At 42.5% G+C, this 72,089-nt stretch overlaps 1 protein-coding gene across 1 annotated transcript; it reads left to right on the top strand.

Moving 5' to 3' along the window:
• The first annotated feature begins 23,154 nt into the window (after positions 1-23,154).
• EFCAB7 (EF-hand calcium binding domain 7) lies at positions 23,155-61,541 on the top strand. Its single transcript, XM_056844328.1, has 14 exons — positions 23,155-23,235; positions 27,292-27,479; positions 34,407-34,618; positions 35,804-35,890; positions 40,377-40,566; positions 41,880-42,004; positions 45,900-46,041; positions 47,134-47,243; positions 48,128-48,285; positions 48,459-48,592; positions 57,750-57,898; positions 59,517-59,726; positions 60,210-60,317; positions 61,437-61,541. The coding sequence occupies exons 2-14, from the start codon at positions 27,293-27,295 to the stop codon at positions 61,509-61,511; spliced, it is 1,887 nt and encodes a 628-aa protein (XP_056700306.1). The 5' UTR covers positions 23,155-23,235; position 27,292; the 3' UTR covers positions 61,512-61,541.
• Positions 61,542-72,089: the final 10,548 nt, after the last annotated feature.

The following is a 72,089-nucleotide window of genomic DNA, read 5'->3' as shown; positions in this document are numbered from 1 at the left end:
TCCCCGCCATCCCCAGCCGCCGACAGCTCAGGAATAGGATGTTGGTGTTTGGCAATTCCTGGCTTTAAAAAGCTGGGGGCCGGAAGACAACCTATGGCTGTCAATTACATTATTGAATATTATGGGGAAATTAAAATAAGAAAATTATTTCCAATTCTTTAGCTCACAATATCTTTTTAAAATAACAATGTAATGTAAACAATGAAATGTAAACAAAGACTGAACAAACATTAATAAGGTATAGTCTGGGTAAATTTTCAATTATCTTAATGCTACTTAACTTTTCTATGTGAAATACATTTTGTAAACTGCATTTGTGGTCATTCCAATTTGCAAGTTACAAGACATCTATGCTTATCTCAATGGTGTGTGGCAAACATGGGCTGCAATCCACAAAGGAAGGCCTAATGTAGACATTTAGCACAGCATTGCCATTGCTTCCACTGGACTAAGGAATCACACCTGAAGGAGTCATGCTGACACCACTAGCCCCCTCGGGAGACATACTATTAACGTGGTTACTTCCTAGAAGATATGTTTGCTCAATGAGATTTTTTTCAGCAGTGCTGCCTGGGTACAGTTTGAATCAAGTCTAAGTGGTACGCAGATCAGAACGTTGCACAGCCATGAGTTCACATATACAGAAGTGCTGTTTGCAGAAGACGGCATGCAGAGAAAATACTTAGCAGATTCTGAATACGTAAGCAAATGAACTCATTTCAGGTTAAATGATATTCTTTGTGCCCCTCCTGGTGACATCCCACTTAAAACAACATTGTTCTCCCAGAACTCTTATTTTACACAGTGGCTACTTTCCCAAATAATGTGTATCATTCTCTAGGTTTATGTAGAAGCACTATTCCATAATGCCACATCTAAAGGGGAGCTCTGTGGTTACTCAGTCAAAAGAGAAATGTATTCTGGACATCCTGGTACACGTCTCTTCTTAGTTATTACTTCAAAGATTCTTCTCCCTGATCCTGGCACTAAAGTCTGGTTCCAGAGCTGAATCCTGAGCTGGGGCAAACTATGCATACATTTGTAAACAGCTATTCCGTCTGTTCAAGCAGATCAACTATATGTTATCTAAGAAAAAAAAAAAGAGTTAACTACAAATATGTGAACAAAAAAAGCTACTGTTTCTATTGATGAGCTTTCGCCATCCTTTGCATTATCTCCCCAATTCTCATCTAATTACAGCAGACACCATATACGTTTTCCATTTTTATGTATTTACAAAAGTTTTACATTTTGGCACTTTAAAAAAACACAAAAAACAGACTCCATCCATGTCTTATTAAAGGCAAAAACACAGTTGAAAACTCTCTGCAACAAGGCTACATTCCTAAAATGTATACTTCTAGTACCATCTCTGACTTTACCTATACTTCCTCTGTGTGTGTCTCCCTTACATGCATCCTCAGAACTGCACGTATAAGCCACTTCTGGGCAACCTCTAACACTATGCAGCTGCACATTTTCTTTCCTTTTCACTATATAATAATTACAATAATCTTGAGAAAAAAGCCTATACACCAGTAAGGGAAGGAATCATCCATGTTCATCAACAGCAATACTGATTTATTCCACCCCTAATATTTTGAAGAAAAAAAACTCAAGCTTTCGACTCAGAGATTTTAACACTGCCAACATCCTGAACAGGTCCTCTCAAAAATATTTTTTTCCCCACTCTCATTTCAGGGGGAAAAAAACAGCTTCAGGGTGGAACAGAATAATTTCAAGCTGAACCATTCGCCTCTAAAAATGTTACTCTGACCAATGAAGCAGATGCAAAATTACAGTCACAGCTGTATTCGGAGCACAACAAGGTGGGTAATGGAAAACTAAATTGCTAATTAAATTGCTAATGATTTTTGTTAGCGCCTCCACAGTATTTTGTCATTTTTAAAACATAAAAAGTATACAGAAGATATTTTAACACTGCCAAGTTTCCAATTTGGCTAAGTACCACAGAGACCGCTAAGGACTGCCACCTATAAAAGAAGCACGGGGCTGGGCACATGAAACAGGAGGCTTGTTTTATTTCCCAGCCCTTTAGGTACATCCAGGCTTCCTCCCCAATTTTGCATCCTTTAACGCTACCTGCCTCATGAACTCCTCTATGTTAGGGCTTGGAGCAGCACCCACAGTTGGTATTTGAAAGGTAATAAAGTGGAAAATGTCGTGACACAATGGCTCTGGAAATAGATACTGGCCCCATTTTGCCACAAAGAAAGAAAGAAAGAAAAAGCAGAGCCACAGTACAATTTTATTTTTATTGTGATAACTGTAGGAGAAATTTATTGCAGTGTTAGTATTTTATTGTTTCATTATGTTAGATTAGCTGAGAGAGGTAATTACATTCGCAACATAAAAATGTCCTTAATGTTTTCATTTCAATTTTGCAGTTTATAATATGCAGATTACAGCATTATCATAATCCCATATTGTTATATGTACAGCGAAAAGGTAGCACATTTTCTCCTCCAATTACAGAGCTAATTTCTAATAAATGACTTCACCGAGGTTCCTAGTTCATCCAGCATTTGAGAAAGGTGTATACATAATAAAAAAATGCCCTGCAATTCCTTCAATTATAGTCAATTGCTTCATGCAGGTGAGATTACTGTATAAAAATAGTTCTTCTCCCAAAGACATCTGGCAGTCACTTCTTCATATTAAAAAATACTTTAATTTATGATAATGAACTGCCAATCATTTATGTATGTCCTAGAAAATAATTTAATCATAGGAACAGAAATGTAAAACTTACTTTTTCCACAGGAAAGCTTTCCAACTTCAAAGCTCTCTTAACACTGTTAAAGAAAGAAAGAAAGTTTTATTATCCTTCAAAAGCAAATTTTCTACTGGAAAAATCCACACCTGGAGACTACCAAATTATAAAAAAATCATCTTATGCTTTTACACTATAGTTATTAACCTCATTCAAGGCAGAGACATAAACCAGCTAGTGAACAATGCCACTGTAGCAGCTTTATCATATCATTGTTGGTGTCCTCTCTGAAAACCCTCCTCTCCAGCTATGCAGATGGGGACAGCCCAGTCCATACTGGGATACTGATGTCATACTGTCCAAAACAATTAAATAAAAACCTATTTACTACATACACAATACTAATAAGGAATATAATTGCACACAAGTGCACAGTAACTTACCTTCCATGTAAATATCACAATTATTTTGCTATTCACGGAAATAACGTATCAGGCATTTACACCCCAGTACATTCAAGGTGAAAGAAGTAGTTCTTCACATCATTTTAGCTCTTAACATGATTCAGTGCTACCAGACTATGACTTAACTAGGGAACAGATGCTCTATGTCTTTACAGGTCCCCAAACCATAAGAAACTATTTTCTCGTCTTCTTCACTATACTGATTCAGGAACGTGCCAAGCTTTCTCTGTAAAATCTGTTCTGCTGAACTGGATGCCCAGCTGTTAATGGCAACACGAGGAATGGAAAGCTGAATATTTATAATACTTTACATCGTACAGCTGTCTTCTAAAGAGCAGTCATCAAAATTTTATTGAATGCAGGCTAAATACTCAAAGGAAAGAAAGGTCAACATAAATTAAGACTATTTTTCCCAAAGACAACTCCAACTTTTAAAGTACATTCTTAAATCTTAAACAACAGTTAAAGGCTTTTTTATATAAAGCAACTAAAAACCTTTAAAATCATCCAATAAAAGCTTCAGAAGATTATTTTAGATTAAACAAGCTTTGCAGAAGCATTTCATTTCAGAAGAGAATGAAACAGGCACCATATTGGAAATGAGCCATTTTGATTTAGTAACCAAGGGCTGAATGCAGAAAATGCTTACATAGTGTTACAGACACCAGTTTCTGCTCACTAAGGCCTCTGTAAATGGTCAGAATTCCAACAGGACCAGAGTCTGAATGAACCTTACTAAAAATATATCATTTTTAAAAAATGTGCCATTCTTCAAGGTGAACCCTGGCAAGACAATTTAAAGGCATTGTAAGACTACAACTGTATTATACTAGTCCAGATGTATGTTGAAAAGGGATCACTTCCAAAACATTTTTGTCTTAAAAAACAGGAAAACGACAATAAAAGATTTACATTTTTTAATATTAAAAAGGCACCCACATTCTTGCCAAAGGAAAATCAAAGCTGACACAGTTACACAAAATTCTTAAGAGCATGTTTCTTTTCAGATATAGTGGCCCATGTTGCTTAAGAAATGCAGACTCCATTACATCTTCCACCCCAGTGGCAGCAAAGAAACATTTTATACATTAATACATTCACTCTGCAAAGGTGCTCTAGGGAACCATGTATTTGCATGCTATGCTAAGGCATGTTATGATGGAAGTTTTTATGGTGGACTTTAAAGGAAGCTGGAAGCCAAAGTACAGTTGAATCCGGACTCAAGGTAACTTTATGATTAGCATGAATGAAAAACTACATAAAAATCCTATTAAATTATAGAAACCTAAAAAAAAAAATCTTGTCAAAAAAGTGGCAGAACAGTCAAGCACCATGCTATTTAAAATCTGTCAGTGACTTTAGATAGTACTAGAGTTACAACGTGCCCAAGTTCCAATCATTTGCCTGTGGAGACATTGTAAATAATTCAGCAGAACAGCCATCCTCAATCCATGAAAAAGCTATCTTTCATGAGAGCTTGGTTATACTCTTTAGTGGTCTTAGGGATGCCAAACTGAAGTATTCAGGTGCCTTAACAGTAATAAACATCAAACAGGGGCCCTATTCTAGATAATTCATGCCATAGTATTCCCCGTTCCTATGCATGAGTATGAAAGTTGGACAATGAAGAAAGCTGACAGGAAGAAAGTTAGTGGTGTTGGAGGAGTGTTTTAAGGATACTGCAAATCACGAAAAAGACAAATAAGTGGGTTCTAGATCAAATCGAGACTGAACTCTTCCTAGAAGCTAAAATGCACATTATGAGAAGACAAGAGTCACTGGAAATGACAATAATACTAGAAAAGTTGAAGGCAGAAGGAAAAGAAGAAAACCCAACATGAGATGGATTGATTCAATCAAGGAAGCCACGGCACTCAGTTTGCAAGACCAGAGCAAGGCTGTTCACAATAGGATGTTTTGGAGGTAATTAATTTATAGGGTTGCCATAAATTGTAAGCAACTCGATGGCACTTAATAGGCACACACATTCTAGATTTCAGGAGTGGAGGTAGAGGAAATCCAGAAAAGTTGCAGGACAGTTCTTAAATGCACTCAAAGTTCTATTTGCGGACCATGTGTTGTATTTATTTTGAATCATCCTTGTGATTCATTTGATTTAAAATAAAGAAAAAAATATTTAATTTCCCAGCTTGTCATTAAAACCAGATTGTCCCAGATATGTCTCTAATATAGAATCTGAGCAAATGACATGCATAGAAACACATCCAGTGAGTTCCAGTCAATACTTGTTTTGTCTTCTGATCATGAGCAGTAGGAGCTCCCCCTTTCCTATAAGCCAACATTAATATTGTGGAAGAGCAAAAGACATGGTTGCATAAAAACACACGGACACATGGAGCATATTATGCCCACTGGTTAGATTCATCAGTCCTCAAATTTATCCTACAATGTTCTGCCATGAAATGCAACTGGGTTTTCTAGCAGTCCAAAGATTACTATATATACTGTGTCAGTATCACAGTGACCTTATTTGTCTCCAACAGCCAGAACTAAGCTACCCACAAGCAGCAAAAGCTGGGTTCTCCTGCCTAGTAGCTCTATAAAGCTGTCCGGCAGCTGTGCCCAAGAGGAGAAGTGTTTCCTTCCTTCCTCTGCTCCATCCCTTCCATGTAATTGCAAGTGATATTGCCTGTCCACAGTTCTGAGGAACAGCCCTTGTAGCAGGTATCTTACTCATGCCATACATCAATAACATATCTTCTTGAAAGACCACTGAGAATTTCCTATATAAGCTTCCTAACCACTTTCCCCAATTGTTTTAGCACAATCAAGTTCCACATCCTGCCAAAGGAACTGGATGGCTGTATCACCATTGTAAAAGAAGCCAGACCTGCTGGCCTTCTTCCTAACAAGACAAAAGGATCTCTGTGAGTCATTGGCAGTCCTGAAAAACCTATAGGACACTCTAGGGAGGTTATTTCCTACCCTTCTATTTGCAACCATCACCAGCATTGCACTTGAAGTGTTACCCATCAGTCTCTCCATTCATGCGCTGCCCACTTCCTTAGTAACTGTTCTGCGGAGATAAATACTCCTTGACTGCAGCACCCTTAGTGCTCAGACGCCCCTCACTATAAAGAATAATCTACACTGGATTTTTAAAAGCAGTTGTACTTATTCCTTGGTTTAGTAAATACTCTCTGATTCAGGCCCTTCTACCTCTTGGTACCTGGAGAGAAAATAGGTCTTTGCCCTGATGTGAATGTTGCTTGTTAAAGAGGGACATAAGATGTATCACAAGGTTCATCTTATGAAGTAAGATTGGCATCAGTAATTGACGTGGAAGCAGGCGGATTAGCAGTTATCCAGGACACACCACCAGAACTCCTTGCTTTATAGAAAACAGTGTTGTTTAATTTACAGTGCACAGATACAAAAGACAAACCGTCATGTACACTCTTCTCCACCAAACTTCCCAACACAGAGTTACAGTTACATAGGCTTATATACAGAACTCCACCTGAAACCAATAAGGCCACCTGTAGACCTGGCCACAGTATTACATCATCCTTACTGCTTTAAACCGGTTAGTTGCAGTTCACCCTAGAACCTGCAAGGCGATTGCTGCCTCTTGCATCATCCTAGATGCCTCTGAATCTGACAGCTACCTATCAGCTGTCTCTGTCAGATTATTATGGGCAACTTGTTACTCTGACACTCCATCTCAAGTTGTCATAATAATTTTACCAATTGTTGAAACCTGTTACTATCTACTGTCTTAGTAAACAGATCAGCTATGTTTTCTTCACCTGTACACTTTTCAATATATACTCGATTTTTGTTTATCACATCCGCCACATTCTGATATCTAATCCGGATATGCCTGCTTTTGCTTCTGAAACATTGCTTGTTTCCCAATTGCATCGCTGCAACATTGTCACTATATATCTTTACAGGTACAGGTACAGTTACATTCAGTTCTTTTAACAAATACATGAACCATTCCAACTGTATTATTTCATTTATTGCGCTGTACACAGCTTCACAAGTACTCATTGCAATAAATGATTGAGTAACTGATTTCCAATTAATAAGAGCTCTGCCCAAATACAGCACATACCCTGTGGTAGACCTTGCTTTTCCCCGATCCGCCCACAATGCATCAGAATAGGCAACCAGCTCCCTATTACAAACTCTCAGGCACAGCTTCCTGTGCATAGATCCTTTCGGGTATCTTAGCACCCTCTTTGCTGCCTTCCAATCGGTGACACACATTTTTTACTCAGGCAGTGCACCACCTGATGAATGTCTGGTCTAGACCAGGTTGTGAGATACAGCAGGCTTCCCACCAAAGACTGATACATAGTCTTGTCACATTCTGCCTGTGCTTCTGTTTCACCACTCACATATCCTGTTACCATAGGAGAATCCACAACATTTGCATCTACCATCTTAAACTTCTCCAGTAGCTGTTGTATCTTGTCAGGCTGAGACAAAGAAAACATCCCATCTTCATCTCTGCTTATTTTTACTCCTAGGTAATTACTGATTTTGCCTAGACATTTCAGTTTAAAGCGTTCTCCTAATTGCTTTTCAAACTGTTCTATGTCACCTTTATTATTAACCATCAGACACAAGTAATCAACATACGACATTACAAAGACCTCCTTCTGTCCTGAGCATTTAGAGAACAAACACAAATCTGACACGCTCTGTTTGAATCCCAATTGTTTTATGGCTTCAGTCAGGCAATGATTCCACTCTCTTGCTGACTGATGTAGACCATACAATGCCTTGTTTAGCCTCAGGACCATGCTTTCTGCTTCAACTCAAAGCCAGGAATTTGCTGCATAAAGATTTGTTCTTTTAAAGGTGCGTTTAAATAGGCTGTTTGCTCATTATCAGAGCTGATTTCACAGTCTCACATCCAGGTGCAGCCAATTTACAAACTGCCACCTGGTAGATTAGTGTGAGAATACCTTGTGCTATTGCAATGCTTCCAGTTCAGCTTTTCTTGCTCTGAACCACAATAGTTTATCTCTTTCATTGTCAGCTAATATACTTTCATAGCTCCCAGGTTCATAGCTCTCAGCATCCATATTGAAAATACAATCACAGTAATCAAAACCAAACTTTTTAGGCGGCACACCTTTGGTGCTGCGTTCAGACCTCCTGACCTCAGTCTCTTCAGAATTCTCTCCTTCTGAAGTGTCAGACTTTACACTCTCCCTTCTTGGAGCACCTTCTGAAGTTTCAGACCTTACACTCTCCCTTCTTGGAGCCCTTGCTGGAGAACCACTGTTATCTCTGGCTTCCAGCTGCTCATTAATTGGAAGAGATACCATGTCCAGCACCTTATCCGAGCCGTGCAACCTTGTCCAGTTGAATGACTCTCCAAAATTAGCAGAACGACTAATTGTTATCCTATTGTAAGTATCAGCAAAACGGTAGGATTTCGCAGCATTCTGATACCCAAGGAACAAAAGTGGTTTGGACTTTTTGCCTCCCCTCCTATGCTTTAAAGGTATACCCACCCACGCCTTGGCACCAAACACTCTCAAATGCCTCAAGGATGGATTCCTTTTATACAAAACCGTATAGGGCCGTGTTGGCGAACCTATGGCACGCATGCCATAAGCGGCACGCCGAGCCCTCTCTGTGGGCATGCGCGGAGCCGTCGTGTCTGCCCCCTCCTCCGCCCCTCCTCGCAGCCTCGACGCAAGTTTCCACCGCGCCGCAGCCAACTTTGTCACGGGGCTGGGGCGGAGGCGAGGCGGCAGGCGTAGCGGTGCGGCTGGCCGGGTAGCTGCTGGCCCGGGCCTGCCGTGACGGCAGCTTCCTGGTGCGCAAGAGCGTGGCCGGCGCCTTCGCCCTCCGCCTGCTGTGAGTGGCCCTGGCCCCTTGGAGGCTGAGGGAAGAGGGCTTTCTCTCCCCCCCCGTAGGCTGCACTGTGATCGGCGGCAGCGAGTTGGGAATCACTCCCCCCCTTTCCCTCCCCTCCCCTCTCCTCGGAGCCCCCCTGAGTCGGGAGCTGCTACCGAGCGTGCTTCTCCGCTCGGCACCAGTCCCGCTCTGCACGCCGCGAAGGGGAGAGCAGCGGCGGCAGCAGCCGGCTTCTCCCCCAGGCCAATGGATACCTTATGCAGGAGGGCGACGGCAGAGCTCCGGAGCTGATTTCCACCTCCTCGTCCCGCCCGGGGTTTGCATTTTGCTGCAGGCGGCGGAGGGGAGCCAGGGAGCCAGACCGGAGGAACGGAGTGGGAAAGCCCCCCCCCACCCACTTTTGCAAACTTGCCGCCCTTTGCACCCGCACGGCTTTTGCTGCTGGTGTGGGAAGCGCGCGAGCTTGCCCCCCCCTTACCCGGGGCGCGATGCAAAGGCGCCTCTTTCTCTGCAACACGGGAGGCTTTTTTGTGTGTGTTTGTGTCTTTGCATCGTTGGGGGGCGAGTTGCAAAAGTTTACCTTGCGGGTTTTCATGCAAGCCTGCGGACAACTCGACCTTTCCTCCGGGGGTGTGTGTGTGTGTGTGTGTGTGTCTCTCCCCCCCAATACACCCCGTTGCTGGGGCAAGCTGGCCCCTCGCACATTTTCCCCATCCAGATTCTGAAAACTCTGCATGGGGGGGGGGGTTATTGGCCATTTGTGAATGGGAGATTTTGCCTTGGATTTGCCACTCAGATGCATATTTTCCCCATCCAGATTCTCAAAACTCTGCATGGGGGGGAGTTTATTGGGCATTTGTGAATGGGAGATTTTGCCTTGGATTTGCCACTCAGATGCACATTTTCCCCATCCAGATTCTCAAAACTCTGCATGGGGGGGGGGGGTTATTCGCCATTTGTGAATGGGAGATTTTGCCTTGGATTTGCCACTCAGATGCACATTTTCCCCATCCAGATTCTCAAAACTCTGCATGGGGGGGGGTTTATTGGCCATTTGTGAATGGGAGATTTTGCCTTGGATTTGCCACTCAGATGCACATTTTCCCCATCCAGATTCTCAAAACTCTGCATGGGGGGGGGTTTATTGGCCATTTGTGAATGGGAGATTTTGCCTTGGATTTGCCACTCAGATGCACATTTTCCCCATCCAGATTCTCAAAACTCTGCATGGGGGGGGGGGTTATTCGCCATTTGTGAATGGGAGATTTTGCCTTGGATTTGCCACTCAGATGCACATTTTCCCCATCCAGATTCTCAAAACTCTGCATGGGGGGGGGGTTTATTGGCCATTTGTGAATGGGAGATTTTGCCTTGGATTTGCCACTCAGATGCACATTTTCCCCATCCAGATTCTCAAAACTCTGCATGGGGGGTTATTGGCCATTTATTAATGGGAGGTTTTGCCTTGGATTTGCCACTCAGAATTCCTTAAAATTATTTGGCAGAAAATTCCACACTTTTAAGTCAATGAAAGCATTTGGGATTGCTTTCCTCACTTTGTTTGGATCATCTTATGCTTGTGAGCAGCTGTTTTCAGCTTTGAATTATATCAAATCTGACACCAGAAACAACTAACAGATGACCTGAGTGCTGCATGTGTTGCTCTCAAATTTACAAAGTATGAGCCAAGGGTAGACAAATTATCAGCATGCACACAACAGCAAAAATCACATTAATTGTTCAAAAGCATGTCTTTCGATAAAAAGTTGTTTGTATCATTGAAAGCTCTGTTATTGTGTTTTTCTTTTAAGGCAAAAGATGTTAACATATGAGTTGTTTTTTCTAAACTAAAACCTCAGTATTCAGGTTAAATTGCCGCATTGGCACTCGGCGATAAATAAGTGGGTTTGGGGTTGCAGTTTGGGCACTCGGTCTCTAAAAGGTTCACCATCACTGGTATAGGGGATGTTATCAATGCTTGAAGTCCACAACCTATTAATGAGGTAATCAGAAACCTTAATTGCCTCTGCCCAGAACCTAGGCTTTAGATTAGCATCCTCCAACAGAGATTGCATCATGGATTTTAAATATCCTATCAGTCTTTCTGCAACTCCATTTTCCTGGGGAACACAAGGGTTAGCAAGTCTGTGCTGAATCCCTTTGCTCTCTAACCACTGGGCTAATTCATTTGACAAGAACTCTCCGCCACGATCCGACTGGAGATTGGCAACTGGCAAACCTAGCTGCCTTTCCACTCTGTTCACCCAGTACTTGATTGTTTTACAAGATTCACTCTTGTGCTTGAGCAGATAGACCCAGCCAAACCTCGTATGGTCGTCAACTAGAACCAGAGCCCATCTGTTCCCTGACACACTCTCTTGGAAGGGGCCACAGATATCTACATGGACAATTTTTAAGGGTCTGTCTGTCACCCTCTGGCTGACTTTGGCCACTGGACACCTTCTGCTTTTTACTGATTTACATACAGTACAATCAAGGAAATTATTACATTTGTTTAGCCTCACCTCATTTTCCCCTAGCAAGCTCAGGGTTTTCTGTATTGTTGAAAATGAGGCGTGGCCTAAACACCGGTGTAACAAATGCATGCACTCTGGATGAGGATTTTCGTTTAAAGTTCCCACTGTGCTTGTGGCTTCCCCAGCCCCTCTGCGCACAACATAAACATCCTGCTTTAATTGCCCTTTCAACAGCGTGTCTCCCTCTCTGCTTATCTGGCAGGAGGAAAACCAGCCCTGGTCAAGGCAGATACGTTTAGCAAATTATTCTCCAGGAGAGGTACGCACAGCACATTCTGGAATGTATGGCTTAATTCTGGAAAGTTTAGGCTTCCCTCACACTGGACCTCTAAACGTTTCCTGTCTGCCAAGCTGACATGCGTTCTAGCAGACTGCTTTGTGTTTGACAGTAAGGAGCTATCTTTAACAAAATTCTTGCTAGCCCCGCTATCAACCAGCCATACATCCTCACCCTTATTAGTCTCTGCCAGCATCACAGATGTGTGTGTGGCAGTCTGGAATTGTTTCTTAGCCGTCTTCTTCTTTAATTGGGGGCAATCCTTTCTGAGGTGCTGAGTGCTGCCACAGGAATAATATTTCCTAACAAAGAGCACACAGTCCTCCCCCTCTTGATTGAAGACGTCACTCCTCCGTTCCGTTCCACGATCTTGCTTCAACGACTTCTGCGCAGAGTAGACTTCACTCCCACTTACAGGCTGAATCCACCGCTGGGCTCAGGTCCTCGGTGTTGACTGTAAATTACCTCGCTGCCAGGGGTGAAACTCTGGGTTGTTAAACTCCTGGGCTAAGGTCTCCGAAGACGGACGAGACGCTGCTCTTTCCATCATGGGGTGACTCATTCTCAGCTGGGCTGTTGTCCTCTGAATCCGTCCCTCCTGCCGATGCTCCTCATCTTCCAGGATTTTGCGGGTAACATAATCACACGTAAGCTGCTCCACAGGCATGCATTCCAGAGAGGCCACCAATACATCAAAGCTTGCATCCAAGGAACCCAACATGATGTATACTTTATCCTCGTCTGAGACATTCTTTCCTCTCTACTCTAGCTGCCAAAACAATTCTGCCAGAGTTCTCAAATGCTCCGAGGCAGGCATGTGAGGTGATTTATTAGCCTTGTACAGACTCCTCATTAGTGCAAGTATAGTTCCAGCCGAGTCTCTGCGATAAATGGCTTGCAAAGACGCCCACGCATCCTTTGCGAATGTTTTGCTGGCAACATATACAAGCTGGCTATCCCCCACAGTCAAAATTATATTGGCAAGCGCCTTCTTATCTTTCTCTTGCCCTTCATTATCATCATCAGTGGGGGTTTGCAGCACAACATCCCATAAACCTTCTCTCTTAAGGTAATGCTCAATTCTCACCGACCAAATGTAGTTGTCAGCGTTGAGCTTCTCCACTGGGATTGCAGATTGAGCCATCTCTCCACTCAATCACTCACTGTTCCAAAAGCCTCTGGACGTCCTGGAAACTTAATTGTGCTACCACTACATGTAACCTGCGCAGTGTAGAGAAGCTGGGCCCATAGCCCTGACGTGGAAGCAGGCAGATTAGCAGTTATCCAGGACACACCACCAGATCTCCTTGCTTTATTGAAAACAGTGTTGGTTAATTTAGAGTGCACAGATACAAAAGACAAACCGTCACGTACACTCTTCTCCACCAAACTTCCCAACACAGAGTTATAGTTACATAGGCTTATATACAGAACTCCACCTGAAACCAATAAGGCCACCTGTAGACCTGGCCACAGTATTACATCATCCTTACTGCTTTAAACCGGTTAGTTGCAGTTCACCCTAGAACCTGCAAGGCGATTGCTGCCTCTTGCATCATCCTAGATGCCTCTGAATCTGACAGCTACCTATCAGCTGTCTCTGTCAGATTATTATGGGCAACTTGTTACTCTGACACTCCATCTCAAGTTGTCATAATAATTTTTTTAGTTTGAAAACTAAAGTCAATGCATTTACCTGGGCTGAATAAAGACCTTGCATTCATGGCCCATTACCAATGCTGATTTCTCCACACCCATCTCTCCCCTGGACATCACAGACTCTTCTGCATATCACACCTAATCCCATCAAGCCTGCTATTCACATTTACATACTGTTCCTCTACTTAAAGACCGATGGATTCACATTCTAGCTGTATCTGAAGAAGTGAGCTGTGGCTCACGAAAGCTCATACCCTACCAGAAAATATTTTTGTTAGTCTTTAAGGTGTTACTGGACTCTTGCCCTTTTTGACTTCTAAAAGGTTAGTGAGGCAGGACCTACCTTTACAGAAGCCATGTTGGGTTTTGCTCAGCAGAGCTTGCCCTTCTATATGCTTGACTAGTCCTTCTTTAATAATGCTAGTCTGTAATTTCCTGGGTCCCCCCCTGGAACTTTTTTAATAAATGGGTGTTTCATTGGCCATTCTCCAGTCCTCTGGTATAGAGGCTGATCTAAGGGACATGTTACATATCATTGTTAGAAATTCACCAATTTCCCATTTGAGTTCTTGAAACACTCTAGGATGAATACCGTCTGGTCCCTGTGACTTGTTAGTTTGCAGTTTGTCTAGACGTTCTAGGACTTCCTGCCTTGTTACCACTATTTGCCCCAGTTCCTCATTCTCCCCTCCCCAAAAATTCTGTTCAGGAGAAGGAATCTGCCCTATATCTTCAACAGTGAAGACAGATGAGAAGAATTCATTTAGTTTCTCAGCAATTGATTTATCCTCCCTTATTGTTCCTGTGCCCTGACCTGGATGGCCCAGGCTAGCCTGATCTCGTCAGATCTCAGAAGCTAAGCAGGGTCAGCCCTGGTTAGTATTTGGATGGGAGACCACCAAGGAATACCAGGGTTCAGAGGAAGGCACTGGCCAAACCACCTCTGTTAGTCTCTTGCCATGAAAACCCCAAAAGGGGTCGCCATAAGTCGGCTGCGACTTGACAGCACTTTACACACACATTGTTCCTGTACTCCCATTGTCATCCAATGGTCCAACCTAGCTGGTTTCCTACTCCTAATGTACTTAAAATAATTTCTTATTGTTGGTCTTGATGTGTTTAGCGATATGTCCCTCAAAATCTTTATTAGTTTTGAGCACTAATGTTCTGATATTGAGCATCCTGTGTGTGACAGTCACAATTCTTCCTAGATTACATATATTCAACAAAAACTGTATGTCACACTACACGTTACATGTTTTTCTCAGCATCCTGTGTGTGACAGTCACAATTCTTCCTAGATTACATATATTTAACAAATATTGTATGTCACACTACACGTTACATGTTTTTCTCAGCATCCTGTGTGACAGTCACAATTACATAGATTACATATATTTAACAAATATTGGATGTCACACTACACGTTACATGTTTTTTCTCTCAGCATCCTGTGTGTGACAGTCACAATTCTTCCTAGATTACATATATTTAGCAAATATTGTATGTCACACTACACATTACATGTTTTTCTCAGAAATCTGTGAAGAAAGGGGCTGTGGGTTAGCGGCAGAACATATGCTTTGCACGCAGTAGTTTCATGTCATTTCAGTAACCTTTAATAGGCATAGTCAGGAGTTCTTAAGTTCAAGCCCTGCCCGTTAAAAGGATTTTAGGTAGCAGTGTTAGGAAAGTCCTTTCTTTCCCTAAGACAGTGGAGAAGTGCTACTGGTCAGAATAAACGACACCGAGCTAGATGAATCTCTGGGATGGTTTTGTATACGCCAGCTTCATGTGAGAAAGGACCATAGACGAAATGACCGTCACGATATATCCGACCAGGAACTTCTTGTTTTGATACTGTATACGTAGTGCTGCCTGCCCCGTTCTCATTCAGCGTTGCGGAACACACTGGCCGCCCTTCATCGCTGCCTGGGGTGGATCCTCCCCCTCCCCCACTCGGCTACTCACGGCATGATCAGGCGCCAACCGCCGCTTCGTCTTCCCCGCCTCTCTGATCGCCAAACGGAGACTCCCGCGCGGAACCAGCGTCGTGCGTCGGTCAAAGTCCGCCGGCTGGAAACAGGCGCCGCACGAGCCTGCGTGGGAGAAGCCGCGGGAATCTCCCTGCCCGGCCCGGCGAGGGGGTTGACTGGGCTACGACGACAACAAAGGCCGCCCTGCCGAGCCGGAGCGACCGAAGACGGGCCCGAGACCTCCGTGCCTTCAGGTCGCAGCTCTCCTCGTTTGCTCTCCCTTTCTGTCAGGCGCGCTTGCCTCTCTTCCCTTTTCCATTATGCTTTTTTTTATTTTTTAGTAGAAAAGGGCCAGAGTCCAGTAGCGCCTTAAAGACTAACAAAAATATTTTCTCACAGTGGGTCGCCGTGTTAGTCTGTCTGCAGTAGTAGAAAAGGGCCAGAGTCCAGGAGCACCTTAAAGACTAACACAAATATTTTCTGGCAGGGTATGAGCTTTCGTGAGCCACAGCTCACTTCTTCAGATACAGCTTAGAATGTGAATCCATCTGTCTTTAAGTAGAGGAGAGTGAATTCAGACAGGCATTAGTATGTCAATGTTTACAGTATGTCAATGTGAATAGCAGGCGTGATGGGATTAGGTGTGGTATGCAGAAGAGTCTGTGATGTCCAGGGGAGAGGTGGGTGTGGAGAAATCAGCATTGGTAATGCAAGGTCTTTATTCAGCCCAGGTAAATGCATTGACTTTAGTTTGAATATCAACTGTAATTCAGCATTTTCTCTTTTTTTTATCATCATCATCGCTGTTATAAAAACAAGTCCTGTGGCGCTTTAAAAATGAGCAGATTTATTCTAGCATAAACTTTCGTGGATTCCTTAAAAGCCCACAGGTAGAGGCTGATCCGTGAACACTCATGCCACGGATGATTTTAAGGTGCAATGGGAGACTAACACGGCTTTTTCTTCTCTGGAGTCTGGCATTAGGGCTGTTCTTATTGTTGCAGAGCTGTTGTAATGCTTGTTTAAAAAGGGAGAAGTCTCGGGCTGCAGAATTCCAAAAGAGGCTGAGAAGGTCAGATAAAGGTAAAATAGTGTACTTAATTTTCAGCACGAGAGATGCTGGAGCTCAAGTTTGTCTGTTATCCCGACCCGCCTTGCCGTAATTTTAGGTGTTTAGAGGATGAATGTGGTTACTTTTTGATATGGGAGAGGTTTTCTGTACATTCCTAGAGGTGTGCTCTCGCTCCCCCCACCCCCATTACTCCTTTACAGATTCCAGGCCTAAATCATGACATTAAAAAGAGGGACTGGAACTGAACTCTTGCACAAAATATTTCCCTAGGACCAAGGCTGTAGAACCTTAGACACAATCTGTCAACAGCCTGCACTGATTTACACACTTAGCTGCCTTATACTGAATCAGACTCATAGTTTATCAAGGTCAGTATTCACAGTGGGTAGCCGTGTTAGTCTGTTTGCAGTAGTCAAAAAGGGCAAGAGTCCAGTAGCACCTTAAAGACTAACAAAAATATTTTCTGGTAGGGTATGAGCTTTCTGAAGAAGTGAGCTGTGGCTCACAAAAGCTCATACCCTACCAGAAAATATTTTTGTTAGTATTTAAGGTGCTACTGGACTCTTGCCCTTTTTGACAAGGTCAGTATTGTATACTCAGACTGGCAGCGGCTCTCCAGGGTCTCAGGCAGAGGTCTTTCACATCACCTACTTTTAACTGGAGGTGCCAGGGATTGAACCTAAGGCCTTCTGCATACCAAGCAGATGCTCTGTCACTGAGCTATGGCCCCTTCACAAAGCACCATCTTGCCCAGGCCACCAAGACCCACCACAAGAGCATTGAGGTTTGGGTTTTGTTTCCTAACAGTTTGGTTTTGTTCACATGTCGTTTGCATAGCAAACTAACTAACTATGTGATCTGCACCAATTACTGTGTTCTCTTGGCTAGTGGCTTACAGTCCAATACTATACATTTACTCAGACGTAAGTCTTACTGAGTTCAGTGGGACTTACTCCTAGGTATGTGTACATAGGATTGCAGCCTCAGGCTTTTTAAGATGATGGCATTTTTCACAGGGAATACATCATTCTACTAATTTTTGAGCATATCTGAACAATGCCAAGTCGTGTGTATTAAGTACCAGCAAGTCGTTTCCGATTCATGGCGACCCTATGAATCAATGTCCTCCAAAACATCCTATCCTTAACAGCCATGCTCAGTTCATGCAATCTAAGGGCCGTGGCTTCCTTTACAGAGTCAATCCATCTCTTGTTGGGTCGTCCTCTTTTCCTGCTGCCTTCAACTTTTCCTAGCATGATTGTCTTTTCTAGTGACCAAAGTACAACAGCCTCAGTTGAATAATTTTAGCTTCTAGGGTCAGTTCAGGCTTGATTTAATCAAAAACCCAATGATTTGTTTTTTTGGCAGTCCACAGTATCTGTAACACTCTGCTCCAACACCACATTTCAAAGGACTGTGCAATGCTAGGTCAGTGAAAAATAAGGTCTCAGAGGAACAGGCAGACCTGGCTTGCTTGACTGAAACCTGGCAGGATTACTGTGATGTGGTCGTTTTGATACAGCTGATACCAGCCGGGTATAAAGTCCTTCATCAACCTTAAAATGGGAGGATGGGGGTAGCATTTATTTTCTGTGAGTCTCCATCACCCAGTGCAGACAGGCTGGCTTTGATTATATGTACTCTGTGTTGGACACCAGGAACAGATTAGGGATCCTGCTGGTGTACCAGCCACCTAGCAGGGTCTCTGACAGAGCTGATGGAGGTGATATTGTACTTGGTTCTGAAGATTGCTGGTGATCTGATTAGGGGGTGGAGGTTTGCCCCTTGCCTTGGTCAGATCACTGTCTTCTGGAGGCATGGTTGAGCTTGCTGCCTCCTCCCTGCAGGAGAGGTGGACTGATTCAGATGGTCTGCTCCTGATGACCCTCTGGAGGTCCTTGTAGATTCACAGAATGATGGACTGACTAGGGCCATAAACATAGTTGCTCCTTGGAGTCCTCTTCCATGCTCTGTGAGGTCCACACCTCCTTGGTTTACCAGGGAGCTGGGAGATATGAAGCAGACTGGAAGACGACTAGAGTGATGTTGGCAGAAGACTTGGCACATCAGACAGAGCACATCATTTAGTCCATTTGCAGGCCGATGAGGCGGCAGTGAAGGCATCAACTTTCTTCTGACGCAATGGTGGCAAAGAATCTTGCCCAGCTCAATTGTTTAAAGTGGTTCATGGCTTGATAACAGCGAAGTCTGACTTTGCTGGCGATGAAAAGTTGACTCCCAGCCATGATGTTTTGGATGTTTGCTTGTTGAGAAAATATCTCTCATCCATTCGAACCTTGAGGCCACGTTGAGAGTAGAACTGGTTCCTGCCATGTCAGAAGTTCCTGTTTGTCCGTTTGTTATGAATATTTTCAGATTGATCCTCTCTATGGACGCTGACAGGGTCGTTGTGAGTGTGAAAGCCGCTGCTTGTGCTCTGGACCCATGCCCATCCTGGCTTTTAAAATCTTTCCAGGAATAGGTATTGGAGCCATTAGTGAAAATCTTCAAATCCCTCCGTGATTGAGGGGGCTCTCCCTAGGACTTTAAAGGAGGTAGTTATTAGACCTGCTCAAAAACCTTCATTGGCTAGGGGTGAGGGAGCCAATTACAGGCCAGTCTCCAAGTAACCTTTTCTAAGGAAGAAGAGAGAGTGTGTAGTGATAGAGCAGCTCCAGAGTTTCTTGAATTTGCCCTTGATCCATTTCTGGTTTCAGGCCTGGGTTTGGTACTGAGGAGGCTTTAGTGGCACTGGTGGACAATCTTTGCTTAAAGGTGGACAGGGGCAATCTTCCATGTTGATGCTGTTAGACCTCTCAGCAGCCTTTGATACAGTTGGTTACTCCATTCTTATCCACTGGCTTGAATATGGAGTTAGCATGAAGGACTCTTCAGTGGTTTCACTCTTTTCTTTCTGACTGGACATGAAGAATCTCCAGCGCAGCTGGGTGGGATTTATCTTGTGAAGCTCTGCAAGATTCTGTTTTCTCAACCACGCTCTTTAATATATTATATATATATAATATGGCCGCTGAATGAGATTGTTGAGAGCTTTGTGGTTGAGTGTCTCCAAGCAAATGACACCCAGCTCTATATTTCATTATCCAAGCCTCCAGCTACATCTGTCTTGGTTCTGAACCAGTGCTTTGAGGCTGTGGTCAGGTGGCTAAGGCAGAACAGACTGAAGATAAATCCAGAGAAGACCAGAGTAATTGTGGTCAGGAAAGCTGATATTCTAGATGGACTGAATCCACTTGTCCTTGATGGAATAACATTGGCTTTTCAGAGCAGGTTAAGAGCTTGGGGATGCTCTTGGACCCTGCCTTGTGGTTTGAAAAGCAGGTTGGCATGGTGGCCAGGAGCACTGTTTATCAGCTGTATCTGATTCACCAACTCTCTCATTACCTGGGCTCAGCCAGTCTGGCCATGCTGATCCACGCTTCTGTAATCTCACTGTTGGATTACTGCAACACGCTCTAGGTGGGGTTATCCTTGAAGACAACCCCAAAACTATAATTGGTCCAGAATATGGCAATTTGACTACTGTCAGAGGTTAGCCGCCAGGAATATATGTTGCCCATTTTGAAACAGCTTCATTGGCTGCCAGTCTGTTTCCGATTTCAGTTCAGAGTTTTGGTTATGACCTTTAAAGCCCATCACAACCTGGGATCCATATATTTGAAGGACTATCTCCTTCCATATGTCCCTGTGTGCCACCAAGTCATCAAGCAGCTATCTGTTGGCTATTCCGTCGCTTAGGGTGTCCCATCTGGCATGCACCAGAGCCCAGTCCTTTTCTATCATGGCTTCTGCACTGTAGGAGAGCCTCCCTGAAGAGGTGAGTGGGACCCCCTCCTTGGAGATCTTCAGGAGGTTCTGCAAGACCTACCTGTTTGCCAGGGCTTTTGAGGAGGTTTAAATGTCAGGCATCTTTTAAGGGGGTGAGTGAGGGAGAGGTTTAGGATTTATTTTAGTTTTAACTGAAAATGTTTTTGAGCAGTTATTGTAAGCTGCCTTGAACTATGAGGAAAGATGGGGTAGAAATTATTAAATAAATAAATAATAAAAATCCCTTTTCACTACTTCCATTGCAACACAGTTTCCCAGCTGTGTATGTGTGTTAAGTGCTGTCAGGTCGCTTCCGACTTATGGCGACCCTATGAATGAAAGTCCTCCAAAATGTCCTATCTTTGACAGCCTTGCTCAGATCTTGCAAATTGAAGGCTATGGCTTCTTGCTGGAGAAATGCAATCCTTTCTTCTGCAAGTGCCCTGAAGGAGACTTTAGCCCTTTACACAAGGCAAATAACTATTGACCAAATACAGCAAGGCTGCTTCTTCTCTTTGGCACTTTTTACATGGGTACTTTGACCGAAGTTCGCCCCTGGACTGACTCAGTTGTTCCTTGGAGTTATGCATGAGTTTTCCGTCACTCAGAGGTGACCTTGCGCCCAGCCCTTGCAAATTCTGGGTCTTCCCGACGGTGTTATAACCCGATTCTTATATCTCCCCTGAAATCAGCCCATGTCAAATCATTCTCATCTGCATGCATAATCCAAAGCAGGGCAGAGTGGAGCTGGGGGTGTTGATAAGAAAAGCATAAGAATATAAGAAAAGCCATGCTGGATCAGACCAAGGCCCATCAAGTCCAGCAGTCTGTTCACACAGTGGCCAACCAGATCCCTCTAGGAAGCCCACAAACAAGACAACTGCAGCAGCACCATCCTGCTGTTTTTCTCACAGTAAACACTACCGTCAATCACAAAGCAGATTTTAAAGGTGCGAGGACTCAGACATTTCCTGATTTTTGCTGCTTTACTCCGGAAACCCCAGGACTTTCTCCAGGGTGAACAACAACATGCATAGCATTTTTAGGATTTGGGACAGAAAAGTCAAGAGAGCATTGAACCCTAGGTAAAACTCCCATGCATAAAAGACCTTTAAGTACTTCAGGGAATCATTAGGATGCAACCATTGTGCCTCCTATCCATTCTTCTGTTCATCCACTACAAGCTCATGTTCTCCCTTGTACACAATAGAACAAAATCATAGTCTGCTGGCCGCAGGCTTTGGCTTTGAAGTCTCTAGACTCTAGGGTATCGTCATTCTGAGGGACTATAATATGCCACCCAACTCAAATACATGGACTTAAAACTATTTCCACCAAATGTATTTCAAAATGAATGTGTTTAAATGTATTGTATTCTAACATGTAAGAAACATGTTCTCACTTTTTGGCGCTTTAGCTTGAAATGGGTTTTCAGCATTCCTCTATGCTAACTGCAGCTTGCTCTCCCTGATCCTATGGTGATCCTTCAGTGCCTAAGAGTGCGGTTAGGACTGGTGTGCCTTAGTTTAGAGATTGCCAAAGTTTCTCTTTGCAGGAACCGAATGTGCTGAATTACTCCATTTAAACCCTAGCAAGAACTTTGTGTAAATTTGCTTTTGGGAGGAAGTGCATTCAGTTTAAATTGAGACTTACCTCTAATGTGTATTTACAGCTGAGGTCCCAGTCTGCACTATAGTGGCTCAGAGGTACAGTTGGAAAGGGAAGCAATTTTAAGGGTCATATAATGAAGGTATGTGAATTGAGCTTGAGATTTTTAATTGTATCTGTTTTATGCAGAAATAGCAGACATTAGTATTGAAAAGCTCAATCAGATCTAGATCTTACCCAATTTAGATCCTGAAAAATTGTTCCCTACTCTATATTCTTGTAGTGCACTATCAGTGCAGTTCATATTTTAATAACCTTCCCCACTAAATAACTCTTGCATGCTATGTTTTGAGTAACACATTGGAAACATCCTGTGCACAGCTGCCCAAATAAGAAATGGATAAGTAATGAGAGGATTGTGAAGCATAAACAAGTGTTCATATTTGATAAAACTGCTTACTGGAAAATTAACATTTATTCTCTTTCCCCTCATTGGCTAGAATTCACTTTCCTTTGTATGTGCTAACAGTGGTGCTTAATTATTATAGTGACACCAGTTTGCAGTAACTGGACTGTGTCCCTGTGGGGTCCTTCTTATGTCACTGTAATATGAAACTGTCAGGCAAGGCGGTCTGTGTATTATAAATAGGGTACTTCATCCATGATAAGCGATTATTATCTTTCTTTCCCAAGTGTAAAAGGCCTGTATAACTCAAGAAGGTGCGAGTGATTTAGGCCTCCCGAGTAAAGCTCCAATGAGTCCTGAAGGGGACCCTACCTCTGTTGTTGTCTTGTTATTGAACTTGAAATATTCAATTTATTATACTGGAATATATTTTCAGAAGTCAGCACTGGATAAAATAATGTTGCAGGCTGTTAGACCAACAGTACAACACGATTTAGTGCTCCTCTGTGATGGCCTTCTAAAAAACCCTCATCACCTTTGGTAGAGAAAAAAATGACGACTATTGGCATTTACTAACCATATGTGAGGAAAAGGCTGTGTGGAATATTTCAATTATTTAAAAAGAAAATGTATTTCTGTGGTGTTTTCATTCTGATGTGTGCAATTTTCTTTTTTCTTTTTTTCCCTTTTTTTTGGCATTATTAGGGTCATCATCTAGGCAGCGGCTGCTCATGACCTACAGACCTATTAAGTCCAAGGAATTGGATTTAAATGTACTTAATCCTGCTGAAATAGTTGTAGGAAGCAATCCTCAACAGGTCTACTCAGAAGTAAGTCCTGTACTATTCAATGTTGCTTACTCCAGGGAAAGTGTCCTTAGGACTGCGCACATAGTCACATAACCAGACTGTCACCCTACGTCAGAACGTACTTATTTGGAAGAAATTTTACTTTCAGGGGAGGTTGCTTTTACATGTAGGATGTATAGTCTAATAATTGGTGAGATGTTTACAGAAAAGCACTACTACCCCTTCACTTGTGGAAAGGTACAAGTTGTTACATAGAGGCTGGAATCGTAAGCACACTTGCTAGAAAGCGAATCCCTTTGACTTTAGCAGCACAATTCCTAGAAACGTGCAGGCTGGAAGTCATCATGTGGAATGAAGTCTGCCCCTAACACTTGTACTTGACAGTTCTTGCAAGAACCTTCTGGCTCCAAATACTGGTTTGTTGCAACAGGAAGAAAATGGGTGTACAACCACCCCTTTGTATGGCATTACAAGATCCTTGCAGGAAGACCAGCATAACCTTTACCAACATCAGAAATCCAACTTATGTTTCAGATTCTTTCTGTACATTTTAAATTGGTCATAGAAGCTACTTGGGGTCTCCCTTAGGCTCTATTTTTTTTTTAAAGGACATGCAAGAAAGGAGTTTGGGGAACGTTTTGTCTTTTCAGGACTTTTGCCCTGATGCCTGGAAGTACAAGCACAACTCACAATTGTTATTTATTGCAGTTTCCTAGGAATCCGTAAAATAAAGTAGGCAGAGGTTGCTCGCACATGAGTCCCAGCTCATGTCTGGGTGTGTCTAATTGTAAAAATAAAAAGGTCAGTGGCACATTAAAGACTAATAGATTTATTGAAGCATAAGCTTTTGTAGGCAACTGCTCACTTCATCAGATGTATCAGTGACTCTAGCCCATGAAAATGTATGTTTCAATAAACCTGTTAGTCTTTAACGTGCCACAAAATTTCGTTTCCCCTGCACTGCAACAGGCTAACACCCCAATGCATTTGTGTTTAATTCTGTGTTCCTACACCTGCCAGAATGTGTCTTGGAATCCACTGCCTTACCTGGGGTTCTGTGGCTCAGGTTTCATGAGTACACAAATGGATGTGGAAAATATTCACGGAAGGTTGGGAAATAACTGCATAAAACTATTTTTATGAATCAAATGTGTGTCTTAAGGTAAAACTTTTGTTGTTGCTGTTGGTATCAAAAATTCCAGTAAATTTAATCAAAGTTCAAATTTCGTAATCAAATTCATTTCAAAAGATAAGCCTATTCACAGGACAGCCCAGCATGTACTGGCTGCTTGCCTATGGTCATGTGCATTTGCCAGTCGTGCAAAATTTGTCTTTCAGCATGCATTAGTAGATAATGAAAAAATGATCCTTTCAATGGCTTGCCAAATGCTAAAGCTGGTAGCTGGCAGTGGATATCCACAACTGGTTGCGCTTCACTTGAAGGAAACTAACATGTGCAAGATTTGCAGGTCTTTTACATAAAACAATCATACATCCAATAGTCAGTTCAAATTTGTATTTAGTACTGTTTTATTCCTTCCTCCAAGGAGCTCAGGGTGCCATACACGGTTCTGGACTGCTCCATTTTATTCTCACAACAACCCTGTGAGGTACATTAAACTGAGAGAGAATGACTGCCCAAGCTTCATGGTGGAGTGCAAATTTAAAGTTGGGTCTCTCAGTTTCAGATCCAGGTCTCTGACCACCGTATCACATTGGTGGCTTGCACAATGCGTGGTCATTATTGCTGTAGTAATGTGATTCATGCCGGTATGGAAAGCAGTAAAACCAAGGTACCCACAGTCAGAGTAGAGCTTTCAACATACTTGAGGAATTCCCCAAGTATGCTTTAAAAATATAATTTTATAACTTAAGAACATACCGTGCATTCCTGAGCCGCGCTGGCAGCCAGGACGAAAGGCCTCTGGAGGTTGGCAAAGGCCTCTGCTGACACAAAGGCCCATAGCGCCAGCATCCGGGAAGCGTACACCAGCGTTTGTGGCCCCAACACGGGCATGAAGGCCCAGTTGCTGGCCGCTGCTGTGGCAGCGCCAGGCCAGGACACTGACGGAGCCTTCCGCTGGCATCCGGATGCTGGCAAAGGCCGCATCGTCGCCCTGGGAGGCATTCCCGGGGCATCACGGCGCCAACCTGGGGGCGGGGCCGCCATTAGGCGGCCTCCTAAGCCATTATGGCTTGGGAAAGCCCCCCCTTTTTTTGGTTGAGATATGACACCTTTTAGGTGACGTATCTCCTATGCAACCCATGTGGGTTGCACGGATTTTTGGCGCCAGGTGGAGGCAGCGCCCCTGCGTTGCCTCCTAAGCCTGGCACAGGCATTCCCCTCAGGAATGCACGGATAATATATTAAAGGCCTGATAAGGACTGAGCATGCTTTAGGAGACTTGCCATGTTAAGAAAGTTGCTTAAAAGGCAGACAAGAGCTTATAGAACCTGGTGGGGGGAGTTGGGGCACGAGGAATTTTGAAATTGTTTTCTTTCCCCTGTACATTACCTTAGATTCCCAAAATTCTTTCCTCTAAGTGTTCAAGTCAGTGTGACAAATATCGTACATCTCCATCCCTCTATAAAATGTAAATTGCAGGCTCTTGCAACCTTAATATGCCTCAGGGACCTGTGGGGAAGAAAAAAGTGGTCAAGCCTTCAACTTGTGCTTAGTTTCAATTATTGCAAGCACCTCTCCACTCTTCTTTAGCATATTTAAAAGATATGTTCTTTGAAAACACATTTTTCTCTTTAAAATGGTAATAAAGTGGAGGGGCCCAGTTTCAGTGAGCGAATTTGAGTGGCAATTGAGGATTCAACCTCTTCTCCCTTCTCTTCATGGCCCCCAATTTGCCCTGACAGACAAAGTTGTGTGATCTTATATCTGTTATTTGCCTCAATGGTAAACTTCATGGTCAATTGGTTATTATTAAGGCAGTAAAGGGGACCCACCTGAAGACAAGGTTAGGGTTTCTGCATATTCAGGGGACTCCTTAAGTATGCAGAGCAATATTAGTTTGCCAATTAAATTAATATCCTTTACTGTAAATCAGATTGAGCAGGGTCTTTCCCCTTAATATATTGAGAGATGTTCAGTGCTGTCCTGAAGGGGGGGCCTAAAGAGGTTTGGATGCGGCTTGCTCCTTGCCCCTCTAACGCTGTTGCAAGGCCACTTACACTGGTGCTGGGGCCCAGCACCACACATGGGCACTGCTGCAGCCTCAGCAGCAGCGTATATCCAACACTGGGGCTCGCGCCAGTGCCAAAGGGGCATTCCTGGGGTGGGGCTTATTTTAGTCAGCTCCCTAAGCCCTTTTACCCCGGAACTCCCCCCCTTTTACCAGCATTGAGTTTTGTCTGCAAAAATGGTGGTGTAGCCATGTGAAACTGCATAGAGCAGTTTCACGGGGCTTGGAGGATTTCCCCGATCGGATTTCCCCGATCAATTTGCTTGCTGCAGCAAAACAAACTGATCAGGAGGCGGCCCAGCTGTGCCATCCCCAAGCGTGCCTCTACTAACCCCCCTTAGGATTGCTGTGCCCAAGAGTCAGAAAAAAGGGTAAAAAAACTAACAAAGAGTGTGATGGGGAAATTGACCTTCTGGAGCTTGTAATATCCTTGAGGGGCATTTGCGGGGGAGGGCTCCTGATACTTTATTATTCCCCTCCCCCAGGTCCCTAACTTATACTGAATAACTGCTATGCTGGCCCTCTGTAGAACTGCTACAATATGCTACAAAATAGTTCAAATCAGTGAAATTTAAAAGTAATTAACTTTGACTGGATGATTCGCAGCGTTTTCTTAGTGACATAAACAGCATCTCACTCATGTAATTGTGATTACAGTAAAATGAATTGTTACGTGTGTAGCTTAGTCCTTAGTTGACATGTTACAAAATTTTCACTCATGGATGTTGAAAACCATACCTGTAAACTCATTTTAGAGTAGCAGAAGTTTAGCAAAAACTTGGTGAACATTTTGTCTCACCTGAGGGGATGGACAGATGGTAATGAGATATTGAACTATGCAGATAAAGGAAGCAGGTTCTAAATATGTTTGCATTATTCACAGAATGGCCAGTGGTCAGGAGAGCAATGCGTCCTTCGGTGGTGAACGGACAGCTGCTTCAGAAAGTTCTCAAGCAAAAAAGTCTCATAATTATGAAGAGGAAATGTTTTATCGGCACTGCAGAGCAGCCTACTTAGCCATCTTTAAAAGCAGCTTAGAAAACATTAAATCAAAAGAACAACTGTGTTTAGGTAAGTGCTTCTGTTTAAAATGTATTTATTTTATTTAAACATTTTATCTTGCCTTTCCTACCATTCCATGGCTAACTTATTAAAACACTAAAATCAGTACAAAAGATTCACACAGACAATAACATCCACATATTATCCTAACATCCACTAAAAGCATGACTTGCCCTCGGGAATTTTCATTTACATCAAAGACCAATCTACGTAAGATTGCCTTACATTATTTGTGAAAAAGGAGCCAGATTATGGGCCCTTCCTGGGAGGCTGTTCCAATGAACTGGGGCCACTACCAAAAAGAAGCGAGTCTGGGTGGAGACTAAACAAACATTTAGGCAAAGGCTCTGTCAGACTCCAAAAAGAATGGAGATGATCGGTTTGGGAAGATATGCTAGAATTGTAATGGTGGATTAATATATTTGAGGATTAGTGATTTAAACATTTATATGCTGTCTGTTTAGAGACCTGCCTGAGGTGGTTCACAAAGGGAGGATCAATAAAGTATCTGTATAATATTATATGGGAGAATATTAATTGGATCTCCTAACTATTTTATGTAAAGGCTTCCAAGCATCCTCATGGGAATGGTGAGTGTGTGTGTGTGGGGGGGGTATTAACTCTTTTCATCCATACCTATTCTTCAGTTGATCTTAACCCCCTGAAGGTGCAATCAAGAAAAAAGATAAATGTTTTCCCTACTGCATCTAATAGTAGTTTTGTGGAGGGAAGTTCAGTGAGGAAGACTGAAAAGTGTGAGAGACAGGGAATTAACAACCTGTGGCTCAGTATTGTGCTCTTGACCTCAGCCTTGTTCCCGGGGGAGACTCTGGGGGTGCTGGAGGCTGAAGAGTGCACATGGGATTCCTAGTTTCCTGTTCAATGGGAACTTGAACAGGCACCTGGGGAGGCGCCGTGGCTCAGTGGTAGAGCATCTGCTTGGCATGCAGAAGGTCCCAGGTTCAATCCACGGCATCTCCAGTTAAAGGGACTAGGCAAATAGGTGATGTGAAAGGCCTCTGCCTGAGACCCTGGAGAGCCGCTGCCAGTCTGAGTAGACAATACTGACTTTGGTGGACCAAGGGTCTGATTCAGTATAAGGCAGCTTCATGTGTTCATGTGTTCACCTTCTGTTGGAGAGGAGGCAGGGAAGGGGCCTCTCCCCCTTGAGTTTCCAGGATGCACGAAGCCTTGGGTGTAGTGGGGACCACTGGGGACTCCTCTCATCTCTTGAAGTCTTCCTCTCCTTTTGCGGAGTCTTCCTCCCATGTAGAGGCTGGGCCAGGGCAGGTCTTGAGATTCATCTACCCTATTGTATACCCTGCAGTGGTCTGTGGGTGTGGGACAGTCTGTGCACTATGGGGCAGCACTGTTGTACCTTAGGTTCTCTTAAAGTTTCCTTTTGTCAGAGCTCTCTCTTACATTGCTATTTTTTTTAATCACCACCCAGGCTCACTCACTAAGAGGGTGAGGATGTGCACTTTCCATTGAGGAATACCCAGAGTAAGAGCCACTTTACGCATCTTTAAAATATGCACAAAGGGTGTGATTTAAGAGTACAATCCAACTCATCCTTCACAGAGGAACTATCAAAAAAGGAGTAAGCCCAGGTGGTGATTAGGCTTCAGGAGAAGGAGACTCTGAGAGGTCCTGGAATACAGTTCTGACCCATAAGAGCCAGTGTAGTCTGGGCCACATCCACTAGCCCCTGCGGGCTGTACAACCTAGTGACTACACTTCTATCTCCAAGGAGATGTCCTCACATGCCTACCCTAGGAGCATCTAGCAGTCTGTTCTTCCCTATGCCTTTAGTATTCAAGTGTGAGGAAACGGGGAAGGAGTTTCTGTACTTCTTGTTGTTCCCGCACCTTTTTGGACCCTCACAAATTTCTCCCTGTTATCAGTAGCTGAGAGGAGGATTTTAATACTCTTTATACCCCACAGTATGTCACCCTTGCTTCAGTGAGGAGCGTTTCCCTTTCCTTCCCCCCCAGTAGAAATTGAAAGGCTTAGAGGCTGAAGCTGAATTTAAAAGTATGAATAAAATGATGTTTATTATTTACAGACAGGATGAAAGATTGTTGGTTATTCTTCCAGAGAGGCACAAAGCTTAAATGGTTAAAGGCAGTTCAAAATCTCAGATGGTTTGAGGCACGGTTCTTAATTCTCAGTTCAGATACTTCAAGATACTCAGTAATAAACTCAGATGTTATTTCAAACTACTTATAGTCTCAAAATACTTGGTGTAGTCTCAGACTAACCTAGCAGAAGAAGAAGAGTATGCCAACTTTCTCTACCACTTAAGGCAGAATCAAACCGGCTTACAATCGCCTTCCCTTCCCCTCCCCACAACAGACACCCTGTGAGGTGGGTGAGGCTGAGAGAGCATGACTTGCCCAAGGTCACCCTGCTGGCTTTGTGTGGAGGAGTGGGGAAACAAATCCAGTTCCCCAGATTAGCCTCCACCGCTCATGTGGAGGAGTGGGGAATCAAACCCGGTTCTCCAGATCAAACTCCACCGCTCCAAACCACCGTTCTTAACCACTACACCACGCTGGCTAGCACACAAAATACCAGAAAGTGGAGGTTCATCCACAACCTTTCCCACTCCTTAGATTTGCCCACCTCCTGAGGAAACAAATCTCTCTTCTCCAAAACACTGAGTTAGGAGTCTCCCTGTTTCAGAAGCCACCTCCCTCCAAGTGACCAAAGAAAGGGCTATCACACACTGCCGCAATCTTCCCCTTGTCACTACTCAGGTTTGGTTCTAAACAAGCTAGGTAGTATTTGAACAAGTGTTCTCAGAGTCTCTCCACACCACCACACCGTTCAGAAGCTCAGAGCTATCTGCTTTCCCAAGAGCTATCTGCTCAAGATCTCTTCTCTCCCCCCCCCCCCAAGAAGCCTATCAGCTTTCCAGACTCCTCCCACGGCTTGCTGGCATTGGCTGACAGTTACCGAGTCTCACGGTTTAAACCTGTATCCGTCACAGCAAGCTGTTCTTGGGTTAATCAAGAACTCTATGCTGGGGCCAAAGGAAAACATCGGTGCTCCTAGGGGAGATACAGTAAGACTGCAACTTGAAGCATACAGCTTTTAACAGTAGGAGAGTGTTCCAAGTAAATTGTACATGATAAAAAAAGTAATCTGAGCAAACATTTTTCACAATTAGCACTGTACAGATACGTGCACCTGAAATTGCTTGTATCTCATTGCTGCATGTAGATGCAATGGGGGAAAAACATCAATTTGCTATTGTGCAGTGTGGACTGCCCCCCCAATTGATCCATACTCCTTCCAGGATGTGATCCTCCCATCTCCTTGTCAGCTTCTTGCTCCTTAAGGATACACTGTCCCATATAAGCAGCCCTCTGAATGCATCAACAGAAAAGCAAGTTTGTGTGACTTGCCTTAATTTGATGATGCAGGTCTTTACAATCACAGCTTTATAGTTAATATTAAGAAAAATGTTGCAAATTTTGTTTACAATTTAAATCAAAAAAACTTCTAAAAATCAGTTCACATTATTAAGCATGATCACAGTTGGGCATATCCTTGGATATTACCAATTTTCCTCTTTCTGTAAGGCAACTCCCCACCCATGGTGGGTGGTGGAGGAAGCACCTGAAAGGGAGCAACACAAATTCCCAGGGAAGGTCAGCTCCAGAGGCAGGTGGTTCCTTCTTGCCTTTTGACAAAGCATCCTTACAGATGCTTATTGGGAGGTGAATACACCTTTATTTGTTGGTTGGTTGGTTTGATTTTTACCCCACCTTTCTCAACCAAAGTCGGACTCAGGGCAGCTAACAATCAATAAAATACATACAGCTTTCTGCCACACCATTCCAGCTCGATCGGAGAAGAAAGGAATTTAGAAGGAGCTATTGCTTTGTTCATTGTTTCCCTCTGCATGGCTTTAGGAGGGGTTGGAGAGACTCTTCAAATGTCAGTATGGGATGCTACCCCAAGTCCAAGACTTTGTGTGCCTATGACTGCATAGACAAAGAGTACTGCATGTTCTCCTGTGGAACTGGTGGTGTGCTGGGGAAGCCATAAAGGACTATAAATGTAAAAGAGGGGTCAAGTTTTAAAAGTTGAGGACAATGCGTTACATGACAGTTTTGTAACTGTTGTTGCTGATGTTATTATTCATCATTTGTTTAAAGCCACTAATGTCATCAACGAATCATCTGACTTTACATACTATATAATTCTCGTGAACATGCTCTTTTGGTACTCTCCTGGTTTCAGAATTCCTCCACAGTATCCTAAAAGGTAAAAGTAGTCCCCTGAGCATGCACTGGGTCATTACTGACCCATGGGGTGATGTCACATCACTATGTTTACTAGGTAGATTATGTGTATGAGGTGGTTTGCCATTGCCTTCCTCAGTTGTCTACACTTTACCCCCAGTAAGCTGGATACTCATTTTACCAACCTCAGAAAGACGGAAGGCTGAGTCAACCTTGAGCTGGCTACCTGAAACCGACTTCGGTCAGGATCAAACTCAGGTTATGAGCAGAGCTTTGACCGCAGTAGTGCAGTTTACCACTCTGTGCCACTGTTTATAAAATCTGTGTTGACATCAACTAATCTGGATTTTAATAGCAATTTGGGCGAACAGATATCTGTTTTATATGTGCTATTTTTTCATCTGTGTCTGTATGGCAGAGGCACATGGCAAATGTTTGGCCATGTACTTTTCGTTGTGAGCCTAGGAGGGTCAGCCAAAAGTTCAAGCTCCCAATACACTTAGTGGTGTCTGTGAATTCTTTAAAAAGTCATGGTGTTTTTCTCAGTCCAGGCCCATGTCAAAGCTTAAAGTTCAGTTCTAGCAAGGAATACAAAGGGAGTCATTACTTTTAGGATGTTTGATTAATAATACAAACTCTGCTTTGTAATTTACAACCTGGTCCTTCACACCCTTGTTCATATGAGTTGTATGTAACACAATGTCCTAGGCTAATATATCTCTGTAGGCACTTAGCAAAACTTTCATCTTTTAAAAGGAACATTTAAAGCGTAAAGTAGAAGAACCTCTTTTAAAAGTAGTCTGAAGAGACTACTTGGCGTTCCCAGCAAGTACTGATTTCCCAGTAAGTATAAATAATACATCAAATGGGAGAATTCTGTAATATATGTCAAGACTGATTTTTTTCTCTTTAAGAAAATGAATCCCCTATTCAAGAAGGATGCCAGGATGCCTGCCCAGGAAGCTAAACTACCCTTTTAGCAAGAAGTACCTTACGGGCAATTTCCACAATCCAGTCACCCGTACAACTAGATTCACACGCCCATCAGGGCTTTTAGTCTTAATTATTTCAACAGAAGCCTTCTGGCAAACCTTCTCAAAACTTGAAACAGAGTTTAAAAAGTAGTTTGAGCTTCAGCGCTGGTTCTTCTGCTCTAGGAAAACAAGTCAGAAGTTCCCTTAGGCAACTGCAAGCCTTTATGCATGCCAGAAGGAGCTTTCTAGATGTTATGACCAGTTTTTTCATAGTGTAGTGTGAAATATAAATAGCTGTAATCTTAGGCTACAACACAGTTTCATATTCTTTAGCCAATATTGTTGCACTTTGCCCTGAAAGGACGTCTGCTAGATTTCAGAGGGCAGACGTCTCCATAATAACCTGCTTTCTGACACCTTAGGATCAGGTTTTCCTATTGGAACATCTGTGTACTAAGGATTTATTCAGGTTTAAGATTATAAAACTTGGACTGGGGTGTATAGGGCAGAGCTGATTACAAATTCAGGCAGAATACTAGACTTGGATTTCAGAAGCAGAATTCAGGCTCAAACTAGACAAGTTGAGGCAAGATCCTTAAACCAACCCCCAGATAATTTTTTTCTGCTAAATAGTAGCTGAGGGGAACAGTGATTAAGTTTGGGGCCAAGGCATGGAGGTTAGGTAATTAACAGCACATTCCTGAGCTCTAAGGAAAAAAGCCCTTAGGAGGCCAAGAAGGCGCTGCAGCGGCGTTTGAGCCCCCCACGCCAGCATCCGAGCACCTTACGCCAGCATAAGTGGCCCGAAGACCAGCGGGAAGGCCTGGACGCCGGTTGCTGCTGCAGCAGCGCCATCCCAGGACACCGACATGGCCTTCTGCCAGTGTCCCACCAGCGTCAAAGCCCATGCCGGCATCCCGGGAGGCGTTCCCGGGGCGTTCCAGTGCCGAGCTGGGAGAGGAACCACCTTTACGCGGCCTCCAAAGCCCTTTCGGGCCAGGAACGCCCCTTTTTTATTTTGGCAAGATGTGCCACCTTTTTAGGTGGCATATCTCCTGTGCAACCCTATGAAGGGTTGCACTGCTTTTCATGCCACAGGGCGGTTTCGGCAGGGAGGTTTCGGCAGGGCCAAAACCTCCTTTGGAGGCAGCACAGCCGCGCTGCCTCCTATGACCGGTGCAGGCATTGCTCTCAGGAATGCGCTGTAAATCTTTCCATCTATTTTCACAATTCAAACTGAAGCTGTTTCCCTTAGTGGGAAAATGTACCGATTAGAAATTAGGGGAAACAGTGTGAGCAAAAGAGTTTAAAAAATCCTACCTGTACTCTGCGGCCTTAGTCCAAATCAAGGTATACATGGCTACTATTTAATTTTAAAATGTGATGGAACTCTGTTCACAGGTTGCGTGATGTTTCCAGCATCTCATCTAGACCCTGACTCTTGGGAGATTAATAGAACATAGACTTTTGCATCAAATGCTGCTAGCCCAGGACTCATTGCATTAGTATTTGCTATTAAATGTTCCTGGCATAGGATTGATGGGTTCTTGGCTAGGTCGCTGCATAGACAAAGGGTTTTGTTTTGCTTTTTTCAACCTGAAATGGGAATTTACATTAATTATATAATTAAATACTGTTTAGAGAAAACTATAGATATATGTGAATTCTGTCAGTGTCAATAACTGCTAAGATTTTATTTTCTTGTGCAGTACTTCAGCAAGCAGGAAGAAATCCATCTTGGCAAACAGTTAATAAATACTGGACACTCCAAACCACCTCATTGAATTTTGATGATTTTTGTTTCATCTTGAAAAAAGAACCCCCTGTTCAGGAAACAGAGCTACTCAAAGCCTTTGCAAAGATGGATGCAAGTAATGATGGCTATATCTTGCATAGTGAACTTCGTCAAGTTCTTGCAACAGTAAGTGTCCTGGTGGATAATTAGAAATCTGAATTGGTATAATTTGCTGAGGTCTTTAAATTCACAGTACATTGTAACACTGGTAGTAATCATACTCAGTCAAGATTGTTTAATATGCTAATATCTGTGTTAAAACTTCAAAGCAGTTCATATACACTGCAAACCAAAGTGATGTTGGTCACCTTATCAACAACCTGCCGGGCTATAAAATCCTGCTGCTAAATGCCACTTCAGTGCTCTATGTGGGGCTGTCCTTGAAAAGTGTTCAGAATCTTCAATTGGTGCAGAACACTGCAGTCAGGATGTAGAACGGAGTGGGTTGTTGGGACCATGTCACTCCAGTCATGGACCATCTACACTGGCTTCCATTTTGTTTCCAGGCACAATTCAAGGTGCTAGTCTTGACCTTCAAAGCCCTATATGATTTGGGACCAACATACTTGAAGGACTGAATCTCTTCTGAACCTGCCTGACCATTATGGTCATCATCGGAGACCCTGCTTTGGGTGCCCCCCGACTTTTGAGATCAGTTGAGGGACAACCCGGGAGAGGGCCTTCTTGGTTATAGCACCCAAGCTCTGGAACTCTCTCCCCAGGGATATTCATCTGTTCCCTTCTGTTGCTGTCTTCCACCAAAGTCTGAACACTTCCTTGTTTAATTTGGCATTCCCTGAGTGATCTCTCCTTCCTAACCAATGATTTAATATTTTGTTTTGTTGTTATGTTTGTATGTATTTTAAGTGTATAGTATGTGTATTAACTCTTTTTAAACTCACTTAGATTGTTTTTATGATGTATGTTTGGGAGGGGGATTGGTTTTAATGGTTTTATAACATAATTTTATCGTGTATGTTATAAATTGTTAACTGCCTTGGTGGCCCTTGTAAGGGCAGAGAGGCAAAATATAAATTCTTTAAATAACATTCATAAATTAAATACACAAGAGGTGGATCCATGAGGATTTGTAGGGGATGAAATCTTCCCCCCTAAAACTGGTCCTTTCCCCCATGCTATCTCTGCTTTCCCAGCCCTGGCAATTTATCCCTGCTCAATTTTTCTTTCTACCCTTAGATACGTACTTAGGAGCCAGAATTAGAATGATTAGTAATGGCTATTTTTCCTGCATAATTAAATAATATGGTACGCTTCTTTTATCAGCAAACTAAAACTGGCATTGTTTTGCAGAAAGGTGAAAAAATGACTCTTGATGAAGTTAATGCAATCACCGAGTTGGCTGAAGTGAACAATGATGGCAAGTTTGACTATTACAAGGTATAACAAACAAGATGGCAGTGTTTTCCTTGATATTGGTCTAGTCAGCTACAATACATGTTTTCTGTCTGGTTAGATGGATTGGTAGAGATCCACTACTGACATTTTTCGGTAGGTAGTTAATCCATAAAGTAGACAGAAGAGGCCCAACACTTGTGTTTTTCAGGAGTTAAGTGGTGAGACAGAGTGAGAATAATTTGGTTCTTAAAGGCCTAATAAAATAGATCAACTTCCATGGTGTCAAAGTTCACTGGTAATCTCTGGGTGATCCTTACATAAAGGGCAGTTTAGAATATCATATGTATCAGTGAAAAGATCGGATAATCACTGGGTGCTGTGGAGACATGCATTCAGCAACAAGACAAAGGCATGGTTAAGCTGTAACAATGAACCATGAGGTTTATACTAACCATCTATACATTGATTTCTGAACCATGATTTGAGTCCCATACACACAGCAAACCATTTTTTGTGGTTCTTGCCTCCTCACACACCAGAATTCAAAACCATACAGTCTTTCTCTTCCATTTTCCTAACTTGTTTTGTCCTTCCATTTAACTGTATGGCATAATAATTGTTTAATAATTAAACAGTTAATAATTTAATTTATAGCATTTTTCCATGATGAATGCACTATTATAACAGTAGCAGAACAATGAATAAATCTCCAAACTGTGGTTTGCAAACTGATTTCAAATCAGAGATTCTGATTTGGCATCCATGATCAAACTGTAATTTGATGCTTCAGTCATAAAGACAAACCATACTTCAACCAAACTGTGGTTTGCAAACCATGGTTGTTGTGCCATTATGTCAGCCGCTAACATACAGAAGTCTTATCATAGAATCGTAGAGTTGGAAGGGGCCATAAAGGCTATCTAGTCCAATCCCCTGCTCAATGCAGGATCAGCCTAAAGCATCCCTGACAAGTGTTCATCCAACTGCTGCTTGAAGACTGCCAGTGAGGGGGAACTCACCACCTTCATCCAGCCGGTACCTTTCTGCCCATAATTTAAACCCATTATTGCAAGTTCTATCCTCTGCTGCCAACAGGAACAGCTCCCTGCCCTCCTCTAAATGATAGCCCTTCAAATACTTAAAGAGAGCAAACATGTCCCCCCTCAAACTTCTCTTCTCCAGACTAAACATTCCCAAGTCCCTCTGCCTTTCCTCGTAGGGCTTGGTCTCCAAGCTCCTGATCATCCTTGCCACTCTCCTCCACATCTCCATTCTGTCCACATCCTTTTTGAAGTGAGGCCCCCAGAACTCACACAGTACTCCAAGTATGGCCTGACCAATGCGGTGTACAGCTGGACTATGACAGCTTGTGATTTTGATGTTATGCCTCTATTGATACACTCCAAGATCACATTAGCCTTTTTTGCTGCTGCATCACACTGGCTGCTCATATTTAGCTTTTAGTCCACCTGATCCCCAAGATCTTGTTCACACACACTGCTACCCAGACGTATATCCCCCATCCAGTATGTGTGTTTCTCAGTTTTGTTACCCAGATGTAGAACTGTGCACTTATCCTTGTTGAATTGCATCTTGTTCGCATCTGCCCACTTTTCCAGTGTGTTCAGATCTCGTTGAATTCTATCTCTATCTTCCAGTGTTTTCACTGCTCCTCCCAATTTGGTGTCATCTGCAAATTTAATGAGTAGTCCCTCCACCCCCTCACCCAGATCATTTATAAAAAATATTGAAAAGTACCAGGCCCAGAACTGAGCCCAGTGGCACCCCACTGGACACCTCCCTCCAATCAGATGAAATGCCATTGACAACCACTCTTCAGGTGCAGTTGTCCAATCAGTTCCCTATCCATGTAACTATCCTAAAGTTCACTCCACAGTCCTCCAGTTAACCCATTAGAACATCATGGGGAACTCTGTCAAATGTTTTCAGAAATCCAGGTAAGTAACATCGATGGTATTCCCTCGATCCAGTAAGCTCGGCACTTGATCAAAAAAGAAAATTAGATTGGTGTGGCAGGACCTGTTGGGTACAAATCTGTTCTGACTTCCCCAGATTACCAAATTGTCCTTCAGATTCTTGCAGACTGGGCCCTTTAAAATTTGATCCAGTATCTTCTCTGGGACAGAGGTCAGACTGGCTGGCTTGTAGCTTCCTGGGTCATCCTGCCTCATTTCTTTGAAAATTGGGATAAAATTTGCCATCCTCCAATCTTGTGGCACATCTCCCGTCCTCCAAGAGGTCTGGAAGATGATGAACAAAGGCTCTGCTTGCTCTCTAGAAAGATCTTTGAGCACTCTTGGGTGCATACCATCTGGCCTGGGGGATGTATACTCATCCAGTGCAGCCAGGTGCCTCTCAACAACCTCTCTGTTCATGTCAACCAGCAGCCCGGATGCTGTGCCTTGCCTACTACCATATCTAAATGAGCCTGATCTCTTCTTCTGGGGAAAAAACCTGAGGCAAAATAGGCACTGAGGCATTCTGCTCTCTCTGTCCTATGTCAGAGTTTCTCCATTTCCCCCCCAACAGTGGGCCTGTCTCCTCTTTTGCTTCTCATATATCTGAAGAAGCTTTTCTTGTTGTACTGACCAGCCTCTGCTCACTCTGAGCTTTGGCCTCTTTGATGGCTGACCTACAGTGCCTAGCAACCTGCAAATACTCTTCTTTAGAGGTATGTCCTTCCCTCCATTTCTTGAACATTTCCTTTTTCTTAGCTCATCATGGAGTTCTCTGTTCATCCACATTGGCTTCTTGGATCCCCTACTATGTTTCTGTCTTGTTGGAATAGCAATGGCTTGAGCTTGCAAGAGCTCTTCTTTTAGGAGAGCCAACCCTTCATTTCCTCCTTTCCCTTCTAGAAGTCTTGCCTATGGAATAACTCTCACCATGCCTCGAAGTTCATAAAAGTCTGCCCTACTAAAATCTAACATACACATCTGCCTATGAACTTCCTTGGTCCCCCACAGCAAAAGAAATTCTAGGAGAACATGGTCACTCCCCCCTAAGGTCCCCACCACCTTCACCCCATCTACCAACTCTTGCCTGTTGGTTAATATTAAGTCAAGTAGCTTCTTATAGTTTCCTCCACCATTTGAAAAAGGAAGTTGTCAGCCAGGCAGGTCAGGAAGTTGCATGACTGTGGGCATTTAGCAGAGTTTGTCTCCCAGCACACATCAGGGAAACTGAAGTCTCCCATAACTACAAGGTCATGTTGCTTGGATATGCTGTCAAACTGCTCAAGGAGGGCAGCATCCACCTCCTCACTCTGGCCAGGCGGTCTGTGGCAGACTCCCACCACAATACTGTTTGTCCTTCCTTCTCTTATCCTCACCCAGATGCTTTCCACTGGGTTTTCACCCACCTCCTCCAATATTTCCTGACAAGCAAACTCTCTTCTCACATTCAGCGCCACTCCACCTTGAACAGCAACATCCAGTCAGGTTTTGACAAAGTAAAAATTACAATCTTGAGGCATGTTCATTAGTGTATTAATGTGGGAGGCATTTATAATTATCTTATCATGTGCTAAGTAATTCTACAGTGCATATATTTATGACATTCAGTATGTTTAATATTTAGGGATACCATTAATGGAGATCATTAGGCTAGAATCCCACAGAGACTAGTGCAGAATACTATCCCCGAAGGAGCAGCATCCCATCAAGCCATGTTATGAATTTTTGAGGTCAAGCTCAGTGAAAGTACAAATATACAAATGGCCTAACATAACGAACAACCATGAGAATGGTAGTGTGTGCAGTCTCAATTCTTAAGGCTATTCCTTACAATTTGTTTAGTATACAGTCAGTGCAGTCTTACGCAGTCACATCCTTCTAAGTCCCTTGAAGTCTTAAGAGGGCATAACTCTACTTAGGATTGCACATTCAATTATGTGTCAAGATACTGGGTTGAATCTAGCCAGCTTTTTCGTTCAGTTTTGGCTGGTTTCTCTCCTGTCCCACATGGTTTTTGTCCATGCAGGTCCCATGATCCCCAACATAGCCTTTTTGGTGGTCAAAGGGGATCCGTTTTTCACAAGAGGAAAAGTTGATTGGATCCAGCCCACTATCTTTCTGGGTGGAGAGGCCTGAGGCATAATATTATGCCTGAATTAAAACACATGATCAGTTTTACTTTATCCCAGTATTCACCCAGCCTTATTAATGATTATATTGATCATTAAAGATTCCCAACTAGATTAATCGAAAATAATAACACTCAATTGAAATCAGACATTAAAAAACCACTATGCCCACAAATGTGTGTTAGACAATATAAATCATATCTTGCGTTGTTTCATCTTTTAAAATTTCAGTTCTGTGAATCATAGTTCCATTTTATTGTGTCACTTGAGAGTGGTCAGTGTGATTTATGAAACTAAAATAAGGATTGCTTTTCCGGGGAAATATTCTTTACCTATTGATCTTTTCTTTGCTTAGAACTGCATGTGTTTATTTTTCTTCCAGAATGCTTGAGAAACCTAGAGGTTTTTTTTTATTGTTTACAGTTTTGTAAATTGTATATGACAACCAATGAACAGTGTCTGAAGAACGCAGTAGAGAAACTGGAGGTTGACAGTAAACTGAAGCGCCAGCAGTTTGGAAATCAAATGGAGACCTTTTCAGAAGTGGCAAAATTACCAGATTCAAAACAAAAAACTGCAAGAAAAACAGAACCCACACCACTGCTAAAAGGAGGTATTTATTTTTCTAGCAGGGAAGCTCTATTCCTCGAGTATTCTGATTCTCTATCCCACCCCATAATGCTTTGGATACAGTAGCTTTTTCGTTCCTGAAATGTGTGCACATCTATTTACCTGAAGTTTTTTTTTTTTTTACTTCTACAGTGCTAGAAATGTCTCTTTTGTATTTCCAGGGCCCTGCCTCCAAAGACTTTTGTCTGTATCTCTCATCTCGAATGTGTTTTTACATAAATATTAATGGATCTATGCATGACCATATCAAGTGGCAAAAGAGATGAATGGACATACAGTATAGCATATCACCAGTCTGCGTATCCTGAGCCAAAGTCACGTTTGGTCACGATACAGCCAATGTAAAGGATTTTTCAATCTCATTGCTTTCAGAGGGAGAGATTTAAATGTTTGCTTGACAATTAAATCAAAGTAATTCAAAACGGTTTAATTTTGGCTAGATTGTGGCTGCCATAATAGTTTATCTTGAAAAGGGTATACAGATAATTTCTTGAGTTGTGTGAATAGGGCCCTAGGAAAATCACCTTACATGAAAATTCTGGAGAATGTGAAATTTTTCATAGTTTTTTTTTTTTAAAAAAACAGCAGTTTCAGAAGATACCTCCTTCACTATGTTGTATTTGTGTGTCTGAACAGAAACCTTGCTCCCATTTGGTGAATGGTTGCTTCACTTTATCTGAAAACATGCAGAAGGCATATCAGAGATATAATGGATGAATTGCTTGCTGTTCCTGTGGTTTCTGCTTTATTCGGTTCCTCCCAATTTCTAAATTTTTTTAAAAGATTTGTATAATCATTCTGCCTCTGAGTAGTTGTTATGATACCATCTGCACAATTTTCACCCCTTAAAAAGTAGCCAAAAATGTGGCAAGAACTGAAATGGTGCCTGGTTATAAACCTTGGGGCAGATTCCAGGGGAAATGCTGAGGTGATGATCCTTCATTTTAATGTAATTTAGCACGGTATCAGATTACATTACATTGAGCTGATATGGATTCTTTGCTGTTTGATTTTTTTTTTTTTTAGGTTAGATGGGTTCTCTGATCTATGGGTGCAAATACTACCCAGCAGCTGCACGCCAAAAGTTCATTGCAAGTAGACTTGGCAGGTTCAGTGCAAACTAGAAAAGGTTCCAACCTGCCCTGTTGCAGGAACAGATTCATTTTCTGACCCAATTCTTTTACTAGTTTGAATAACTAGTGATCTGCAGGTTGTTTAGTCTTCTCTCTGTACTGTTTGCGAACATAAATATTAATAAACTAATACCAAGTAGTGCAAATAAAACTTGTGTTATAGGTGACTGCAAGCCTTCTTTGCGGGCTTCCTCAGCTCGAAGTTGCAAAATCTCGGTGACATCCACTATCAGCATGGGTGCCAGCAGCAACAAAAAATCCAAGCTCATTGAAGCCAATACAGTGAAGGTACATGTTATTTGTCTGTTAATCCGATTTAACTTGTGCTCCTTGCTTTCAAGTACACACATTGCATTTTAAATAGAAAACAATTTCTCTCCCCTTTATAGCATATGTTTTATTAACTGCTTGTCAAGGGCAACAGTGTAGCATACAGAGATTTCTGGATGCAAAATACTATAATAAACATTTGTATATAATGTTGGTTTTGCTGACATCCTGTTACTTAAGATCATTTTTCAGGTGTGAAGGTTTGCTCAAACATAGCATGTTTTTCCATAAAGGAAAGCGCTCTTGGATAAAATTGTTAATGACTGTTTGAAAAATGCAAAATTGAATAATTTATTAGTACTTTAAATGCTTAAGTAGCCTGAAAGATTATGTATCACAAACCTCTATAAGAAAGGTAATTGGAAATAAATATCTTCACATCTACTTCGATAAGAAGACATTAATTGGTAAATATACACTGTAGCCTGAAAATATTGACTTAGTAAAAGACTAATAAGTTTTACAAGTAATTTCATTTAAATAAGTCGTTCATTCAGTATCCATTCCTGTGGGAGAAAGACAACAAAGTCACTTTGCTAAGTCAATATTTGTAGAGTGTTAATATTGATCTTTTCCCCTCTGTTTTCCCTTTCCTGATTCAACCTTTACTAGTTTTCTTTCAACAGAATATAATAGCTAGAGAAATATAAAACATTAACTGGAAACTGCTAAGATACATTAAAAATGTGCACCTTGAGACCTCTGGGCAAGGGGAAAAAATGGTTATGGCCACATAATATAACTGCAGCTAGAAGACTGAACTGATTGTTCTCTGGAGTTACATTCTTGTTTCAAATAACAACTCTGTATTTGTTATTGAACTCTGAAGTCATTTATATCTTTAACATTGCTAGACAGTGACATTTGTTCTATATTAAAATTTAAAAACATCCTCTCCAAGGATTTTTTTTTCATGTGTGTTTAGGTATCGGTACCCCTATGCAATTTAGCCTGTAATTCCAGCATGTTCAAAGATGATATGTAGTGTATGAAAACATAGTTTTCTACTAGTAGTAACTGAATGTATTTCAACAGCCTAATAGAGTAGTAATGAAAACTAGCTTTCTTAGTGATTATGACTAGTGAATATGACTAGTAAATGATCACATCGGAAGCCATAAGGAAGACTAAGCTTTTATAAATAATTAGTAAAGGTCCCAAATATTAGTTCAGTATTTTGTGCAGATTTGCTACAATTTTTATTAATTAAATTTTGTCTTTGGTTAGGACTCATACATAAGTAATGGATCAGTAAGGTTTTGCATATCTTTGTAGTCACACTATGAATAGCATCCAATACTGTTAACTTGGACATAAGGCTGCTATGCTTAAAGCTGTAAACAGTCAAATGCAAATTCTCTTTTAATGACAGATAGCTGTGACATAAATTAGAGTCGTATGGATAGTTATTTGTAGATAAGTTGGATTGACTTTGCAAGATCTAGGAATCTATAGGAATTTAAGTATCTCTTCCATACTGTGTCTGTATCTGTGTTGTAGAGCTGTAGATATTTATCCTGTGGAATAAGAATGGTCCATGTTTTAGCAATTAAAAAAAACAAAAAAACCACTGCCTTGTTTGCAATACCAAAAGTTTTCAGCTTTTTTAGCACCATAGCTATTCTATCCAGCCCTGAGACACTGCTTCCTGCTTGTGTGTTTTCCCACTTCTTGTAAATTGTAAACAAAGATTTTGTAACCAATGGGAAGATCCATGTGGGGAGATGAGTTTTCTTCCCTGTTGTCCCACATGATGAATAAACAAGAGCCCATGTACACTCACAAATCTGTTTTTCACTAGCTCTTGTAACAGACAAAAATGTGAAGGTATCTGAAGAAGTGAGCTGTGACTCATGAAAGTGCATACCCTACCAGAAATTTTGTTAGTCTTTAAGATGCTACTGGACTCTTGCTCTTTTCTATTGCTACAGATAGAATAACATGGCTACCCATTGTGTAATAAAATGAGGCACTGTGTTTCAGATTAGAGACATCCATGGCAATTAGGGAAGGTTATCATTCACCGACAAGCTGCTACATAAGAATAACTGGTATATGGTACTATTACATGCAATCCTAAGCAGAGTCACATCCTTCTAAGACCATGGATTTCAGTGGATTTAGAAGGCTGGAACTCTGTTTAGAATTATGCAGTTAGTGATAAAGAGGGCTCTTACTCCATAAGAACATGCCTTGGTCATGCTAAGTAGTATTACACACTGCTAAAGTATATAAGGAACCCCGTGGTGCACAGTGGTAAGTGCACAGCTGCAGTATTGCACAGTGCACAGCTGCAGTATTGCAGCTGAAGCTCTGCTCACAACCTGAGTTCGATCCCAACAAAAGTCGGTTTCAGGTAGCCGGCTCAAGGTTGACTCAGCCTTCCATCATTCCGAGCTCAGTAAAAGCAGTACCCAGCTTGCTGGGGATAAAGTGTAGACGACTGGGGAAGGCAATGGCAAACCACCCCACAAACATAGTCTGCCTAGTAAACGTCGTGATGTGACGTCACCCCATGGGTCAGGAATGACCGGTGCTTGCACAAGGGATTACCTTTACCTTTTAAAGTATCTAGTAGCTCTGCCAATTATTCTGCTATATAAACTGGGCCTTGTGTGATAAATTATACAAAGATTTATCTGAAAACTACCCAGAGGTGCTCCAGTTCACTGTCCTACACTGAAACAGAGTTTAGTCATTAGTATATAAAAGAGCAAGCAATAGAACCTGCAGTCCTCCATTTTGCAGTGTGTTGCAAATAAATTGTACAGAGTAGCACATGTAGGAATTAGTTTTTACAAAACAAACCTGAGAAATATATGAAGGCACGGGTAAATTATATTTTTTCCCATACAGTCATTTCTGTAATAATCTACAGCCGAAAAGAAGCCTTCCTTGGTGAAGTAACCACTGCAATTCCTATTCACTTCAGTGGACCTTGTATGAAGAATCTCAGACAAAATGACTAAGGGGGATGCCAGATGGATTCTGCCCGAAGCTGAAACTGTGTCCGTTTCTCTAATGCCCTTTCACTGCTTAATGTTAAAGTGTTGGTAAATGTGTAGTTTCATTATTAGTGTACCCTTGTGTGTATCCTGTGTCACGCACTTTACTAAAAACAATACAATGTGCAAATGGCAACAGGAAAGATGCCAGGCTCCCCCACCCCCAGCCCATCACTGGTTTTAGAGACCGCAGCACCACCTTATGCCTTCTAGCAGCATAACAGGCTGGAGTTTGGGCCTTGGAGAATTGTATGGGTTATTCACAATGTGGACAACGTTTTGTATAGAGTGACAGCAAAATAATTCTGTTATTTGAGATGTTAACAGATTCCTCCGGTTCGTAGTAATTGCTTGTATCATTTGAAACATTCATCATGTTTTTAGGTGCTAACGACAGATATAATGTAGATCAGAGAGTGTTTATTGTGAACTGGGAGATTCCTAGTCAGATCTTGCCTTATCAATAAAGTCAAAAAGTTCAGGTTATTTATAGGCTTTTAAATTAGTAAAAAAAATTGCAATCTGTTTTAATTTAGTCTGTTTATGTCTTTGCATTTTGGTTGCTACATTGTTCACTATCTGGAGTCTAAGGAGATGGTGGGATAGAAATGCTTTAAATAAATAAATTAGATTTCAGCTTCCCAGTTTATCCAAAGGCAAAATTAACTTTTATATATGACTGTATGTAGTAAACAGGTTTAGCAAAACATCCAGACAAGGGGAGAAAGCTTTAGCATTTTAACAGTGTCAGAAGCACTCAGCCAAGAGATAGTACTGTGACTATCAAAGTCTACTGTTTTTCTGAGTCACATAACTTCTTACGTGCTAACTATTTGATTTGTCATTAGGAATGGCATTGTGCATATTCCAAAGGATGTTTCTTCTTGGAAGACAATGATGAAATAGTTAGTCATAAATACAAGTTATTTTTACCCCAGAGATCAACCGTTTGTATCACCATTAAGCCTCTACGTTTTAACCAAATGGAAGGTAAGAACACTTACTTTTCCAGAAATGGGAGAGTGATGAATCTGTAGTTTCATAAAATTGCATATGGGATGGATAGTAAGTGATTTGTGATTGGTCTCATCTCACCAGAACATAGCAACAAAAATAAAATGTTAATGTTTGCAGAATGTCTCATCTTAAATTGTAAATTCACTTATGAGAATCACAATTTTAAAAAGTGAATGTGTTCAACAATCCAAATTTTTTTTATAAGGCTAACAGTTTTTTTTGCATACTAAATATTTTAATACAATCTCCAAAACATAATGGGTTGGATGCAGTGCTTCGTTTGCAGAAGGCACTGATGGGGACAGATCTTCCCCATCCCCCCCACCCCAGTAGCCATTTCCAGTCTCAGGAAAGTTGATTCCCAACACCCAGTGTGGAATAATAGCCTCCTGGGTCAGTAGGCTGAAGTGAGGAGGGGAAAGGAGATGAAGTTGCTTCCTTCTGCCTGTTCTGCCAGTGGAACTCCATTGACAAAACAGAGGAGGGAGTGATTTTGAACCCTTTCGCCTCCTCACTGCAGCCCCACCAGCCTGCATGACTGTTACTGCATGGCAGTTCCCATAATTCCAGGAATCAGCTTCCTTGGGTCAGAAATGACTGGTGGGAGGGGAAAGTGAAGAAAGATCTTTTTGTGCAGAGGTCATGGATCATTTGACCCAGGTTGGATTCAAAGGTATTCTTCCACTTGGAGGGTCGCTCATAGAAGGGCTGGTTCGCAGTTTGTGCTTCAGTGTTATTCAAGAAAAGTAAAATTCAATCCAAAGATGCTCTTCTGTTTGTAAAATACGTTTCCCAGGTAAAAATTGCTACAGAAGCTACATTCTGTAGTCTGCGTGAATTGTAGAACAGGCTCTTCTACCAGTATTTGCGGAACATTGCTAGCTGATACTACACACTTGATCTTAGCCAAAAGGCCAAGAAGCGATGCTAGCTGATACTTTCCTTCTGTTCCTTCTCTTCTGGATCCAAACATTTGGATTAATTTTATAATAGCATCCTCATTCAGCTACATCTCTGAGTTGACTTTGTTTTCTTATTAAAACAATTTTTGCCTTTTTTTTTAAGGAAAATATTCTCCATGGTTAGCAGTGGACACTGCTTTGTACATTTTAAAAGAAAATGAAACTGAAGAAAAACTAACGGTTGTGAACTTCACTGAACTACGAAATAAGGAGGTCAGGGCCCTTTTTATATTTCCTATACTAATGTAGCAGTATCCATTTTTATTTATAGGCAATCTTATATTCTAATAGCAAAGTTGGCCAAGTCTTTGGATACTTAAATCCAGTGACTGGAGCTGTGAATGGGCAAGACAGATCTTTCTACAAACCTGAAAAGGGCCTCTGGTTTACAGAAAAATGTGAAATCTTAAAAAAAAAAATATTGGGGATATTAAAAAAAACAAACCAAAATGATAAAAGGAGCACCTTTAGATTTAGAGTTCCACTTAGAGATAAAGGTATTATTTGCTTTAATAAACTGGAAAAGTGCAATGAGAATATGCTGCTGTCCAAACATACAGAGGATAAATGCCAAGCTCACTGTATCCCTCAGGGTGTTCAGAAATATTCAGTTTTTCACCTTTTCAACTACAGCAAACCCTGGCTGCCACATGAGACCTTTCTGAATGGGAATTTGAGCCTTGATTTCCAGTGTTCAAGCCTTAACATTCAAGTCACTACCCCCCAATGTTATGATCTTTGGTGTATTTCATAATCTGAGGTCTGTATGAATGGGAAATCTATAGTATCTGAGTATAGTGGTATGAGTACCTATAGTGTCATGTTACTCACCAAATACTTGGTGAATTAGAAAAAGAATGGTGAACCTTCATGATCAGAGGCAGTCAGCCTCTGAATCCCAGTGCCAGAAGGCAACATCAGGGGAGGGCCTCTGCCTCTGTACCCTGTTGTTGGCCTTCCAGAGGTACTGGTTGGCCACTACGTGAGACAGGATGCTGGACTAGATGGAGCACTGGTCTGATCCAGCAGGGGTCTTCTTATGTTCTTATGTATTAGCAATCTAAAACATGCCACATACCTGTTTTGTTTTGCTGTAGACTTTTGGTTGGAGAGGAGAACTTGGAGCTGGTGTTTATTGGGTAGTTCCTTTCACCACTGGTTGTAGATTCAAGAAAATGAAAAAGCAAATTGCAGAAGAAGCCAAACTCATATCCGAAGATGGAGACGGATGCTTGGCACTTACTAAGGAGTTCAGGTGAGGAAGGACAGCCTTTGTAAAAGTTTAGATTTTCTTTCTTATGTTTTTGTGTTTTGTGTTGCTGAAATAATTCATCACCCAAAACAACCAAAGAAGACTGCGCTGTCACAAATTAAATGAAGCAGGAAGCAGATTATCTGTAAAATTATCCTGTTTTCTCAACCTTCTAGATCAGCCTTGTCAGAAATATTTGAAATTATTGATCTGGATGGGAATGGTTTTCTCAGCCTGGAAGAATACAATTTCTTTGAAATGAGGACCTGTGGTGAGACATGTGATGAAGAAGCTTGGGTCATATGTAAACGTAAGTTAGAAATTGCCTACATACAAATATAACCTCTCTGAACACAATGAAAACCATAATTTATCCAAATGTCACTGGAGAGCCAGTATGGTGAGCTGATGAGACTGTTGGATTTAGACAGGAGCAACCTGTACAAATTCTAGCTCAACTACAAAAGTTACTGGGTGACCTTGAACTAGTCATAATCTCTTAGTCTTATCTTCCTCAAGGGGCTGATGTCAGGCTAAAGTGAAAAAGGAACCATATCTGCTATCCTGATATTTTGGAGGAAGGACAGGAATAAAAACTTAATAATAATAAGAGTACATAAGAACATAAGAAAAGCCCTGCTGGATCAGACCAAGGCCCATCAAGTCCAGCAGTCTGCTCACACAGTGGCCAACCAGGTGCCTCTAGGAAGCCCACAAACAAGACGACTGCAGCAGCACCATCCTGCCTGTGTTCCACAGCACCCAAGATAATAGGTATGCTCCTCTGATCCTGGAGAGAATAGGTATGCATCATGACTAGTATCCATTTTAACTAGTAGCCATGAATACCCCTTTCCTCCATGAACAGTCCCCTCTTAAAGCCTTCCAAGTTGGCAGCCATCACCATATTTTGGGACAGGGAGTTCCACAATTTAACTATGCATTGTGTGAAAAAATACTTCCTTTTATCTGTTTTGAATCTCTCACCCTCTAGCTTCAGCAGATGACTTCTCATTCTAGTTTTATGAGAGAGGGAGAAAAAATCCTCCCTGTCCACTCTCTCCAAACCATGCATAATTATATAGACCTCTATCTTGTCTTCCCTCAGCCGCCTTCTTTCCAAACTAAACAGCCCTAAGCGTTTTAACCGCTCCTCATAGGGCAGTTGCTCTAGTCCCCTAATCATTTTGGTTGCTCTTTTCTGCACCTTCTCAAGCTCTGTAATATCCTCTTTTCGGTGCGGTGACCAGAACTGTACACAGTATTCCAAGTGTGGTCTCACCATACATCTGTACAATGGCAGTATGATATCAGCAGTTTTATTCTCAATTCCTCGTCTAATTATGGCCAGCATGGAATTTGCCTTTTTCACAGCAGCCGCATGCTGGGTTGACATCTTCATTGAGCTTTCCACTACCACCCCAAGATCCCTTTCTTGGTCTGTTGCTGCCAGCACAGATCCCATCAGTGTATATGTGAAGTAATAAGAATATCATAAAATATACCAGCAATATTTATTTGATTAAATGGAAGATTTGATTACATGTGGTTATAATATATTGATATCAGTTGGGAAGGAAGAAAATACAGTGATACATAATTTAGTTTAAGGTAACTGTTAGTGGTGGGCTTGAATTTATTCATACACAGAAGGGGTGCACAACTCAAGCAGTTACATGGGCTATAACAATGATGGCGAACCTTTTAGAGACCGAGTGCCCAAACTGCAACCCAAAACCCACTTATTTATCGCCAAGTGCCAATACGGCAATTTAACCTGAATACTGAGGTTTTAGTTTAGAAAAAACAACTCATACATTCACATATTTTGCGTTAAAAGAAAAACACAGTAACAGAGCTTTCAATGATACAAACATCTTTTTATCGAAAGGTAAAAGTTTGCATTTGGCATGCATCTCTCCAGGACTCGTCCTCTGCTCAGCCACCGGACATTATTGAACATAAGTAAACAATTATACTGTGCCTGAACCTCCTCAAGAAGTGCTTGAAACTGTCGACAGTTCAGAGCACGAGCCATGATGTAATTCACCATTTTTGTGACATCTTTGAGGACATCGTCAAATTTTTTAAACAATTAATGTGATTTTTGCTGTTGTGTGCATGCTGATAATTGGTCTACCCTTGGCTCATACTTTGTAAATTTGAGAGCAACACATGCAGCACTCAGGTCATCTGTTAGCCTGTTTCTGGTGTCAGATTTGATATAATTCAAAGCTGAAAACAGCTGCTCATAAGCATAAGATGATCCAAACGAAGTAAGGAAAGCAATCCCAAGTGCTTTCATTGACTTAAAATTATTTGGCAGAGAATTCCACACTTTAAGGATTTCATTTTCAGAACTAACTGTGCTGTCCTTTGGCATCCCTTCTATCTTCTCAAGTGTTTCATGCAGGTCATAGAATTTATTTTTCCAGATAGAGCTTTCTTGAAATTCTATTAGCTCCATTTCCAGATTTTCTAAATCTAACCAGTGTAGGCAGGAGAGATCAAGTTCTTCAAATTTGGCTTTATCTGGAGAAGTAAGAAAACACAGGGTTGTCTCCATCTTATGGAACTGTAAAAATCTGTTACTGAAATTCACCTTTGCAGCTGCTACAATGCTAGAAAATTCCTTGTAGATTTCCTGATGGCTTGTAGGATTGTCTGCAAATGTTGTAGAATTTTCTAAATGCTTTTTTTAGACGGGCGGGGCCCCAGACAAACTGAAGACGGGCAGGGCCCCCACAGCTCAGCTGAGAGGGGGGCGTGGCAAGGTGCTCAGCCACAGCCTCCCGGTCCAAACTGAAGAGGGCGGGGTCCCGACAAACAGCTGAGCTGCAGCCGCAGCTGAGAGAGAGGGAGGGCGCCAGAACAGGCTTGGGGAGCATGGGCTTGGGGAGAAGGTGCACCGCCCTCAGCGCCCTCACCATGGCAACACGGCACAGCCCTAGGCAGACGCGACGGGTCCGCGCATGCCCACAGAGAGGGCTTGGTGTGCCGGCTGCGGCACGCGTGCCATAGGTTCGCCAACACGGGGCTATGATGAATTGTAACAGGAGGTAAATGTTGTTGGCAATTGGCTCTATTGTGCCCCACTTAATGGGGGGGTTTCAGAATGCTGCCTCTCAGCTGTTCTCTGGTTGATGGCTGATGTTCTCTACCCCCCCCCCCCACCACCACCACCACTGTGATTCAAGGAGAAATTAACCTATTTCAAGCACCTGGGATGCAGCAGTGAAATTTCTGGTACATGTGGGGGTCAGAACACTGTCAGCCCACACAACAGGGGAGAATTGATGGTCCAACCCCACCTTCCCCTGTGGAAATAAGGACAAGGTGAGACGTTTCTTCGGTGAGGTCTTTGCCAGGCTGCATGCTGTGCATCTATGATACACATCACTATTTTTCATGTTGAAACATACCATGCAGTTACTGGTTTATATGAACATATATCTGAGAATGTTGTGGCAGATCTTCTTCCTCGTTTTTTCTTTCTTTCTTATTCTTCTGTGCTGTTATTCTTTCTATCTACTATTTCTTCAATTCAGTCATTTCCCCTGTATGATGATCTCTTTCTCTCTAATATCAGAAACAACACCTCAGTCCCCTGACAGCCATTTTCCTCTCTCTTCTCTATCTCGTCTACTTCTTTATGCTTTATTTTGCCACTGCAGTTCTGCCTCAGGTCAGATTGTCAGATGCCCCTTAATACTAGGTGATGTTGGAGGACAGCAAAAAAAAAAAAAAAAAACCCCTTCACTGCTTGTATCTTCTTGGTAGACTTTGTTCCTTTAGCTTCTTCAACTCTCACCGTAAGACTTTCCAAATAATTTTTGATTGTACAATAAATTTACAGTCATTACTTATTTGTTGTGTCATATCCAGATGTCCCCTTCCTAAAAAAAGTTAATGTTTCTTTTTCATTTCCCTAGCATTCAAAACAGCGGTGTTTTGTCAATGGGAAAATGTGATTTTCTTCCAGTTAGCCCATCTCTTATAGCCGAGGGTGGAAGAAGAAGAGTTGTTTTTTATACCCCGCTTTTCTCTACCTTTAAGAAGTCTTAAAGCAACTTACAATCACCTTCCCTTCCCCTTCCCATAAGAGACACCTTGTGAGGTAGGTGGGGTTGGGAGAGTTCGCAGAGAACTGTGACTGTCCCAAGGTCACCCAGCAGGGTTCATGTGGAAGAATGGGGAATCCAACCTGCTTCTCCAGATTAGAGTCCACCACTCATGTGGAGGAGTGGGGAATCAAACCTGGTTCTGCAGACTAGAGTCTACCGCTCTTAACCACTACACTGCTGGCTCTTGGTGATAATTATTTGTATATTCCATTTATTTACTAGCTCCTATAACCAGAGGTCTTGAGCTTAACCATAGCAAATTATTTGTATATGTAGATATATTTCCCTTGCAAATCTATCTTCTGAACTGCCCGTAACAAATTCTGAAACTATGTTTACCAGTTGAATGGCACCCTCTCACAGAGCGAACTGCCTGTTGTTCCATTCTGTTCACTATTAGGAATTGCTTGGTGTGCAGTGGGATTATGCATGTACAGCATATTTCCAGACATACAAATGAGTCTTGACTTGCTCATGCACACCTCTGTATATTCTCATAGTCCCATGGGTCTGGATTGTAAATTTTAAGAAAACTAATTGCAGCACTGCAATGTCATACTCTTCAAACTGAATACTGATATATTTCTGCTTAAGCTGCCAGTGTAGTTCATCTTTATGTTACCTTTTATTTCATCTTATTTATTTATTTAGATATTTATACTCTTCTTTTCTCCCCACTGGCAACCCAAAGCAGCTCACAATGGTGTTCTCTCCGTCTCCATTTTATCCTCACAACAGCAGCCCTGTGAGGTAGGTTGTGCTGAGAGAGTGACTAGGCCAAAGTCACACAGTGAGTTTCCATGGCAGAGTGGGGATTTACACTTTGGTCTCCCAGATCCCAGTCTGACTCTCTAACCACTACATAATGCTACTTGTGCCACAAGTTAGGGGAAGTGTCCTAAAATACATTTTCTTGCACATGGATGCCATGATTGATTGTAAGAACACATTTACCACCGATTGACATCCTCGGGTCTGCACAATCCACATGTAATTTCCCTGCTGGGAACTCAATTCATAGGCATGTCCATTGAGATTGCAGTCATGTTATGTAAGGAGAAGGGGCTTCAGCCTCCCCCCTGCCGTTGTCCTGATCTGAAATGGTCTGGAGTCTGCTGTTTGCCTCATTGCAGGCTCCACGTACTGGTGGGGTACACAAAGGTTTTCCTAGTGAAGCAAATACAGATTCTCCCAGGCCATTTCAGATCTGGAAAACATGGGAGGGAAGGCATAAGCATCTTCTCCCTGGGTGCTGCAGCCCTGATCCTAACTGGGCCTGGTGTTACTGGGAATTGAGCTTCTACGGTAGTGTGGAGCTCGCAAGTGTCTGTCCTCATAGCAGATGTGGACCCCTCCTGAAGACTTGGTATTGCACAGTTAGGCCCATGTTAGTTATAGCAGTTTGAAAGAGAAATTGGACTAGTGGTTGCACAGCAATGTAAATGGGCATTCAGTGCTGAAGCATATTGTGTACTATCACCAAAATATTTTGCAGATTCTGTTTAAATATTGGTATTTTAATCAGCTGGAGGGTTCAAATGAACATAATAAATCTTGAGTTGAAGCAGTTTATAACAGCATTGGAAAAACTGGCAACTTCTTTTAAATAATACATAGTAAAAATTAACATTGCTGTGCAGAGAAAAACATTTTAAAAATTCTGCCATAAGAACATTTATTCCCCCCCCCCAACATTTCAATTTTATATTTGCTGACATGAAAGTGTTTCATTATCATTCCATTCTACCAGGAGTAATTAGAAAATTACAAGAACTAAATTTGCTTTCCAAGAACTAATTTTTCCCAGTCCTGGTCTGGGAGTGGCTGGCTCACTGTAGAAGGTATCACCCCTCATTGGAAGGTTTATGTGCCTTAAAGTGGTCTGCACTTCTGCTGTATTCAAGCTGCAGTGCTGAGCTGCAAATAAATTCCTGTTCGGTGTTTGCTTATATAAGGACCCCACTGACAGAGGGTATCCTAGCGATATTTTGCATTTTGCAAAAATGAAAGCAGATCTTAGGGATCGTAGTTCAATGTTCACTACCAGAAAAAAAAACCTTCTGAGGACAGGATTTTTTGCTTACTCACCTTTAGCAGACATTCCCATTCCATCCAGAAAATCATCAATAAACATTGGCATATTCTGTCTAATGTAGCAGGCTGTTCACAACCTCCAATTTTTGGTTTCAGGAGGAACGTCTCCTTAAGAAATAGATTTGTCCATTCAGACTTGATCCCAAAACGTTCAGGTCCTTCTGTAGTTGGTCACTTTCCCTGTGGTTCGTGTTTCTTTTGTCCATTAAGCTTACCACTAAAAGAGTTCAGTTGCACCGTCACAAATTTCAGATTCAAACTTAATCATTTTTCCAATTGTTCCAGCAGCAGGGTGGTTTATGGCATCACCTGCAAGTGCTCAAAACTTTTATGTCGGGAGCACCCTTCATCCATTGAAACTCAGGACAGATGAACATAAATCTAGAATCTAGAATTTGCGCAAAAATTTTAGACGCCCCTCTGACATTGCACTTCATTAATAATAAGCATAGCGAGAACGATCTTCGGTTCTTCGTTATTTGGATGTAAAAGGGGAATTCTTTTGATTCTGAGAATGTGCAAAAGATCTTGTTAAGACAAGAATTATGCTTCATTTATTTATTCAGATCTTACCATCCTTAACATTTGAACAACGAACTTGATTTTTCTTGCTACTTGTAAAATGTGTAATAAAGGTTGTTAAATAATATTCAATATATCTTTTGTTGAATAATATTCAATATATCTTCTGTTATTGCTACAGCTGTATGTGATTAGCCTAGCATAGAGCCCTGTCAATGCTTACAGCACAGAATAAATTAGTTGCACCTGTGATTGCTGTCACTAGCATTCCAGAGCGGACCAGCCTAGCAGGCGCATTGAGAGTAAGATTTAGGGCTGTTGAAAAAAAATTCGGTAAAAGTTGGATTCGGCAAAATTAGGCCCATTTTTATTCGGGAAATGCCGAAGTCCGAACTCCCCCGCTTTGGGTCCGTGCAATTCGGCATGAGATCCAGAGTTCGGGGAAAAATTCGGCCAAATAAAGCCATTAAAAACACAATCGCGCCTTTCCGCGGCTCCAGGGAGGGCATTTTTGGGGGTAGAGGTCCCAAACTTTCAGCGTAGCTTGAGGGGACCCTTCTTGCAAGGACTCCCAAGTTTTGTAAAGATTGGGTCGGGGGGCTGAGATATGGGCCCCAAAAGGGGTCCCTCCTCCTTAGTGTGCATCTCTGACAATGGGGGTTTGCAATTAGCAGAGCTTGCCACCCACGCCCAAAGCTCCCAGCCCCGACAAACAGCTGAGCTGCGGGGAGCAAGGGTGGGGCAGGTGTGAAGAAGTTTGCAAACCATGCAAAGCAACACATTTGCAGCCATGCAAACCATGCAAAGCAACACATTTGCAACCATACAAACCATGCAAAGCAACATGTTTGCAACCATGCAAACCAATCAAAGCAACACATGACGCCTGGGAGTTTGCAAACCATGGAAAGGGACAGAGGCATGCTAGCTATGCATAAGGAGCAGGAGGGGTGGAATTTCCCCTTTTGCATCGGACTCGGGACCAGGCAAATGCATTCTTTAAGTCAAATTTGAAAACCAGTTTTGAGCAAGCATCAAAACAGACCTAACCGATCTTATGAATGAGGGAAAACCTGAGGACACACAACTGAAGCCCCCCTCAAACCAGGGAGAGAGAGACTCAGGGGGCACCCCCCCCCCCGCAGAACAGGCGAAAGCCCCCTTTGGCTCCCCCCCCCACAGAAACTGCTCCCTCCCCACACACACACAGACTCTGCTTCCCCCCCCACACACACACACACAGGAGAAAAATTATAGAGAAAAGCCCCAAAATGGGTCTTACTGTGGATGTCTTCTGTTCCATCAGGGGGCACCCCCCCCCCCTGCAGAACAGGCGAAAGCCCCCTTTGGCTTCCCCCCACCCACAGAAACTGCTTCCCACACACACACACACACACACACAGAGGAGAAAAATTATAGAGAAAAGCCTCAAAATGGGTCTTACTGTGGATGTCTTCTGTTCCATCTTCTTCGCACCTGCCCCGCCCTTGCTCCCCGCAGCTCAGCTGTTTGTCAGGGCTGGGAGCTTTGGGCGTGGGTGGCAAGCTCTGCTAATTGCAAACCCCCGTCGTCAGAGATGCACATTAAGGGTGGGGTAGAAGACCCAGCTTGGCTACCGATTGGCCGCAGGAGAATGCTGACGGTTATGCTGCTGTGCCGAACCCCAAATTTGCCGAATTTATTCGCTGAACACCCCGAACTTGCTGAATTCGGCTCCCCGTTTTCCCACCTTTTTTGAGTTCGGTTCCATCCAAATTGAAAACCGCCGAATCAGGGAAAATTTGGCTGTTTTTCGGTTCGGGACGAACCGAATCGACAGCCCTTGTAAAATTAGCCTATGAGAAATCCACATTGTTGATAAGGTATGTTTGTGTATGCTGTTTCCATTCCTTATATTTATGAGTTGCATGGTAGTCTTCAACAGAATATGAGAACGAGACCAGTCTCCTAGAAAAATAGGTTTTTATTGTTGTTTACAGAAGCAGCTTGTCATTTTATTTAAGACGGACGGCTGAAGACGCTGCCCCCGCAGCAGTGAAAACGCGACGCTCACCAGGGACCGCGTTCCCCTCTCCCGTTTGCGTGCTAAATTCGTTACATCTCCGAGAGTTGTTTGTGACCTATTATATACATTCTTATGTGTATTTACTGTTCAACAGCCTTATTTTGAGCTGTATTGTATGTACGGTTTGCCTCATTTCTGTTTGTGTATTTTTTGATGTTAGTTGCACTTTCACTTTCACCAATATATGTTTTTTGCTGAATTTTGTAGAGCCTTGTACTATTTTTTCTATCAGCTGTTTATTGTATTTGTGCATTTTTCTCCAACCACCTGGAGGTTGGCAACTCTACTGATCAGGCAGTGGGACAAGACACTCTTGTTTCCACTGCATAGGCTTTTTCAGTTGCTGAAAGAACTGTGTTGGTATGGGAGATGGCCATGCAGAAGTGCTGGTCAGAGAGAAATGCAAGGGAAACAATGTCATAGGACCCAAACCATAATTAGTTTTACACTGCCACTTTACAGAGTTGCACAAATCAAAAACAAAACCGGGTCCTGCCCCAAGAAGCTTGCAGTCTAAATTTTGACAGAGCAAGAGATGGTGGAGGGAAAAGAGGAAGGACAAGGGACAGAAGCCAATATTTGCTTTTCCTGTACAGGAGTGTTTTTCATGGTTCCCACTGTTACCTGGGAAAATAGTTGCTTTGTGTTTTCTTTTAAAATAGAGAATTTCGATACAAAGAACAATGAACTTACAAAACAGGGATTTATGGATCTGAATCTCATGGAGGCCAGTGAACGAGGAGGGGATGTTAGTGATCTCTGGATTAATTTGATGTCAATGGGCTACAATAAAGCGATGGAGTTGACTGAGGTATGACAGATAACTGGGTACGATGAATAAGCAACTACAGTGTTTATTATTCTATCTTCATTGTGTAAGCTGCTCTTCCATTTGATCCAGTGAACCAGTTGTACTTATCTACATGCTTCTGGTTTCACACACTAATTTTTGAGCCAATTATTATATCCTAACTTGGGTAGAGAGTTACACTGCTGGCATATTCCACATTGATTTGCAAAGTAAAAATATCATATCTGCCATTCAGAGGCATTCAGAGGTCACACCATATTTTCTGAAGTGTGACCAGAGAAAGCAACAAGATTGGCAACTATAGGCTGGAATCCAATCTACTCACAGGGAAGAACTGCAGCTGAAATGGTGGTAGAGGTTGTTCTTGCAAATGTAGTGCAATCTTAAGCAGAGTTAACACCCTTCTTAGCCTGTTGACCTCAGGGGACTTATTTATTTTTAATATGTTCTATTTTAGCGGCTAAGTAATACAAGTCGAAATTCGGATAGCTGAATCCTCCTTTATCTTTTGATTCATACATGTTATTACTTTTTATTCTTGCTGTTTTCTCTTGCCAAATAAATTTGTTACAAATTTATTGCCATTCATTAATTATTTTTCTTGGGATTTCTACAAAAAAATTCATAAACACAAAATTTAATTTAGGAAGAATTTTCATTTTAATTAAGTTAACTCATCCTAATGGCATTTTTAGAGTTTGCCATGGTTGAACTCAGCGGACTTATAATGGTGTGACTCTGCTTAGGGTTGCATTGCACTTCTCGCTGCCAAAGGGACAAGCTGCTGGTCAGGGTTGTTGTTGTTTTTTAAACAAACAAACAAACAAACAAACAGAAAAGCACCTCTGGATGTAAGCTTGTTTTATCTTGCTCGTGTATCCATGTTCTTATGACAATAGGCAGTCCTCCAGTGTAACTTGGAAATTTGGTTCAGTTCAGACCTGATGCTATTTGATTGCCAAATCATTTGGGAGAAAGCAGTGGGTTTTCATGTTTCTTTTCTCATATGCCTTAACTGTGGCAATGTTACATCTGCGTGGGGACCGTTGCAGATACACTGTTCATGGTCCTAATTATGCCAGTGAGTCAAAGCTCTGCTCACGACGAGTTCAGTTCCAATGGAAGTTGGTTTCAGGCAGTCGGCTCAAGGTAGACTCAGACTTACACCCTTCCAAGGTCGGTAAAATGAGTACCCAGTTTGCTGGGAATAAAGTGTGGATGACTGGGGAAGGCAATGGCAAACCACCCCATGTACATAGTCTGCCTAGTAAATGTCGTGATGTGATGTCACCCCATGAGTCAATAATGACCCAGTGCTTGCACAGGGGACTACCTTAACCTTTACCTAGACCTAGCACAGCTATAGGAAAGAGAGGGCGGAGAGCATTCTATGCTTTGAAAGCTTGTTATTGTGATTACATTGCAGTTTTGGTTCTCTAAATAATACAGGTCAAAGGTTATTTTCAGTGTAATTTTCCAAATCTTTTGTTTCTTTTCATTGGATTGTCCTGCCTTGAAATCTCTGCAAATAAACTCTGGAATCATAGTCAAATTTTTTGAAAAGGTAAGGAAATATTTCAATGATGGGAATAATTATTGTATTTTCCTTTTCCAATAGGCATGTCCTTTTTCTATTCACGTCTATGCAGAAAAGTGCAAACCCAAAATTAAACCCATTTGTCTGGAAACAGGTGGCGGGCAACTTAACAAAGCCCTTTGTATGAATGTTGTTAATAAAGGAGATGCTAAGCCAATGGATAACAGTGAAAATATAATCATTCACACATGTAGAAGTGATGCTCGGATCACTTCTGTAATTGAAAACAAGGTATTGTATTACATGAATAATGGATCAAACTTGTAAAATAATTTTCGTAGAAATATATATTTGTATTTTTTTTTACTTCCTGCCTAAAATGTCAGGGTTAGGCCATAGCCATGGCAGGCCATACCTGTTGCTGGACCTTCCATTTCAGGGCCCTTGTGGTCAGTGGCTTGAGCTGGAATTTGTATCCTGAAGCTGAAAGTATTGCTTTGATGATAAAACAAAAGGCCATGTTCATAGTATGTAAACTTAAGCTAGTTCTGAGGCTTAAGCATACACAACCCATCCCAGCTTCCCCCCCCCCCACTCCACAAGCAGCCATTAGATTACTGACTGCAGTTGGATCGCAAGAAACATCAAGCAGTTGAACATAAATGCAGTAAATACTTTAAATAAATAATGCATGTAGATCTGTGACCAATGAGAAATTCTAATGACTGATACTGTTCGGATAGCTTGATACTAATATTGCTTTCCCTCCTACAGACTGAAGGCAAAACAGTAATTCATGTCAATAATGAGAAAAGTAAGAATTGTGTGAATAACAGGGGACTCAACGCATTTGCTATTGAAGTGGCACCTAGATCCATGATGGTAATGCTATTCATGAAATATGAACTCTAACAAAAGTTCAGAGAAAACCATTCAGTCTCTGTTGGTTGAAAACATTGGATCAGACAAAAAAATACTCATACACAAGAAGAGTTCCAGGTTTTTTGCAACCCCTGAACTACCCAAAAAGCTGTTCCTGTGGGCCAGGAGACCCTCAGAAATAGCATGGGATGCAGCACAGGGGTCTGCCTCTAGAGTAGGAAATTTGCAGAATCCACTCACACAAGGGCATCTTTGAATCTAGCCCATATTATTGCAATTTGGCAACAGCAAAAAAAGAAAAATGTTTGTGTGAGGAAATAGAGATAATGTAACAGGGTGGATTTTGAAAATGTGCTATGCTTATAGGACTGGGGTATTTACACTTACTGTAGCCAAATAATTTTTTTCACTAGTTATTGGAATTTTTGTTTTCCTATTGTACATTTTTACATAATCCCCAAATTTGTTCATTTCGTGAACATAGTACAGAGTCATTTACAAGGATCTCAACATAGCTATTTCATCTTTTCCTGAGAGAAGCTATCCAGAAAAAAAAACCCACACACAGCAGCATAAAATTTGGGAGGGGATTCTGGGAGTTTGAAGAGAGAGAAGATTACAGGGTACCTACTTCTGGTACGCATACATTTTTAAATATGTTTCCCAGTTAGCACCTCTCCCAACAACAACCTCTAGTAAGTAAATTTCCTTGTGAGGAACAGCAGAAGCTCTCCATTTGTACAAGAAGGAATATTTTTCCTGTACTTTCATAATCTCTTCCTTATCCCCTTCCTCCCAAAACACCTCGGCTATACTGTCTTGTATATGAGCAATGAGAAAAAATGCTAGTCATCAAGGTTACTTGTATGTAGCTCTCTGGATGACATATTGTAGGTAGTATTGGGCTGTTAGCTATGAAGTTATTCTTTAACCTATAATAAAAATGGTATAACTATCCCTGTCTCTCAAGGAAAGTATGGGATAAAAACTAAAAATAGATCAAGGAAAAGAAAATAATTTACACGTTAGAAACATTGTAGTTAATATACGCCAGATAGCAATTTAATGTTAAATATGAATAACCAGTTCTGCCCTTGTTCATGTTTTTTTTTAATGCAGGTTTGTCAGCATGTGATGCCACTGAATGAACAAGAAGAGTGGATATACAACTGTGTTTATTCTGTCTTAGCTTAAACTATCATGGTTGCAAGGTGGGGGCCCACAAACTATAGAAAGGAGAATCCCCCATACACAATATCGTGACATTGCCACGTTTTGGAGTGAGATTAGTCGTTTCCAGATCACTGCACCTCAAAAATCTTGTGCTATAGTGCAGTTGCCATGGGTGCTGAAGTCTGAGGTAAGTGAGCAGGAAACTGCTCATCTATACCTGAACCTGAGCGATAAAAAAGAGGAGATATTTTACCTCTCCATGACTGTGTTGTATAGGAGAATGCCCTCCTGGGGGGTAATTTGCTTCAAGAATACATTCCTCATGGCATTTATCTCCTGACCCTAATTTGAACCACCCAAAGTACTATATGGGTTCTGTGCCCTTTGCAATTTACAGAGTGCTGGGGTATAGTTTGGTGGATGGGATTTTCCTAATCTCACTTTCTTCCCTTAATCCGTTTAGCTTCAAAGTGGTTGGAGGGTTGGTGAATTAAGATTAGGGGCTGCATTCATCACAGCAAATCCTCTCTCAACCTTAATTTCACATACCACGTTACTATAAGTGACCCCTCTCTGTTGCTGTGCTGGTAGGCCCTCGGCTCATTAGAAGAAGTGAAGAAATGGCTTTGAGTCCAGATTTGTACTATTTAATATGTGGGTGGCTGAAAACTGAGAACCTGTCCTTTATTTGGATATGCATTTGGCTGTTGTAGTTCCATTAATTTTTTTTCAGGCTTCTGTGTTGCAGACCAACCTCATCTTGCCTGTTTGTGCCTTTCTGCACCATTTCCCACAACTGCCTGTCATAACCAAGGGAGTTTAGTCTTTTTGGGCTGATCCAAAAATATCATTTGTTATGTGACTAGGTATTTCTGTGTATACTTCCAGATAACAGTGTCTAATATGACGATGACAGATCTCTTTTTCTCAGTTCTGATGAAAAATTGGGTCCACCTCTCTGATTGCTGAATCCCTATAATGAGCAGGCCATGATGTTTTCTCTGTGGGGCTTACAACTGTCATCCATGCCTTCATAATCTGGTGTCTTTATTATTGCTGAGCATTCCACAATTCACTTCTCTTCAAGACTATACAGAGACTTTAACTAGTGCACAAATGTGTGGGCCAACCGCATTCTCACCCTTACAGGTCTTTAGCAATTTTTGTCATCTCTGAAGATGTTAGCTCTGATCTAAAAAGTCCATGGATGACTAATATCTTCCATGTTTCAAAGACTGCCTCATCTGTCTCTTGCATTCCAAAATCTAATACATACCAGCGTATATCAGATGGAAGTCTGCCTGATTATATCACATTGCTGACAGCATACTGTGAAATTATAGAGAAAAAATTTAATGGCTAGTGCACAAGAGTGCGTTTCTTTTTGTGATAACTATACAAAGCCTGAGCCAACTACCTTTTGGAAGCAACCATTCTATTTGCACTAACTTTTTGTGGTGGGTATTAAGCCAATATCAAGCTACATTTAATATGATTATGTTATCTGTATTTCTAATCTATATGTTATATGTTCCACTGTCTGTCCTACATTTTCAGGATTAAATCTGAATAAATAAATAAATTTTATCTCAGCTGGGGATTGAGAATTTTGAACTTGCATCTTCTTGTTGTGCGCTCTTAAAATTCACTTTAAAGAGCGTACAATCAAAGATCTTGGCCCATGACTAAGCACCAAATTGTTGCAGGCCAATTTTGTAGTAGCTGCAGTTTGGTAAATGCTGAAGAACCAAGTCATTGTAAAAGGGTGACACTTTATTTTGCAGGGGGTGGGGAGTTTAGCATCAAATTGTGCATTTATTGAAGACACAAGTACTTTCATACCTCCCCAAGAGAGCACATCTTTAATGTTATATTTCAGCTATTTTCAATCTGGATTTTATCAAATGCATTGACATATTATTTCTAAATCCCTGTTCAACTAAAGGAAAGCTATACATGTGCTGCCCGTTTTATAACCTGCTAGCCAAGGAGCCTTGAAAATGTACTGTTATGTGCATGGGGGTTATTGATCTCAGACAAAGAAATATTTCACAATGCCTTCACAAACCACAATTCCCAGCATTTTCTGGGAGACCATAACATTCTAACTGGTTTAAAATCTGTAGTATGGATAGGTTCCAGGTATACCTGAGAATAACAATGACGTAGCCTGTGAATGTTTCAGTTTCTTGTAGCTTCATATCATTCAGTGTAGGCTAGCTTCTTTTGAGGGGGGGGGGGAATTGCAACGCTAAAGGAGTCTAACCACGTTATTTTTAAGATTCAGTGCTCTACAAAGACTTCACATTTAGGATATTTTTATTCCATTACAAAACTGCAATCCCTTGCTTACTAACATGGAAGTAAACTCTATTGAGCAAAGTGAGACATTTTGAGGTAATATGTATAGAGCTGTCTGCATCTTGATGTAAAGACAGGAGGCTCTTCCAATGGCCTGTTAAAACAAGCTTATATTTTAAATTGGAGATCAGATGTATATGACCTTGTCTGAGAGAGTGCAAGAAGTCTCAGAACTCTATATTTATCCCACAGCCACTCTTCTACTCTGATTTCTTCTGTTGTAATGGGATACTAGGCAAGTAAATGTCAGGAAATTAAAACCATGCTTAGTAAAAGTGCAGAGACTGGCTCAAGCTGTTCTTGCTGGTGCTTGGATTAGGTTTCTACATATATATATATTTTTTAACCTGTACAATAAAAAGAAAATATATTTAAAAAGCAACTTCAAAACAAAATCTTTAAAGCAACATTTTCAATATGGAAGATTAAATAATAGTTTATCATCCTTTGCAAAGTGCAAGGCGTGCATAGAGGGACACACCTGGTTGGCCACTGTGTGAACAGACTGCTGGACTCGATGGGCCTTGGTCTGATCCAGCAGGGCCGTTCTTATGTTCTTACGTTCTTATGTAATGAGGTGACTTTTTTTTTTCCTGGTGCACAGTTGTAGGTTGTGCTTTGGTTAGGTTGATAAGAGAAACCTATCAATGCTCCACCTAAAATGTATCAGTCAATGAAATACAGGACTGGTGTAGCCTCTACTCCCAAATCAGATATGTTGACTAAAATGCATTTGGGAATCGGTAAAGTTTACTACTGCAATTTTTGGGGGGGGCGGGTATAATATAATATAGCAATGGACTGGCCTCAACCAAAAGGTCTGGGTGGAGATATCTATCTCTCTTGCCAGGAATAGGCTACTCCAATGATACACGTTGTGCTGCTTGTGCTGCTACCACTTCTGCAGTGGAATTGAATTGCTAGGGGCAAATTTATTATTTATTTATTAGATTTTTATCCCGCCCTTTCCTGACCAAGGTCAGGCTCAGAGTGGCTCACATCATCGGGAGAGCTCACTATAACGAAGCTGGAAAACCCAAAGGGTTGTACTGTTAGTAGAAGAGTTGGTAAATGAGCAAGATTTGGGGGGGGGGAGAGATATTTAATCAAAATGTAGTGATGAAAATTAGGGTGTTTTATTAAGTGTAATAGGTAATTTATTAGTAATTTCTATAATCACTTAATCTATGGATTACTTTATTGTCCCTAATTATCATAAAAGTGGAGTAGGTGGTGATTACTCCTATCTTCCAGATGAGGAAACGAGCCTAAGAAATAATAATTTAACATAGCACCCAGGACATTTGTGACTGAGAAGGAATTTGAGCTGAGCTCAAGTACCCTGTTAACATTTGAGAAACACTACAAATGTGCTTATTTAAAAATTTCAGTGTACTCTGAGTCAACAGAAAAGGCAAACCACAGAATTGTTTTAAGAGCAGTTAACAGATTCCAGTTCCTAGTTGTCTTTTAAAAGCCACCACTTTCTGCACTAGCCTGTAGTTTGTAGGTGGGCCATTGACTATGGGGCTCATTAATGATAGGGTTCTAGAGTTTCCTCCTTGCTCTTTTAACTCTTTAATCTGCTGTTGTTGGTTGTCATCATCTATGAGGCAAAAGAGGAATTTCTGCCGAGTTTGATTACAGATACATGAAGATGTACTAAATAGCGCAGATCACACAATTGAGCAATGTTTTCTGATTTGTGAGAATGCTATTTCAAAACTGGAAAGGAAAATGGCACATTAATTCTTTAAATATAGTAAGGACCACATTAAACATTGATAGCATGCATTTTTCTCTTTTTCCCAGTGTATATGTAGATAAATAGCTTCTTAATCCTTTCTCCTCAAACAGTTTTTCTGCTTAAAATCTGCCCTGTAACTGTAGGGAGAGAAATATAGGTACTAACAAGTAGTTGGAGGGATACAGTTGCCATCAAGCCTGGAAAAAATATGTCCAGTCCCTTTAATAGATGCTTAATGTGTGGGAATGAGCAGCTGAAGCTTTTCATGCCATGGAGATAAATAACATCCTATTAAGTCTCTGTTAAAGGAATTGGATTTTTTTTCTCCAGGCAGTTGGCAACCCTATGGAGAGATGAAAGACAATTCTAGCAGAACAACTACCATTGGAAAAGAGTTAAGAATACCCCCATATACACATATACCACGGCTGATTGACTCTTGTGAAGGGATAAATTGGAGAGAAAATACATACAACTGACATTCTTAGTATTTACCAATTTACAAGATTACAAATATCAAAAATGGCTGTCAGATCCCAGAGCACCAGGGCCCTAATTGGATAAAGTGCCTTCCCTTGCACTTGGAGAGGTCTGAGGGTTGAGCACCAAACGATTCTGCTGCTCCCCCCAGCTCTGCTCCCTTCTGAGCTGGGAGCCCAAGCTGGTGCATCCTTCTCTGCCTCCTCCTTCAGGCCTCTTAAAGTTCCTTACCAAGCTTGGGACATGCCCAGTGGCTTCCCTCTACCAAGAAGCCCAATAGGGGCATGGCCAAGCTCATGAAGAACCAGTAATGGTTTTGGAGCAATCTCCTGCAGCTCCTTTCCTGCCCTGAAGATGGAGCTGCAAGGCAGCTGATTGTCAGATGGCTGGCTATTAAAATGCCAGGTCTCAGTGATCTACTGGCTGGCTTGTGTATCTTCTTAGAGTATGTCTACAGCCCCACTGGGCTTGGTGGACACCAAGTTTAGCATTATGTGGTGGTGCCAAGGATGTAGGTCTGCCAGCCTCCAGATGGGGCCTGGAAATCTCCTGGAATTACAACTCATCTCCAGACTACAGAAATTACTTTCCTTGAAAAAATGGCAGCTTTGGAGAATAGACTCTATGGCATTATACCCCACTGAAATCCCTCCTCTCCCCGCAAACTGCCCAAGCTCCACCCCCAGATCTTCAGGAACCTCACCCTGCAGAGTCTTGGGGAGGTCCAGTTCAGCAGTGACCTCATTGATTACCCGGGATATGGTAAACGAACCCACGCACTTTTGGCAAAGCTTTCTACAAGGACGCAGAGACTTTAGGTTTTTGGTGGAAAGGTACACCTTTTCCCCGACCACAAGATCCCACTGAGGCGCTCTGTGTTTGTCGGCCTGCGCTTTGTACCGTTCCTTAGCCTGGTCCAATTGTTTGACAAGTCCTGGCCAAGTGTTCCTGACGGTGTTAGACCATGCTGACACCTCGAGGGTCGCCCCCCGGCGGGAGGGGGACCGCTCCCAAAGGGTCGAATTCCATCCCGAAGACTGTCTTAAAGGGGCTCTGTCCAGTAGCAGAGTGCACAGAGTTGTTATAGGCGTACTCCGCTAGGGGCAACAGGTCGACCCAGTTTTCTTGGTGATAATTGGTGAAGCAGCGCAAGTAACATTCAACAACAGCATTCACCCTCTCCGTCTGCCCATCTGTCTGGGGGTGATAGGCTGAAGACAAACCCTGTTGTACCCCAACAATTCCCAAAAACGCCTGCCAGAGTTTAGACAGGAACACCGAGCCTCTGTCGCTCACGATCTTCCGAGGAAAACCGTGCAGGCGGAAGATCTGTTGAACAAACAGGCGGGCCAACTTGTGGGCTGAGGGCAACCCCTCGCACGGAATAAGGTGGATCTGCTTAGAAAACAGATCCGTGATGACCCAAAGTACGGTTTTCTCCTGGCTAGGAGGGAGATTGGTTACAACGTCCATACCAATCACCTGCCAGGGAGCCTCCGGGGTCTCCAGGGGTTTCAGCAGTCTAGGGGGCTTTCCCATGAGACGTTTATTGGTAGCACATGTTGGGCAGGACCTTACGAAACCATCTATGTCCTGGCGCATCCCTGGCCACCAAAAGCACCGCCGTACCAGGTGTAGGGTCTTAACGAAACCAAAGTGACCCCCCGTTTTGGAGCTGTGGCTCCATTCTAGCGCTTCCCGGCGCAGCTTCTGGGGAACATAAGTTTTTCCTTCCGGGGTCCCCGTTTCCTCCACCCCAAGGGGACCCTCCCCTCGTTCCTTGCGAAGAGCCTCCTCCCACCTGGTCTTTGCGGCAGAGGGCAGATCTCCAGGAACCTCCTGGGAATGGGGGGAATCGTGAGTCTCCCTCTGCGGGAGGGCCGGGGGTGGCGGAGAACCCGCCGCCCGGGCTTGGGCCCGGATCCGGACTCCCCGGGGGGGAGGCATCGAGTGTTCCCTCTTGCTGGAGGTCTGGTACAGGCATGGTAACCGCCGCCCGGATCTGGGCCCGGGTCCGAACCCCTGGGGGACGAGTGGTACCGCTCGTGCCGCCTTGCACAAGTACCGGGGTAGGTGGGGGGCGCCGCCCGGGCTTGGGCCCGGGTCAGAACTCCCGTGCTTGCCCCCTCCGGGTCCAAGCCCAGGTGTTCTGGGGTGAAAAGGGACCCAAGCGGCCACTCGACTCTACAGTCGTACTGCGGCATGTGGGAGAGACCATCCGCCAGGCAATTCTCCTTCCCGGGAACATGCTTAATGGTGAAGCGGACTCTAGGGAAAAAGTCCTCCCACCTCAGCTGTTTGGCTGAGAGCCTCCTCTGCCCCAAGATGGCCTTGAGGTTTCGGTGGTCTGTCCAAACCTCAAATGGCACCGTCGCTCCTTCTAAGAACTGGCGCCAAACCATGAGGGCATGTTTGATAGCCATGGCCTCCTTTTCCCCAGTTGGCCAGTTGAGCTCGGCCCCTGAAAACTTCTTGGAAAAGTAGGCGCAGGGCCTGAGCTTCCCCTGAGCGTCCTTCTGCAGAAGCGCTCCCCCCATTGCTTTGTCAGAAGCGTCTACTTGTAGAACGAAAGGCCGAGAACAGTCGGGGTGAGCTAACATGGGCTTAGACGTGAACCGGCTCTTTAGCAAGTGGAACGCTGCCTGGTAGCGGTCGTCCCACGCCACCTGATAGTTAGTGGCCGTGGCCACCTGACCCCTCGGTCTTAAGGAGGTCCGTGATCGGGAGGGCTATCTCGGCAAAATCCGGGATGAATCCCCGATAGAAATTTGCAAAACCCAGAAATTGCTGAACCTGCTTACGGGTTCGGGGGGGTTCCCAGTCTCGAACCACTTGGACCTTCTCGGGGTCCATGATTAACCCGTTGGGAGACACTACAAACCCAAGGAAAGCAAGCTTGTCCTGATTAAAGGCGCACTTGGAAAGTTTGGCGTATAGGTGGTGCTCCCTCAGTTGGCGCAGTACCTCTCGCACCAACTTCCGGTGTTCCTCCGGATCCCGAGAATAGATTAAAATGTCATCTAGATACACGATAACCCCCCGAAACAGTAAATCATGTAAAATTTCGTTGATGAGTTGCATGAAGCAGGACAGAGCTCCAGACAACCCGAACGGCATCACGCAAAACTCAAAAAGACCAAAGCAGCATGAGAAGGCTGTCTTCGCCTCGTCCCCCTCTTTAATCTGGATCTGGTAATAGGCTTCCGCCAGGTCCAGTTTTGAAAATATCCTGCCTTCCTGCAACTGACTGAGAAGGTCAGGGATGAGGGGGATGGGATATGCATTCTTTTCAGTCACTGCATTGAGACCCCTATAGTCCACACACAACCAGAGGTCCGAAGTCCCCTTCTTCTTTACAAAGAAGCAGGGTGAGGAGAAAGCTGCCTTGGATGGAGGGATGAACCCCCTAGCCAGATTCTTGTCCAGAAACTCCCACAACACAGTCTTTTCCAGGGGGCTTATGGGGTAAACCCGGGCTTTGGAGGGTTTCATGTCCACAGTGAGCTCAATGGCACAGTCCGTAGTGCGGTGAGGGGGTAGCAAGTCACAGTCTTTCCCCTCAAAGACATCTGCAAAGTCCTGATATTCCGGGGGCAGTATCACGGGGGTTGCTGTTGCGGCAGACACCCTCCCCCCATCGGGCATGTCCTCCCGGCAATGCCACCGGCATTGTGGAGATTCAAAAACCACTTGACGCTGCGCCCAGTCAATGCTGGGGTTGTGACCCGCCAGCCAGTTGCTTCCCAGAACCACTGGGTAAGCGATCCCAGGAGCAATGGTAAGGCTGATCTGCTCCCCGTGATCTCCCACCCCCAACAACACTGGGTCAGAGCGCAAATGAATGGGACCCCCCTGGAGGTCTCACTCAGCAAAGCCAGTCTAATCTGTTTTCTCAAAAACGGCACACTGAGTTTTGATCTTTTCCATTTCTAATGGGAAAGCAAGTTTAGAAAGTGAATGAAAAAATATATTCTCTTTTAGCAGAACTGAAGCAGAATGACATTTAATTTGGTAGTGCCGTGGCAAAAGTGGCAAATGTAGTGATAATAGAGTAAGGGCCAAAAATGAATCACAGAAAGTGGTTCAGGGAAATAACCTCAGGAAACAGTGGATATTGTGCAACACTGAAGAACAAAGGAAAGGCCAATGAACTGAGGCAAGAAGCCTTTCCCTTACTACAGAGATTTAAGCTTGAAACTTGCACAGTCCCTGTACGAAGAAATTGATCCTAGTAACCTATTGAAGACTTAACATAACTCAAGAGCAGTGATTCTCAGACTGTATGCCAACACACATTAGTTTGCCACAGTAGATATGTCTTGGAAAATTAAAGCTCCCACAGTGGCTCACAAAATTTTTGAAGTGGGGCCCACTTCAAAATTAACTGTACTTTTTCTGACTCACCTGCCAAAGTAACTCCACGCTTTTTTCTACCATAAACTGTAGGAATCTAACATGGAACTAGTTTATGTTTCATATTTAGTATTTATAAATATATAGTGCTACAGAGCATGAGACTGTATTTCAAGATCATTGTGCAGAGGTGAACTCAAATTTTCCATCAGCTTTCCTGTAGCTACCTCTCCCAGCTCCTCCTTCCTCCTGGCCTTGGGATCCACGTGTGAGAGAGCTGTGATCCACTTTTAGGTCCCAGTGTTTGAAAACCACTGGCCTACCATGCTGGATGCCTCTATGGTTTCAGAGTGGGAAGAATACTCTATTCAGCACCACTATATGGGTGGTAACAATAATCTGAGGGGGAGGGGATAAGGAATTGGGATTCTCTGAGTCAGCCTGTGCAGAAGCTGACACACATGGAAGAATCCCTGAAGAATCAGCACTGATCAAAAATCAGAATCCTATCCCTAGGCCCAGGCTCACTGGCAGAGATGAAAGGCAGGACCCCACTGATGTCTTCAAAATTCATAATTAATTGGTTCAGAATACAGTTTATTGAGAAAATAATATATATCTTTTAAATGTGAAGTGAAGCATGCTTCCAATTTTAATCCAGGAAAAAACCTGTGTTTGGAAAATTATGTTTAAGACAGTTCAAGTAGCCTGATTCCCCACCGATTGATATACACTTATCCACCAATGTGAACTCTGAAAGCAATTATTTATTTCTCTTGGCTTAGTTTAAAATGCTTTACTCTTTTGAGTTTGTTATGTAGTCTCTTATTAAGGATTGTTTCTTCAGGCTTGACCTCTAATCACAGGATCAGTGTATCCTACATGACTATGGGAATATGACTTAATGAATGTAGATATCCGCCACCCCCCATGGGCCTTAAGTGTCAGGAGATGGCTCTGGCCAACTGGCCATCAGTGCTTGGAGGAGGTAGCCCCTCCCAGTTGGGTGAAAATAAAGCAGTTCTTCAGATTCTTAAAAGACAGAGAAGCAGGATCTACTGAGAGTTCGCTGAAGCACCTTGGAGGATCTCTCTATCTGGGGTTCTAATGTGGGCAGAGGATCTGCTTCCCTACAGGACTGCTTCTTGCCTACACTGTGCTCTATTTGTAAACAGAGCAAATGCCACAAAACTACTGTAAGTCTCCAGTGATCTCCCCCCAAAGGAATCAACTCAGGTAAATTGCTAGCATGTGTAACTAGGGTTGCCAACCTCCAGGTAGGGCATGAAGCTCTTCTGGAATTAAAACTGATCTCCAGATAACAGAGATCAGTTTCCCTGGAGAAAATAGCCGCTTTGAAGGGTGGAATCCACAGCACCACATTCCTGCTAAGTTCCCTCTCCAATCCTCGCGTGGAAAAACAGGATGTACCTATTTTTGACCATTTGCCTTCAGTCTTGACCTTTGTGTGTGTGTATGTGTATTCTTTTCCCCTAGACCTCTTTATATAACTGAATGTTCAGACCAAATTTGGGGAAAATGTTTAATTGGCTTTAGCACTGCAGAGGGGATGATGCACAGGTGACAAACAAATTCACGCATAGATGGTGGACTAGCAACTCCTATGCACCAAAGCCAATTCATAACCTTGTTTTTGT

Source organism: Euleptes europaea, chromosome 2 (genome assembly GCF_029931775.1).
Source record: "Euleptes europaea isolate rEulEur1 chromosome 2, rEulEur1.hap1, whole genome shotgun sequence".
Classification (NCBI taxonomy): Eukaryota; Metazoa; Chordata; class Lepidosauria; order Squamata; family Sphaerodactylidae; genus Euleptes; species Euleptes europaea.
Note: the sequence above shows the minus strand (reverse complement) of the source record. Positions and strands in the feature narration are given on the sequence as shown.

What these genes read in the sequence shown, in the direction of transcription:
- EFCAB7 (XM_056844328.1), top strand. Translation starts at nt 27,293, where the DNA reads ATGGCCAGTGGTCAGGAGAGCAATGCGTCCTTCGGTGGTGAACGGACA. An exon ending in GCAAGTTTGACTATTACAAG is followed by an intron (nt 35,891 to 40,376) that starts GTATAACAAACA and finishes TATTGTTTACAG; the next exon opens with TTTTGTAAATTGTATATGAC. An exon ending in TGGCACCTAGATCCATGATG is followed by an intron (nt 60,318 to 61,436) that starts GTAATGCTATTC and finishes TTTTTAATGCAG; the next exon opens with GTTTGTCAGCATGTGATGCC.